At 39.2% G+C, this 60,948-nt stretch overlaps 1 protein-coding gene across 3 annotated transcripts; it reads right to left on the bottom strand.

The window, feature by feature from the left end:
* Positions 1 to 566: 566 nt before the first annotated feature.
* pbx4 (PBX homeobox 4) lies at positions 567 to 59,544 on the bottom strand. Of its 3 annotated transcripts, none has more exons than XM_062971040.1 (9): positions 59,526 to 59,544; positions 23,218 to 23,291; positions 10,571 to 10,812; positions 9,592 to 9,782; positions 8,193 to 8,328; positions 6,150 to 6,306; positions 3,351 to 3,457; positions 2,281 to 2,367; positions 567 to 1,378 (listed from the first exon to the last, which is right to left on the bottom strand). In XM_062971040.1, the coding sequence occupies exons 2-9, from the start codon at positions 23,264 to 23,266 to the stop codon at positions 1,286 to 1,288; spliced, it is 1,062 nt and encodes a 353-aa protein (XP_062827110.1). In that variant the 5' UTR covers positions 23,267 to 23,291; positions 59,526 to 59,544; the 3' UTR covers positions 567 to 1,285. The 3 variants fall into 3 exon arrangements, with proteins under 3 accessions (XP_062827110.1, XP_003223255.1, XP_062827109.1); XM_003223207.4 differs by lacking the exon at positions 59,526 to 59,544 and adding an exon at positions 38,780 to 39,228; XM_062971039.1 differs by lacking the exon at positions 59,526 to 59,544 and adding an exon at positions 24,724 to 24,871.
* Positions 59,545 to 60,948: the final 1,404 nt, after the last annotated feature.

The raw sequence follows: 60,948 nt of genomic DNA, 5'->3' as shown, positions 1-60,948 counted from the left end.
CTCACATTTGTAACCAGGAGCTGGACATAAGTTGAATGTTTGTAACCTGGGGCCTGCCTGCATTTATAAGTACTAACACTCTGACAGGGCATATCATTTGTTTATAACAGGATGAGTATAACTACCATTCCTACCATTCCTCACCATAAGCTATTATAGCTAAGGTTGACTCCAGAGTTGCAGTCCACAGTTGATCTCCTGGGTTTACAGAATTAGACAGCAAACCAATACACACTTACCTTGGAGTAAATCCCACTGAACTCAACTGGACTTACTTTTGAATTTGTGGCCAAGTATGATTGTCTTCCAAGGATTGAGTCTTAGTGATGGGTCCGTAAGTGACTGTGGAGACCTATTCTGGATCCACATGATCTTCCACATTGAGGACATAGATTTCCAGATGAAAGGTACGTTTCTCCCTTTTGCCCTCTATTTGTGCCTCCTCAATATTCACGCCTCCTCACTTCTGAATAGACATGCATACAAATTTCTTTCTTTACACATCTTGCTGTCAATAGACAGCACCTGACATACATGAAGGAAGGCTTGGAAAAAGGCAAAAAAGGGAAAAAAGACTTTGGAAGTTTATTCTTTGATAAAATTTAAACTGAAACTGATGGACTTTGCTATTAACGTTTCCTAAATGCACGAAAGTCTATTCACAGGGAAGTCTGTGTTTTCTCTAAGACATTAAATTAGAGCTACATGAGTGACACAGAAGATGAAGTTTCTATTCAAGAGCAAAGTCCAACAATCATTTTGGTAAAGCAATGGTGTTTTCTTGTTAATGAGTGTAAAGAAAAGGTCTTCCTATACAAAATTACAATACAGAGAACGCATACAATTACAATACAAGAGGGGCTATTTGTTAATAACTAGCATCTAGAACAGAATTTTTATAATAAAACACATAGAAATTAAAATTAGTTTCATTTTTTTAAAACTGGGAAAATTGAGTTCATTGGAGAAACACTTTCAGACTCTTACGCATAAAAGTGGCATTTCTTTTTTTTCTTTTTTGTAAAAAGGAATTTGGTTTGGTAAATGAAGCCAGTTCCTTTATAACCCAAAGGGCACAAGCCAGAAGAACTCAAGCACATCATGCCGAGAGGTAGAGAGGTGTCCATATATAATCACAATCTTCTATTGGTTTTCTTTTTTTATTTTTGTCTGAGGTAATTAGCTGTGTGTGTCAAGTTGTAGAATCAAAAGTATTGGCAAAAAAGAGCAACATTGACAAGTAACACTAACGACCTCTTTCCTCTCCTCAACAGGTCCTAAAAATTTAATTAGATGCATCTGAATTAATGCTTCCGGGATCTCCGGCAGGTGAAGTGATTGATGAAGGGGTTGTAGCGTCCTGCCAGCTGCCATTAGCCTGAAGAGGGAACAAATGCATTTTGTTGTTAAGTCCACAAGGTGTTACTTGCATCCTAAACCATTCTGAGTACGATTTCCCATATCACAACAGGAAGGCATTATGCCATAGGCAAGACACGTACTTTGTTCCAGAAGACTTAGCTTCAGAGCAAAAGTCTTGACACTGCAGTTCACTTTCTGGGACACTTGGAAGGCAAAGAATGGCGTGAATGCTGCTTCCGCTGCATTTATTTCACGGCTTCTCTTTTCCTAAATGGGACTCCTTTCCTCTTGTCCAAATTCTCCAGCTAATGTGTCTAAATGGATGCCTTATTGGCTATAACTGTCATTTATCAAACAGAATTCAGATCACAAGGAGGAATAATTTATGCAGTGAAGGCCATGCACACACACATTTCAGTTCCCAAATGCACATAAGGGATAGTCACCATCCATAGCCAGTTTGTGGATTTCAGTGCAGGCTAGTTGTGTGCATGCTTGCTCTCTCGCTTCCTCTCTTTCCTGTTGTCTCTTGCTCCAACAGGCAGTTCTCTCCTCCAATGGGAGGGGACTAGAAGATGCTCTCTGCTTCTAATTCACTTGCTCAATTTGGGCAGGTTGGTAAGAGTTTTACATTCTGACCATTCCAAAGTACTAATGATTCTGGTTTTCACAGTAATGTGAATGGTACAATGAAGGCATTTTCTTAGTCTAAAATAAAGAGGGGAAGGTGGTCCCCTAAATGACAAAGACTGGAAACAGACCACTTATTTCATACTCTTTGGAACAGCAACACCACAGTTAATGCCGCAGTAGAGCATTAAATTTAATTGCCTCTGCAGAGGTGTTTACATCAACCTCCACTGCCATTTCTGATTTCTGCAGCTCAAGACACCTCCTTTCAAATCAGAAGCTCCTTACATCAATGCGCTGTGTCGAATAGAGAGGATTTCCCACAATGCTGTCATATCTTCCTGCCTGGTGTATGACATGGTGTAAGGAATCCATCTGCAACAATACAACCAATGTCACAAAAGAGAAAGAGGGGGAAATTTCAGTTACACGGTTATGTCAGTCACTGACCAAAATCCACTACCCCTACTATCTTTATACAGCCTCCAATGAAACTATTGTACTGAGCTGGACTAACAGTTGCAAGCTAAAACAGCATTTGTAATCTCTCTTTACAGCCACATTCTGCAGCAGACTACATCTCTCCAGCACTGTGACATAATTGTGTGTTATGCACAAAGAGTAAAGACTGTCATCAGATTGGAAAGAGTTGCAAAAAAAGATGACGATGAATTGACCTCTTGGCCCAATTGTTTAGAGAAAAGGAACATAAATGGCCCCAACCCTCTGCTTCAGAACATGTGGTGCAGAACACTTGCATTGCATGAAGGCTCCTTCTCACCATGGAATCTGGGACACTTGGATCTGATTCAGGAATAGCAATAAACGATTGCTGTGTGACCCGTTTTAAGCACAGCAGTAAGACTTCAATTGTACTAGTAGTTAAACCTGATAGCATAGGTGTCTCTTTGCAGCTATATAGCCTCACTTCTGCTTCAGTACAATAATCCAAGACATATATCACACTTGACCATTAGTATCAAGTCCATCGAGGCTTAGTGTGGAAGTGCTCATGCACACAAATGTGTGTGGGACACAGCACTATCCTCTTGTGCATGACACCAGCAGCACATGGCATCACCACAGATTCTATGGGCCAGGTCAGCAGTCAAACTCCTTAAAACACTGCAGTAACAACACAGAAGTTCGAATGAGAAATGAGAAGTATTGTAAACTCCAACCTAAAACAGAATAAATAGTCCTCTCCTGGCTTGAACCAGCACCAGATATTACATTGGAAGCCAACCTTATGAATAAGAGTTCTGACCACTGTGTTGCAACATTACAGGAAGATTTTGAATTCTAATTGTTTGTAGGCCTCACGGGGATTTGTCACACAGTTTGCTCCGCACACCCACCTGTGACTGCACATTGGCTCCCACTGGCGAGTTCTGGTAGGAGGTGAGTGACTGCAGGTTTATAAAGGAATCTCCAGAATTTGTCATTTTAAATGACCCAGAGGAACCTGAAGAGGAAAAGAAGTTACCTAAGGGTATATCTGCACCCACTCATTTTTACGTCATCTGTCACAGACAATAGCACATGTTGTTCTTCACCTGAACTAACACTAATTGTCTTCATGGAGGACTCTGCTTCTGGAGATTATTTCTGGTCTCATACATTTCTGGATATTTCATGATTCCAGTTCAAGGTCTCCTCCCTAATTTCGCTTTTTTAGCAATAGTTTCAAACCATGCTCCTTCAGGCTTATTCAGTGGAAAGAAAATCTGTAAAATTACTAATCTCCTGCTATAATATGCATGGTAGGAATAGCATGAATTCTAGAACAGTGCTCCTCAGAGTGGCGGTTCATGGATCAGGGCTGGCCTAAAAGCCATTGGCTACTGGTTCCCAGAAAGTTTCCAGAAAAGAAACACACAACTGAAGCCATTAGGCACAAATACAATATACTATCAAGCCTGTTTTGATACGGCCAATGGGCTAATCAATAAAATGTGTTGTTGTTGAATATACTATCAAGCCTTGGTAGACTCGGAAAAAAGTCTGCTGATCTATCATATCAGATACCCTGAGTAACAGTGTTCTATGGTACTCTATAGATAAAAATGGTGGAGACCAACAGCCTGACGTAACTACTGTGTGCACCAGAATTCTCTGAGACATACAAGGATTATAGAAGAGACATGAAGAACATATTTGAAAGATAAGTCAATCTGAGAATGATTCCATTAAAGTGGAGTGAGCAAAGTAAATTGTCTCAGATGTTACTGGACTGCAATTTTGCATTCTGTACTGTTCGCTACTGCAGTTCCACAAAATCTGAAGGAGTATTTGCTCATCCCTACATAAAAATGTCTAAGTAATTTGTGTATGGAAATGTCCACATGCAAAATATGGAAGTATTACTACTACAGTAAGCCCACAGTTCTGAATGTACCGTGGAAGTAGCAGTGCCCCATGTAGGCTTTGTGGGAAGAATAGCATGTAATGTGTGGCAATCTCTATTTTTTAAAAAAAGAATCAGTTTCCCTTAAAAAATAAAAATAAAATTCCACCCTCAGCTGGTGGAAGCTGAGGGAGGCCTCCTAGCTCTTACGCCTTCACCTGCCCATGCACCTGCCCCTCGGAGCTATAGGAGCTGCTACAAGGTGCAGGTGAGCAGGCAAGGGTACAACCATTATACGAGGAATTCCTAAATCCCAAACCGGGGCCACAAAAGAGGGGTGCAAATATTATGCAATTAAATACGGTATATACAAATCCAAACCAGCTTGAATGGAGGGTTCTAACAGTCTTGTTCTCTCCTTTCTTTCTTTCTTTCTTTCTTTCTTTCTTTCTTTCTTTCTTTCTTTTTTGAAAGTCCATCCACACCCACCCCACTCCTAGTATCTCTATGGAAGAAGAATAAAATATATAAATAATAGAAGAGTCTGGCACTCCCAATCAGGATTCTTCCACTACTTTCTTCCACATAAGTACAGATACTATTTCTAAAAGAAAAACAACACTAGGATTGTGTAGTAAATTTATAATCTAGTTCTGGCTTAAAAAAGGAACTTCCAAGGAAAATGAAAAGCCATTCTACCACAATGCTTTTAGGCTTTAGCAAAGGATTCAAAATGCATTCCAGAGCAGCACACCACCTGCGCCATTCCTTCCAATTTCCCCCTGAATGTGTGCCCAACAGCATAAGGCATTTCCAGGCTGCTGGGGAGAAAAATCCACCTGACAATCAGTACCAAATGTTCCCCAGTTCCTGGCAAACATTTAAGGAGGTGTTTTCAGGAAGATAAAAAACAGCCTTCCAGGAGGAAAAAGAAAAAAAGAAAAAAACTGTTAGCAGCTGCAAACAATATACAGACAAGTCGGTCTTTCAGGTAAAATCGAGAACTGGGACAATGGCCAACATCAAAGCTGTGCTCCATAGATCACAGTAATTTATCATTTTCACCTAATAGTTCACAAGGAGTAAAACATGGATTTTGTAACATAAACAGTCCATAGTTATACAATGTGATGCTTTGGACTTAAAGAACTGGTGAAAAGTTATAAAAATTTAAGTGAGCAGTAAATAAATTATTTATTTCCCCCTTCATTTCTTAGAAACCTTTGCTTAAAAAGTGTCTGCCCCAACAAACAAAGAAGGCACACTACAACCTTGGTATATAAATGGGAATGCTGTGAAAATGAGGGGCAAATGAAGTCAAATGAAGCATGAAATGAAGTGATGTGCAGATAGTAGCAACTAACTCTACTAAAGTAATTCCAGTTTCCAAAATGTATCAAACAAGCTGCTGTTCTTCAGAAGAAACAGAAATCTCTAACAAAATAATTGAATACAGGTGTGTACATCTAGTGAAATTTGTCATAGAAGGAACAGGAACATCTAAAGATGTCTATTAATAATTTATCCTGAAAAATAGCAAATTAGTTTGAAAGATACTGGGAGCTGGAATTGTTTATTGGTACTCATAGCGCAATCAGCAGGACTCTCTAAACAGAGAAAATGGATAAATACTGGAGGTTAAATCCACAAGACACTGGTTCTGAGCCATTTCCCAATAGGGTCCATCACATCTATTCACACTGTTTTATCCTTTTGGATTTCAAAACAGTGTTGAAAAAGACCCTCACAAAGGTTTCCTCGGTTAATATCAAGGCATGCACTGTTTTAAACACAGCCTTTCAAAACTCACCAGAATTTGGGGTAGGCGGAGAGCTTGTTTGGTTGCCCTGGGCTACCACATTAGTAGCATCCACTGCCGTTTTGGCTGCATAAATATTAGCCTCCTCCTGGAATTTCCCCATATTTTTCTTATACCGGATTCTCTTGTTACCAAACCAGTTAGAGACCTGCAGAAATAATTTAGTGCACAGTTAACTGATCAATATCAACGGAGTATAAAGATATGAACTATAAACGATTCTCAATGTGGGCAAAATAAAACCAAACTTCTGGAAATCATCCAAAAGTGGAGTTTTGCCATTTAATTGTCTTAGTAACACTTAAACTTACAAAAAATCCTGGACCAGGAACCTAAGGGGTGGTACATTGAGATACATACTACATGCTCCTACCAACATTTACTAAATAACAAAGTTACAGGAGCACTAATCAGATCAGCTCCCTACATCCCATTTCCCCCAAAAAGCCCTGTTGTTAACTAGGTCCAAGCATGTCACATGGTAAGGACCAACCATTTTAAAAAGGTTCCAGTTCAGATTTACTCTCAGACTGAATTAGCATAATATAATAACAACAACATCAACAACAGTATAAAACAAAAACTCAACAAGAGTACAATTTCATGATATTTAAATAATATAATATCTAATCGCTGCAAGTGCATGAATCCGGCATTCTCTTGTTCATTCTTTTGTTTCAGGTAGAATGATTTTAAATCAACAATTCAATCATGAGACCAAGAGAAAAGACTGATTTAAAAATCCATCTTCTAATGTTTTGTTTGAAGATAATTCTTCAAACTTAAACAAATACCATACCCACAGTCTTTTAATACTTATATAATGCACTGATTTACTGATAACCTTTATACTACAATTTAACTACGTAATATTTTTAAGAATGCAATTCTATGGTCCTTGAGGGAATTGCTCCACTACCATTGCTCTGCTACCATTATAGTTCCAATGGCAGGAGGGACTGGAAGAAATTTACTGAATCCAAGGCTTACCCGATCCTTCAAAACAACTCCTACAAACAAGAACAAATGGACCAGCTTTGAAACCATGGAATTTTTTCACCTTAACACACTGAGCTAGGAGGAGATCTCTATGGGTGGAGGTAGGGGGTAATAAAATTAATTTGGCTGCAGTTGATAAAAGAGAAGAGGAAAGAGTAGTCCTGTACCCTGCTTAGCATGAGCTCAGCTTTGGATTTGGCTGTTCTTCTGCAATGACTTTGTCCTCTACATCTCTACGACAGTCCCCGGGTTGCAAACAAGATAGGTTTGTTCTTAAGTTGAATTTGTATGTAAGTTGGAATAGGTCCATTTTTGAAGTGTAACTCCAGCCAAAAACACATACGTTTTTTGGCTTTGAATGGCATAGGGAAAAGATAACACCTTGTAACGTTTATTTTACTCTCTGTGCCCATTCAGAAGATTTCACTTTACTTCCTGTCCCTGTAACACATGGATTTTTTAAATTGTGGGTTGTTGTGGATGCAAGGGTTGATGATAAAACTTCAATGGAGACACATTTTCCACATAACTCTTACAGTAGTAAATTTCCCTTCCTAGGAATAGATTTCCTCTCACCTCTTGTTATCTCACCCTGGTTTGTAATTAGGAGTCAAATGTAAGTGTGATATTTGTAACTAGAGGACTGTCTGTACTTTGTCAAATATTTAACAATATTTTTAGATTTTAGGAGTACAATAAAGAACTTTAAAAAAAAACCCCTAAAGATTACTTTTGCTGTTAGCAAAATGGTAATAACCGGCTTAAAAAACAAAAACAAAAACAGAATCAGCATTACTCATGCTACTTCTAACTTTTAAATTTGGTGCATATTTTCCCCAAAGCCTATAACAAGAGTTGAAATTATTCATCTTTCCGGACTAAAACTCCTAGCATTTATTACCACCAGCTATGCAGGTCGATGGAATCTGCAGTCCTATAATATCCGAAAGGCCATACAATTCCCAAACCTCTCCCATCAAAATTCTTGAAAATAATGAGTCTTGTTTGGTGTCTCTATCATAATATGCAACCTACCTGTGAGACTGTGATGCCTCCTTTCTTTGCTAATTCTTCTTTGGCTTCTTCACTGGGGTAAGGATTGCTCAGGTGTGAATAAAAATACTCATTCAGGACTTCCGTTGCCTGTTTGCTGAAGTTACGCCGTTTACGCCTGGAGATACATTGCAATTATTCAGACTGATGATACATAGCGATATTATGCACAGACCCAAAAGCTGGAAGCCAAACCAGCAAAAGTTCCACTGGAACTCTTACCAACTTCATGAAAAGCATGTAAATAAATCATTGCAGTAAAAACCATTTGGTTCAAACTATAGCTCTACCTTGCTTTCAAATTGGGAACTACTATACTGACATAAATACAATCCCTGCATCCACAGAGTATATGTTTCTGGACTTCTTATGGTTATGTAAAACTGAATAATAGCAAAGCCTATTTGAATTTAGAGCTTCCAGACCAATAATATCATAGAGTCATGCTGGAGGCCTAGAAATTAGTTAGAGAGGCCGTATTTTTCAGAAGTGGATAGATGAAGCCATAGTTACTGCTTTCCATAGACACAGAAGTTGTACTGTGCATTCTGTTTTCTAAGACATAAGCGATACTGACCTAAAATCAAATATTATAGAATTCACCGTATGGATACAATAATTAGAATTACCAGGACTTCTGCCAAATGAGAAAACAGAAGGTTAATGAGAAGGGGGGGAAACAGGGCTGAAAGTACAACTTGAATGAGGCCAATAATAATTCTAGGAGAACTGCCAAAGGCAAACCAGTTACCCAGATTTCAACTCAAAACATCTTGTTCCAGGTTGAAAATATTTTGATAAAATTATCTAGGCTGCAAGTAAACAGAGTCAGAATAATTTGGGAAAGGACACAAGCTTTATACACAAAATGTCCAAGGCCCAAGCCTCATCATCTGCAGTGTATCTGGGGCTTTTTTTTTTTTTTAGAATTTCTGTACTACATTTCAACAAACCTTTTAAGATAGTGGCAAAATGATCAGACAGAGGTGGGATATGCCACTCTAAAAACCTTGAAAAGTTAATGTCAGAATAGAACATGTGGTGGAAGACAGGTCAGTGTTCTTACTCAGTAAAACATAACTATCTATATTCCTACAAGAACATGGTCTCTCAAAATCACATGAAGCTTACTCTTGATAGGCTCCAGTTAAAAAGAACAAATAAGTTAAAATTAACATAAAAATCAAACTTGGCTGATTACATACATCTGACAGCAGAAAGGAATAATATTTACAGGGCTGTTCCCCAAAACATAGGATAATTCTATATTACGATGACTAAGGCATGTATTTATTTCATTTACTGCTTACAGAGGTTGACTGTGGTTTGCCAACATCCTGGAAGCAGACAGTATGTATGCTGAGTATTGCTTATGTATTACCTTGCATCAAGAAACCGTGAGCGCAAGATCATCACCGCCTCACATGTGCTTTGTTTCAGCTGCATCTGGATGGTGCTGAACTTCCCGTGAATTATATTCACCATACGCTCAATTTCTTTGGGAGAAATTGGTCTTGTTCTACTCTGTTCCCGGAGAAGGTTCATAACATGGGTAGTGAACTCACTGCAAGCCTAGAAGTGAGTATATAAATAAGCAATTTTTAACAGAAGGAAAAGCAAACGATTTCTCAAGGCATCATCCCATTTAATGCACAAGTGAAAAGTGGGAGTTATAATTACTACACATGGAGAAGAATTTGACATTTTCTGCAGTGCTAAGATTTATACAAATATATCCAAAAGATATACTTTTCTGGGCTTAATGTGATAAATGGTAACAACTGGATTATTCTTTGTAGTTTACAAGTCCAACTAGGATATCTCCATAGTGCCGTTATCTTTTATAATTAATAGGCAGATCCTAAAACAGTTATACATTGTTATACCTTTTTTTCTTTACATTTAAGCTTGTATCATTAAACTATAAGGCACACAAATTGCCCCAGTTGTACCAGTCCCTGGAAATCAGACTGTGTTCCACTAAAAGACACAGAAGTTGCATTAGAAACTGAAGAATTTTTTATAAGAGTTCCATAAGAAATTGCCCGATGAAACACAGAGACTGATTTTGTTTTCTGGAGAATTATAGATACGATCCATGCAAGCTATTTGTCTGGCAAAATGTGGTAGTTCCGAAGGGGAAAGTCATATAAAACCCTAAAGAAAGAAATCTCCCACCCCCAAATAACAGAAAAACTGCAGCCTAAATCACACACCTTGCCATTTTTACTTTTGTATGATAAATAGCTGGTTAGATTATTGTATTATATAAACAGTATACTCCCTGCTCTGTGACCACAAAGGAAAAACTATTAATTGTTAACTGAGATGATAAAAACTCTTCCATGCAGAAAGATCACCTGTTCATATTTCTCTAGCTCAGAGTGGTATATCTGTCGGATCTGTGACAGCTTGGCCCTGTAGTCAGAGTGTTCAATGCTATTGTCATTTGGACAGCCACCTGAAGTTGCTGCTATGGCCGCTGGTCCTCCTCTTCCCCTCTTCTCGGGCCCGGAGACACCCTCAGCCAGCAACATGTTATCTAGTCTCATTAGCTGAGCATCAGGGGGGTCTTCTTCCTGAATACCACGTATACTTAACACTGCATAAACATAAACAGGGAGCAGAAGTTTATTTCAAGGGCAAAAAATAGTAGTTAATTTTCCTCCACGTTGTCTTTGCAAAGATGGTAAGAACCATGGTCTTAGAGGCACAGATCCATTACAAATGCACAGTATGCAAATAAAAGGACAAGACAGACAGTTTTTTATTTTATTTTTACTACATACATAGTTCAACTGCAGATCTCAAGGACAAAGATATTAAAAGTAAAATGGGACAGGGCCATATTAAAGAGTTAAGAAATTTGCATTGTGTCGCAAATGGGGGAGAGAGGAACCTCTAGGGTGGTGGCACAGCAGCACCAAACTGTATTTGGAGCAGCTAGACAGTAGGCACCCCCTCCAGACTCCAAGGTGGATGAGGATATCCCAATGAAGAAACCAAGACACCAAATTGGGCCCTCATTAGTTGTCAATGTAGAAGGACCCCCAGTGAACTTCACTGCTGTGTAGATTTGAAAAGGGATGATTTCAGTCTACTTTTATCCACACTATATTGGTTGCTTTCCTTCCTAGGTATGCTGCTGAAGGACCTTGCTAGCATATTATTTACCTCCCCAATACACATCTCCCTCACTCACATTGTACTTTCAATGCCTACATAGCAATCTCAACTGGAGATACAATTGGGCAGGTGAACATGTCTCTCCTGGCCCAAGATAATTTCAGCACTGCTGTATGTAAAAATCCCAAATGCTTAGAAATATTGAAACTAACTTGGATGACTTGGAATTCAGCAATGGTTCAGAGAAGCATGCAATTGGTTATCCAATGACAGAGGTCAGGTCCAAAAGATACATAGAATTAGTAATAGAAAGTCGAAGGGTTAAGATCCTTTCCCTCAAAACCAGGTAATTGTACCCAGAGCAAGGGTATTTTGTATCTACCAGAGGTCACCTCCACCATAGGAAAAACCAAAGGCTGTGGTGGCAAATGGCTGCAGCCACCACTGCAATCCCAACAATTGTGGCATAGGACTGAAACTTCACATATCTGAATCTTGAATGCTGCTCTTTGCTGTTTATAACACCAGACTTCTCGATGACCCTTTTCTTAATACTCCAGAACCTCTCATTAGTCACAAATAAGTCTTATTAAGGCCAAAAGCATTAACTGATTAGCACTGAATAATTAGTTACAGTTTATGGTGTGGGTTTTTAATTGCACATTAACCAAAGTTCCCATGTAAAAGAGCAGTCCTTCATTAAGGCAACATATTTAAAATCATTTTCCAAACAAAGAGTGGATTTGTCTCTGCTAATTAGCTAAGAGAAACTGTTATCTTCATTAAATGGCCTCAAAATATCAATTGAACCAAATTACCTTAATATTTATACGAAACAGTTAATTAATCAATTAAATGAGTAATAGTACTACAATAAAGTGACTAAAAGAATCCTTTCAATTGGTTGGCAGCTCTAATTTTTATGGATGTTTTTAATGGAGAATTCTCAGCACCATAAACCCCTGAGAACCTGAGCAGTCACACAGACTCACATGCCATGGTTCGTTCTGATCCCTAATCATAACAGTCTCTACATATTCATCAAAATGGAAAATAATTAGACTGAGCCAAGTGAAATTCCCATCATTTCTAATTAGCCCTTAATTAAAACACATCACAACCAAGGTACTGAGGCCTCACTCAATATGCAAATGCAATCATTGCAATATATTTACATATCATTAATTAACACGCTGTGGTGCTGTAATGAACTGTACAAGAGCACCGGTGCCAAAACAAGAATGATATGCAATTTGTTTAAGCTTGTTTTTCAATCCAGATTTTTCTCTTCCATGTGGCAAAAGAGCAGTGGGGCTTATACTTCTATCTTATGACTAAACATTTCTGTTAACAGAGAAGAAAAACGCATCTATTGATTAACTGAAATACACAAGAGGCAGACAAACTGTACAGATTACAGCAAGAAACGTTAGGACCAAGTTAACACTTGGGCTTGAAATGTTCAGTTGTTTTTTAGCGAAAGAATTTGGGGCCAAGGAATTCCCCAAAGTAGTGAAGGACAGCAATAAAAATAGCACAAGTGAACAACTGTTTTTTTGAAAATATTTTAGAGGAAATATAAATAATTATTACAGCAAATAATGTGTCTGTTTTAGCCTGAGAGAGAGAGCTCAAGGTTATCTAAAACATGTAACTTGTTAATGCAGACCAGATTTAAGCAACTCGGAGAGCTGAGATCTCTATCCCACTCTCATGAATTTCCAAACTGTTCCCCCAAATATCATGTTTCCAAATAATATACCTTTATGAAGGTGAGAGACAATGAAGCATCTCTTTCCCCAATGCTACTAAGTAATAGTAGAGGCTATAATAGAATCTTTGCTTTATTATACATCTTGGCTGTTGTTATTCAATTTAGCTAGCCTAGGAGGGATTTTAGTGAGCAAATCTGTATGTCTCTCAAGAGATCATGTATTTCAGTTTTACTCACTGATTCGATGTTGTCCTTGTTCATGAAAACTAAGGTTGTAGTTTAAAAGGAGCTGACAACTGAGGAGGTAGAATATTGCAGTTTTTCCATCCACACTTGTGAAAACTACGGCTGTAATTTAAAAGGAGCTGACAACTGGCGAGGTAGAATATTGCAATTTTTCCATCCATACTTGTTTGGGAATAAGACCCACTGAATAAGTGAAACTAACTTTTGAGGAGAATCAGGCTGTACATATAACGATACTAGAAACCATCATTACAACTATTAAATATACAGCTATGCAAGAACGTAACCAAGAACAGTAGTTCCATCTTTAAAACTCACAGTATGGAAGGCATCCGACTGCAAATTACAGCACTGATGGAGAAGGGTTATTTTAACCTATGTTCACTTCACATGCAAAAAGCAATGCTTCCTGTGTTTCTAATACAAGTGATTTTAGAGGCAGAAGATCACTGTTCCTGTCAAGTCCATTCTCTACCTGCTAGACATTAGCAGGACAGGACAGACACATATCTTCTCATCCATCCATCCTGGTTACTTAAGAAGGCGAGGGGGGGGGGGGTCATCTCTTAAGAAGAAAATGGAGTTGAGAGAGTCACTGAACCATGCTCTTCTTATAAATTCTATTTTCACTTACTCTATTGCTCGAGCCACTTTTCTCTGTTCCCATTTAATTTTTGTTATCAGCAGACTGAGGGAAAGTAAAGCACAGACAAGAAGAAGTACAAGTACCCATCTCTCATTAATTCCTTTTTATGGTTAAGGAAACTCCAACCTCCTAATTCCAACCTCCAATCTCCCATCTGAAGAGCCAACAGACACATCAATAGCTGCTTCATGTCTGGACTGGCCCTCAGCTAGCAACCTTGATCTTCGTGACAACTGCAGCAAAGAAAAGACAGAAAAAGAGATGCATCTACAGGGCTAGCCTAATTTGAGCAGATGCCCTTTAAAAAACTCATTATTCTAATCATAGGATAAATTCAGCCACACCATTCTCCAGCAGCCTCAAGGAAAGTTCCATTGCTTTCCCCTGTTTGTGCAAGTGTACATTTTGGGCCAAGAAACATTATAGAATGAGTAATAAAGACCCTTAAACTTAAAATGCAATGACTAGGAAAAAGGAATAACTACTCCAAACCCCAGACCCAATTTGTCTCAAAACATTTGTTTTTAGTGAGATACTTAAATCATGGGTCACTTTATTTTAAAATAATGTATGTGTGAATATCTACTTACAGTGGTAAAAGCAATTCCAGAGTTAGTGTTTCAATACTCTTGCCTCTGATTATCTTTTGATCTTTTTCTCTAATACACGTTTGCTAACCTGGTCCATTTCAGATGTTTCACACTACTCTCATGAGCCCCAGTAGGCATGGGCATTTATTATGCACTATGCATATAGGTGCAAAGAATACACATATCATTTGATTTCATATCCTATTGTACCTGTTTTGCACACAATGTATATCAGGAATCATGAACATCTGTATTCCCAAAGCCACTGTGTTTTCAGGTAGTGTTTCTGAGTCTAGAAAGATATTCCAGTAAGGACCCTAATTTACTTTTAAGTGTCTCAGGACCATCTTCTGCAGTTGTTCCAATATGCCTTACAAAAGGTAGTACAGTAGAGTCTCACTTATCCAAGCTAAACGGGACCGGCAGAAGCTTGGATAAGCGAATATCTTGGATAATAAGGAGGGATTAAGGAAAAGCCTATTAAACATCAAATTAGGTTATGATTTTACAAATTAAGCACCAAAACTTCATGTTGTACAACAAATCTGAAAGAAAAAGTAGTTCAATACACAGTAATGTTATGTTGTAATTACTGTATTTACGAATTTAGCACCAAAATATTACAATATATTGAAAACATTGACTACAAAAATGGCTTGGATTATCCAGAGGCTTGGATAAGCGAGGCTTGGATAAGTGAGACTCTACTGTAATACTATCTGAACACATTCATAGAATCACAGAATAATAGAGTTAGAAGAGACCACATGGGCCATTAGTCCAACTCCCTGCCATGCAGGAAAAGCACAATGCAAGTATCCCTAACAGATAGCCATCCAGCCTATGTTTAAGTTTCCATTGAAAGAACTTCCACCACACTCCAAAGCAGAGAGTTCCACTGTTGAACAGCTTGTACAGTCAGGAAGTTGTTGTCAAAGGCTTTTATAGCCAGAATCACTGGGTTTCTGTGAGTTTCCGGGCTGTATGGTCATGTTCCAGAAGCATTCTCTCCTGACATTTTGCCCACATCTATAGCAGGTATTCTCAGAGGTTGTGAGGTATATTTATTTTTATTTATTTCGTGTCAAAAGCATTGCATAATAAATAAGTTTAAAAGCGATAAAATAAAGGAAATCACAAACAGCTAAATAGTTTTAGACCAAAAGTGGGCAAGCATACATATGAGGAGTTGTTTGTTCTGCTCCACAGTCACACAAGGTGGAGGATTCCTTCAGTGCCATCTTGCCAGGTTGTCTTTTGATCTGCCCACTCCGCTTCTCAGTCTATTCCAAGTTGCCCATTCTTGGTTTGCCCCTTGAGGCAGACCCTCATGGGGGGCCATCCAGTTGGGATTGCCTGGTTTAGCTGCCCAGAGGAACACCCTTGCTGTTGCTGGGGGAACATCAAGAGGAGTGGTGGTTCTCATGAAGCTCCTCCTTGACCTGAGTCTACTGGGAGGAGGCTGATAGTCATGCAGTGGGTGGCTTTCACAAAGTTCGACCTTATTTCTCTCACCATGAGCAGCAACGTCTCATCGCACATCGGGGGGGGGGGGGGGGGGGGGAATGCCAGCTAGCTTATAGAGTTTATCAACAGGTGTTGGTTTAAGGCATCCTGTGATTTATTCTACATGTTTCATGCAGTGCTCTGTCCACCTGCTTCGCATGGACAGACTTGTGCCAGACAGGACAGGCATATTCAGCAGATATGTGAGGTATATTGTAAACTAGACAACATATCTGTGGAAGGTCCAAGATGGGAGAAAGAATTCTGGTCTGTTGGAGGCAGGTGTGAATATTGCAATTAATCACCCTGAGTAGCACTGAAAAGCCTTACATCTTCAAGGCCTGGCTTATTCCTGCCTGGGGGAATCCTTTGTTGGGAGTTGTTAGCTGGCCCCGATTGTTTCATGTCTAGAATTCTCCTGTTTTCAGAAGAGCTGCAAGGCCAAGAACAAGCCATGAGAGTAAAAACAGAGAGTACAAAAAGATTCAGCCAGATGAAAAGTGTTCTTACCATACATCAAGGAAACCACTGACTGCATAGGGAAGCTGATGAAGAAACACAACCTACATACTATCTACAAATTCAATAAGAAAATTCAACAAATGCTATGTTCAGCGAAGGATAAGAGGTATTCTCTCACCTCTGCAGGAGTCTACCGTATACCATGCAGCTGTGGTCAAGTCTACATAGGGCCCACCAAACGCAGCACCATTGCCCAGACACAAATCAAGGAACATGAAAGGAACTGCAGACTAACTTAACCAGAGTAGTTAGCCATAGCAGAGCACCTGATAAACCAACCTGAACACAGAATATTATTTGAAAACAAAGAAATGCTGGACCACTCTGACAACTACCATGTCAGACAACGCAGAGAAGCCATTGAAATCCACAAGCATTTGGACAATTTCAACAGACAGGAGGAAAACATGAAAATGAACAAAATCTGGCTATCAGTATTAAAATCAGGACAATAAATAAAGAAAACACTCTGAAAATAGGGGAATTCCATAAATGAAACAATCAGGGCCAGCTAACACCTCCAAACAAAAGATTCCCCCAGGCGGGAATCAGCCAGGCCTTGAAAATGCAAGGCCTTTCGATGCTAATCAAGGTGATTAATTGCCTCAAGCAGACAAGAGTTCTTTCTCTCACCCTGGACCTTCCACAGATATATAAACCTCCCTTGTCTAGTTGCCACTCAACTTCTGAGGATACCTACCATAGATGTGGGCGAAACGTCAGGAGAGAATACTTCTAGAACATGGCCATAATGCCCAGAAAACTCACAGCAACCCAATTAGGAAGTTCTTCCTAATGTTCAAGTGGACTCTCCTTTTCTGTAATTTGAACCCACTGCTCCGAGTCCTAGTTTCCAGAGCAGCAGAAAACAAACCTGCTCTCTTTTCCTTATGACACCCTTTCATATATTTATACATAGCATTAGCTATCATGTCTCCACTCAACCTTCCCTTCTGCAGGCTAAACACACCCAGTTCTTTAAGACGCTTCTCAAAGGCCCGATCTCCAGACCTTTGATCATTTTAGTCGCCCTTCTCTAGGATAGAAAGCACAATTTCAATACCAGAATTTAAAACCAAGAAAGTAGCCAAATAGATACGTACATAAATTCAACCAAATGCATGAACGACAAGAGAATGCACACTCTACCTGTTTTTTCATTAAGGAAAATTGCCAGCACTCTGGTATACCTTAACAAAAGAATGGGGCAGGGTGGGGTACAGATAACCGTGTAAATAGAAGGCTAAATACTTTTAAAATATTCAGAGTTGAGACCATGTTTGTACCTTAAATTGTTAAAACTAAGCCTCCACCCTAGTATTACAGTATGACCAAGTCTTTGTTTGCTTGAAGCTGTAACATCTGCTCCCCATAATTTAAATAAGAAACAGACAGGCCATCAGACATTCAAAAACCTATGAGACCTAAACAAATCCTGCGTAACTATGGGGCTGCAATCCCTTGGTGCAAATATGTTCAAGTTAAAACGAATTCAACTTGCACATTTTTAAAAACGCAAACTATACACCCGGAGAGGCAAATCCTATCAAGAAACACATTTCATTAAGTAGGGCTTTTTGAAGCTAGGTGCTTTCAGCTACAAAAAAGAGAAGAACCCAATAAAAGATAAGCAGACAGCATTCTCGCAGTTCTGCATTAGTATTCTGCCATAAAGAGAAACTGCTGTCATATGAACATAGCCTATGCTGTCCATAAAGCTCTCATTAAATGAAAGAACACTCAGGTTGCTTGGGAAAGTTTAGGGAAATGAATGCATCTAGTGCTGGTTCTCTAACTCAGAAAGGTGTAAGATTTCATACACCTTCCCAGGGATTAGTAAAATGAAACCTGAGCACTGCACACAGCCCTTCCAAGTCCATTTTGCAGGTCACTGACACATCCATAAATCCCACATGTTCTCTTTACCTCGCACCTCCAAAAATCCTCCAAAGAAATTGACAGGAGACAGTTTTTATACTTCTCCCACCTCCCCTTGGGGAAAAAACCCAAAAGTTGCTGTGTCTTCTGAAGTTGCTTCTGAATAGAGAATGTTCCAAAAAGAAAAGCCACTGGGGGGAGGGGGAGAGAGAGATTTATTTATCTTATGGGTCCACTTCTTACTAGTCATTAAATAATGTAGGGCAGAGCACCAAAGATAGTAGGATCTACAAATTACTGAAGATTCAGACACTAAAATCTTATATGAACCACTGATTCCTAAGTATGAGTGATCTATATTTAATCTAAATAATATACTGAGTTAACATAGCATTGTGTGTAATGTTAGAGATTATCACAAGATTTTTAATGAGTAGAAAGACATATAGTAGAGAAATTTTTACAGACATGGACTATTTTGTTTCTTCTCCACTGATGACCAAACAAGTTTAAAACAAAACCGGCAAAACCTGTAAACTGAGACAATGAAAGACCTGAATGTGTAAGCCATTGGAACAATGCCACTGTTCTCAATTCTCTGAAAAAGACTTGCTCACTACCAGCTGAAGAAAATGAACTGTCAGCTGACAACTTGTTTGGTCAAATATCAACTCAGCTATGGGTTAACAGCCTCAGGCAAACTACTCTCCTAGTTTTTGTTACAGCAGGCTAATAATAACAACTAGATAACACTGTTGTTAGTAAATATTAATGAAATAATGTATATAATTCACTTTGAACTGCTAGTAATTATGTAGAACTGTCTCTCACTATTATTTATATTTTTCACTAATGGCATAACATAATTGGTTGCCATCTGATGTCACTATGCTAAATCTACCTGACAGGGAGCACTTCCACACAGCTATTAGAAAAATGTCTGTGGGAAAAAATAGTAAATTACTGGTTTCAACTATACTGGCCAGAGGTTGACTGTACCTGACAATTCGTATTAAATGTCCGGTGTAAGTTAATAATTTTTAACTGTTTTATAGTGCATTGTAAAAATTTTATATATGTGTTTTATTGTAAGCCGCCCTGAGTCCCCTGTTGGGTGAGAAGGGAGGGATATAAATATTGTAATAAATAAATAAATAAATTTCCCATGCAACATTCCTCTAAATTAAAAGCCAAAACACCAACATGTTCAGCAATATTTGTAATGCTCCTTAGGTATCTCCAAATTCACCTGAAAAAGGCTTGTGTGTTTTGGTAGCTCATATCCCAGAGGACAGGATCAGAATTCAAAACGACTTTAACAGATTGAAGAGATGGGCCAAAACTAACAAAATGGATTTCAGGAGGGAAAAATGTAAGGCACAAAAAATAAAGTGCACAGGCATAGGATGGGTAGCATTTGCTTAAAACCAGTACATGTGAACAAAATTTAGGAGTCTTAGTAGACCACAAGCCAAAAAAGAGTCAACAGTGTGAAGTGGCGGCTTAAAAAGCCAATGTGATCTAGGATGCGAGTGCAGTGTTTAGATCAGGAGTCCTCAAACTTTTTAAACAGAGGGACAGTTCACAGTGACCCAGACTGTTCTGGGAGGGAGGGGGCAGACTATAGATTGAAAAAAAAATGAACGAATTCCTATGCATACTGCATATTCCTTATTTATAGTGTGAAAAAAACCTGAAAAACAATACTGTACAATATTTTAAATAAAGAAGAAATTCAACCAACATAAACTTACCAGTATTTCAATGGGAAGTGTGGGCCTGCTTTTGGCTGATGATATAGTCAAGTTAATTAGGACTGTTGTGGGCCTTCAAGTCATTTTGGAAATAGCACAACTCTAAGTCTAAGGTTTAAGGTGGGAGTGGGTAAATAACCTTGGAGGGCCTTATCCGACTAGCGGGCCTTAATTTGGGGATCCCTTGTTTAGACTGAAGAAAGTAACAGGCAATTCTATTCTGCTTTGGTCAGACATCACCTAGAATACTGTGTCCAGTTCTAGGCACACTAATTCAAGAAGAATACTGACAAGCTGGAACATGTCTACAGGAGGGCTATCAAAATGGTAAAATGCCTGAAACCATGCCCTATGAGGAGTGGCTTACAGCAATGTTTCTCAAACTGCTTCTCCAGTTGTTTTGGACTTCAGCTCCCAGAAATCCCAGCTAGCTTACCAGCTGTTAGGAACTGTGGGAGCTGAAGTCTAAAACATCTGGAACAGTGGTTCTCAACCTGTGGGTCCCCAGGTGTTTTGGCCTACAACTCCCAGAAATCCCAGGCAGTTTACCAGCTGTTAGGATTTCTGGGAGTTAAGGCCAAAACATCCGGGGATCCACAGGTTGAGAACCACTGATCTGGAGGAATACAACTTAAGAACCACTGGCTCAGAGAATTGGGTATGTTTACTCTGAAGACGAGCAAGCTTATTATCTGCTGCTCCTAGGACTTGGGCACAGAGCAATAGATTCAAATTAAAGGAAAAGAGAGTCAACTTAAATCTTAGAACCTCCTGACACTAAGACAGGGGAATATAGTACTGGAATTCGCTGTTTTTGGGAGGTTTTTAAACAGAGGCTGTATGGCCATCTGATGGTGTATTCCTGCATAGCACAGGGTTGGATTGGATGGCCCTTTTGGTGTTTTCCAACTCTATGATTTTATGATGCTTATAGTTACAGCGAGAGAAATTATTCCACTGAAATAATAACTGTGCAAAAATGCTTGTTGGCAGCTCCTCTTCCCAGCAGTGAAACTTATGCAGAATGGTTTCCTATAGGAAAGGCAGCAGAACACCAGAAAGACATGGTAGATGTTCAAATGAGAGTATTATATCTTTTTTCTAAGCGAGTTTTCTGCAATGTAGTACCTTATAGTAACCTTATAGTCTTCTTGGGTATCTGATTTACGCCATTCAGATTATTTCCTATATGGCTGGAAGACAATGCAGTCATCTATCACAACCCTACACATAGCCACTTAGTTTGGACAAACTATAATTTCCTCCAGGTGAGTACCTGGCTAGGCCCACCATTGAAGCCATGCTTTAGCATATAAGGACAGATTTGAAAGCCTTTGTACCCATCTGCTAAGATGCATGAACTATTCACTGAAAAGGCAAAGAACAGCATGAGAGATGCACAGTTCACAGGAATTTCAGAATACTACCCTCCAGTCTAAAATGACTGTCAACATTTATCTACTGTTTGCAGATCTTTATGTCATGACACCTGAGATTGCTAAAGAATGGCATGCCAGACACAGCATTGAACGCAACACCTGTCATTATCATGTTGATTGTGTTAATATGAATACTATGCAAATTACATTTCATTATGCAGAAATTAAATCATACAAATTAGCCATGGTTCTCTAGAGCAAGGCATTTCCACTGTGGCCTTCAGTGTCAACAAGTTGCTTGTCCATTAAAAAAATGAGGTTTATGTACTATTAGATTAGTTGTACATATAACAACCTCCTCACATAGAATCCAAATTCAATCAGCTGAAAAGAACAAATACAAAGTGTTAACAAAGCAAGGAGAAAAAGCTTAAAAGTTGCTGATTGGTGTTTGCCACTAAAGCATAAAATGGATAATATCTTTTTGTGAGGTAAAAATGTAAGCAAGGTACGTAGAAAGTGTAAATCCAAATTCCTCTCAGTTTCTTGGTTTATCAGAAAAGCATTCAGTGCATAAGACGTTGTGGTAGATGTTTTCAAAGATCACGCATCCCAACAGGTATCTTTGCCCCCATCTACACTGACCATCTAATGCAGTCCAAAGCTAGTTTCAAACCTTGGCAGCTAAACAACAAATTACCACAAAAGCACACGAAAGAAAGCCCTTAATGCACATCAATGAGCTACAGTTTGTGTAATCACCATCCATGCTTCAAACTAGTTCCAGGATTTCTGATGTAATCATCTGCAGAGCAAAACCACTTCTTTCAATATCAGTTTGATACTGTATTAAAAGATCAGTGTAGATGGGGCCTGGATTTCTCATGTCAGTATTTATACCATTTGAAGAAAAATACAAAGAATATATACTGGAGAATGGAACTTATTCAATTTTCTAGCCTACTCAGGTGAGATCCTGCAATGAGCAGGGAGGTGGACTCAATAGCCCATGAAGCCTCTTCCAACTCCATGATTCTATGACAATCCAAGACCAGCATCATGACGGCACTTCACAACAAGCCATGGTGAACTGTTGAAACTGTTATGTTTGAACTCACCTCTGGCTACAAGGTATGGTGTGTTGACCAAGCACAAACTACAATCTGAAAATACAGTGTGCTGATTGGCTTACAAACTCTAGCTTGTTTAAAAATGGCTTGTTGTCATTTCTGAACCTGCAACTGTTTTTCCCTGGCTTGTTTCCTCCGCTGCTCATCCTGAAATAGGATCTAACAAAAGGAACAGAAGAAAAAGAAAGTAGAAATGGGGACACAGGTCACCATTTCTTTGCTTGTCTTTCATGCACATAATAGCTTAAGCAACAAACCATGTTTAACATAAACATAGCTTACCATGGCATGTGAACACATCCAATGCTTTATGCTGCTAACATTCTAATGAAGGCAAGGAGATTTCAGTAGTCATTATTTGCTGGACTGCAGGCCAGGTCTCATAGTGTCAGCTTAAGTTATTGGAGAACCGCAACTGTCTTTTAACTGTCAAGTAATTATTGCACCTAAATAGCAGCCTCAACTGCTCTAGAATTAATTTTCAGAAGCGATATTTGGATCAAAACACCAACATACCTGTTTTTTCTTTAATATCACATAGAACACTGAAGAGAGCAGGTTTCATTCGGTGGCAATTCAAGGCATGTTTCCTAAAAAGGAGGGGGAAAACAAGATGAATTGGAAAGGAAGAGAACAAAAAGATAATTGGGGGTGGAGGAACAGGGTGAAGTTGGCAATATATTCCATTCAAATGCGACAGTCCACATTGCACCTCAAAAATTGCTCTGCAAGTTTCATTTACAGCCTGAAATACACTATTGCCTATACTAGGCTAAGCACCAAGGAAGTTAAACTTGTATAATTATACAGATGCTTGTGTATTTTAAGAGCATATGGGAAGCCTCAAGGCTGCATTCTGCATTAGCATTCTCGCGCTTCCTTTAACAAGGCAGTCTGCTTCAACATGAGGGACACCATAAGAAACCACAAAAGGAATATTTAAGCACCCTGCTGCTTAACTCTACACCAGCAGCACCACAGAACTGTCAGAATTCCAATATATTATTCACTCTCGAAACTGAGTGCAAGATAGTTCCACCACTCTTAAAATCATACATTAACTACAACTGATATACAGCTGCCTAATATCTTCACCGTTTCAATTTAAAGATGGCAAATTCAATAGTTGGAGAGACAAATTTCTTATTCAAGGGATGCCCAGGTGTTTTGCCATTAGTTTTCCATTAATAAATGTCACTTCCAATTGAATTGAAAACCAACAAATCTACTTTACTTCAATTCCACAGTAAAACTGCTAAAATGAGAAGTTGTTTCTGCAGAAGCTCACCTCTTCTTAAACACTGATGGTGTATATCTTATAGCTTGAGTGAGTGAACAGAAAAGAGTATTAAGCATGCATATACTGTGTCTTAGGGATCCCAGGAGCATATGAACAAATGGATCTGCCTTATAAAAAGTCAGATCACTAGACCATCTGGTCCAGAATTGTCAACTCCAATAGCATTCCCACCTGAAAAAAGACATCTGGTAAAAAAAGATATAAGCAAATACCAGCACACCAAACAAGATGTCCCCAGGAAGAAAAAAATAGGGGCAGGGTAAACAAGCAATGACTGACAAATTCACTCATTCACATCAATAAGCAGTGCACCCTAGATTCCATGGAAAGCGGGAGGTAGATGAGCTACATACATAAAAGGACTGATATGGCCTCTAAGACGTGTACACTGTATCTAGCAGATAAATTAAAATGCCTCTATCAGTCTTAACGCTGCTCACAGAACAGTCAGCTACATTCATAAAACTGTAGTAAGATCTTACCTAGATTTTTTGTATTAATAATATATATACTGTTATGAAGATCTATAAAGCAGCTTACAGTATTCTAACATTTTAGACAGTAAAACAATAAAACCATAATCGTCAAACAATGAAAAAGCAGCAGACCAAACCAGTAAAATTGTAGTCATTAACACACATTAATACAATAAAAGGCACAAAGAGCAGTTAAATTGAAACTTTTTTCAAATAATAAAATAATGATATAGGAACCACTCAGACCTCTCTGGAAAGCCTCTTCTGAAGGTGAATGCTAACTGAAATGGTCCTCTAAGTTAATATTCCTTTGGTTGAGTTTCAGATCTTAGAAACAGTTCTCAAAGGTCAGGGACAATAAAACACAATCCTTTCCTTCCCTGGGCCCATGTCATTTTGAACTTGAAAAGGTCACTACTAGAATGTTGAATTGTGCCTGGAAAGATTCCAGAACAGCATAGAACTTTTAACAATAGTCAAACTATTCCATTCCAATCAATAACATAGTTGCAATATTCTGAACCACTTCAGGTTTCTGATCAGTCTTCTAATATAGCCCACAAACAATGTACTGCAATAATTTAACCTAGATGTATCTGGATGTATCTCTCTGTGTCTAGGGAGTGTCACTACCGGAATAATAGTCTAAGATGGTGAAAAGTACTACACCTTACAGATTGTTCTTAAAATATCCACATTAAAGAGTCAACTTAAATTAAAGGACACGGTCTAGTAGCAGCTGAAGCTACAAATCTGTTCGTCTAGAGAAGATATTCCACCTTTTCTTCCTCTCTATTAATGTCCCATGCTATAACCCATGTGAAGAATTTTCTGGGGTGAAAAAGCTTCCATTGCAACATGGACAGCAATCCAGATAAAGCAACACAGCTTGCCCTATGAACTATCTCCCATGAAATACTCCCCGTACACATTCACGAATATGTAATTTCTGTTATTTGTGGAAATAATTTTACTGTTATAGCTGCATTCATTGCTTCCAGGATTTGCAAGTGGGTACCATCCTCTTGGGACAATTTTTGAGCCAAGAAGAAAAACAGGTTTAAAGAGGTGGTCTGGAAGCTTGCAGACATGCCCCGGAGGCACCAAAGGCTGCAAAAGTAGTCTAATTGTTGTATGAAGCCCATAGACTGCATTTTCCCTACTCTGACCATTTAAATTCCGTGGGCATTCTTAGCATCACGTATGCATAAATCAATGGAGCTCTGAAGGGGAAAGAACATCTCTTTTGCAAACACACACACACAAACACACTTCTGGCTAAGCTTTACAATACAGAAAAGCACCCACACAAAGAGAAGGGAAAATTGCTTACCTATAAGAGTCATTCTTCTAGTGGTCATCTGTGAACAAATGTGCTTACCAACCGTACACAGTGCATCATTTGAAATTTTCTAAAGTTTTGAAATAAGGGTTTTGGTGGTTGCTCTTCTCCCCTGGTCCATAGGACCAGCCCAATTCCCATTAAATCCCTGGATGCTAGAGAGTACAAGGGTGGGGAGGAAGGGAGGGTGTTGAGTGAGTTCATAGATGACCACCCGAAGAAATATAGCAGCCTGTTCTCCTTTTTTGTGGTCCCTGTGCTTCACACAAATGGGAGACTAGCAAGCCACTCAAAACAGTGGGAGTATCACGTGAACCAAGAAAAAAGCAAGGCTCTCCCAAAGGTGGTATGTAGTGTATAATGATGATAATGGTAAAAAAAAACTGTGACCATGTCACTTCTCTCTAGTGACACACCTTTCAGAAAGGCAGATGACAATGTGACAGAGTTCTGGTGAAGATATTGCAGACACGTACAGAGGATCTTGTTTTGCAAGATTGTTGGCCAGATGAATGGTGGAAGTGATTCACTTTGAGAGATGCCAAGATGTAACTGGCAGACCCTTCTCCTAAGAATAGTGGAAGACAAAGAATATCTGAGACTTGTGAAGGATAGCAGTCATGTAAACATAGAGGAGAGAGAGACAGACCTCCATTGGACAATAAGAAGAGAGTCTCCAGCCTTTTGTGCATTGTCAAAAGGTCTGGATGAACGGGAAGATTGAGATGGATACCCTGAGAAAAGTGCAGGAGCAGAGGAAACCAAGGCTGCCTGAGGCATCAAGTGTACAAGACAGTGCCTCTGCAGAGACATAGGAAGCTACCACCGCAGGATCCCTTTCTTCGACAACCCCTGGTGTAGTAGATTTAACATTGCCAGTTCCATTTCCAAAATCTCCATCTCATGAAGACCTTTTGAAGGATGTTGGGATAGGACAGGGGTCCCCAAACTAAGGCCTGGGGGCTGGATGCGGCCCTCCAAGGTCATTTACCTGGCCTCCGCCCTCAGTTTTACACTTAGGCTCCCCCAAAGTCTGAAATGACTTCAAGGCACACAACAACAACAATCCTACTTAACTTGACTGTCTCATTGGCCAGAAGCAGGCCCACACTTCCCATTGAAATCCTGATATGTTTACAGTATGTTGGTTAAAATTGTTTTTATTTTTAAATATTGTATTGTTCTTTCATTTACTAATATTGTGCTATGGTAATAATAGAATCTATTGTGTATATATATATAATATTGATAATAATATTATAATGTAATACAATATAATATTTATTTATTTATTATAGTATTTCTAGCCCGCCCTTCTCACCCAATAGGGGACTCAGGGCAGCTAATAATAATAATACAATATAATAATATCGTATAATATAATAATATTAATTATATATTATATATTACATGTAATATTACTAATAATATCACGGTATGTGGTATAATACAATATAGTAATATATAATGCTAATATTGTGCTATGCTAATAATATAATATATTGTATGTACATACAACTTGTAAGCCGGGTAAGAGAGGGTGAGGTATAAATGCAGCAAATAAATAAATAAATAAATAATTGTTGTTGGGGGATTTTTCTGCACTACAAATAAGACATGTGCAGTGTGCATAGGAATTTGTTCATTTTTTAAAAAAAATGATAATTCGGTCCCTCAACAATCTTGAGGGACCATGAACCGGCCCTCCACTTAAAATGTTTGAGGACCACTGGGATAGGGCATCCATTCATGACAAAAGACAGGTGTCCTCCTGAGAGCATCCACTAATATAAATTATCTTCACTGCTGAAATTAGAGATGTCTGTGTGGATGCATCAATCGCACAGACTGGTTGTGAGGTGCTTGATTTTTGTTTCATTCATTCTGTTTTATTCTGGTAGCAGACCACCATGGTGCTGTTGGAAACTACAAGAACAACAATGCCTCACAAGAGAAGTTCAAATGCTTTCTCCATATCTGATATATTTAAAGTGTTGATGTAGAAAATGCTCTTGTCAAGTGCCTTGTCGCAGCCTCTCACAAAGAAGCCATCAAGTTCCCCATATTTCCATGAAGCACCCGTGACACCCATGGCAATCAACACTGTGGAATGAGAAAGAGTGATGCCATGCCTCCTTTCATGTTGCTTTTAATGATCTATTACTGCAGGGATCAATGAATACTCCTGAGTATGGTGAGATGAAGTTGAGGAAGGCTGAGAAGCGGATTGAAGCAGGTGATGAACCACAACTGCAGAGGGTACATTCCAAGTCTCATGTATAATTTCACTACAGTCATAGAACCAAGAAGCACTTGGATGTTTTTTGCATATATCATGCAATTCTGGCAGCACCATAAAATAGTGTGTGAAATCTCTTGTCCATAAGGAAAGTGGATAAAGGTCTCAAATGCGAACGGCGATGCTGACTGTTCATGATGAAGTGGTGGTGAAGTGGATCATGATGATGGCAATGTGAGTAACAATGGTGGTAAAGTGGATCCTTCCAATGATCAAGTTACCAATCTCACTCATACTCCTTATAGGTCAGCTTCAAAGATAGGGAATGATCATACCAAAAGTATGGTGATCTCTTCTGGTAAGACCTATAGCAATGATGTTCCCTATAACCATACCACCAAAAGTCAACTCTATCCTCATGGTAGTTGGATTCAAAATCTTATAACAACTTGGACGTGATCTTGATCAGGGAGTATAAAACTGTACAGAGCTGGCTTCACTAAGAAACTCAAGGTCAAAATACGAAGAGGACGAGCAGCACTGAACAGACTGATGCAAAGGATTTGAAGAGGAGACAACCCTGGAGACTGGGCCTCATGAATGGATACATTGGTTCAGGGAATCATTCAGATGCCACAGAAGGAAGTTCAATTAATACCTTTAGGCTGTAGCTGCCTGAACTTCTTGAAGCAATCTAACATGCAGTAAGAAAGCCAAAATGGGATCCAAAGAGAGTAAAAAATAGAAATGAAGTCAAAAAAGAAGTGAACAACCCACCAAAAATTCCTTCAATATAATGCTGCTGTGGCAGACAAAAGGGAACTACAGATTTTAGTGGGAATCAGGCTAGTAACATGGGCCGGGGAGGAGGGACTACTGCCAAAGAGTTTACATAACAACTCTAAAAAGTTCTGAATAATGTACTGCACGGGTTCAGTAAGTCCATTTGTTTAAGACACAGAGAAGAGCAGTCCTTTAAAAAGACAGTGATGTATAACTGTCAAATCAACTGATCAATAACCAAAACTAAAAACCAATCACAAGTTATGAAATATGCGATCTCCAGCAGCACCCTGAAATATGTTACTTTCCTGGAAGTCTACTCTAACAGGTAAATGCAAACAGTAAAAGAATACTCAAAACAAAGCCAAAACTATATCTTCACAATAGGTTACACAAAAAGTCATAGGTTGTGACCTTTGCAACAGATTCATCTCTACCCCTACAGCAAAAGCTCAAGGACCAATATCAACAAGGTAACTGATGAAGGGTACTGATGAGAAACAAGAGTCATGCTTCAATGTTAATGCTACAAATACCATTTCCCCCCTGAAAAATGCTTCACAAAGCACTTCAGTCCACTTCTGCATCAGCTTGAACCAGCATACTTTTCAGGTCTACTCTACATCCCTCTACAATAGTGTTTCCCAAACTTTGATCTTCCAGCTATTTTGGACTTCAACTCTCAGAATTCCTGATGTTCAAAATCCAAAATAACTGTAGGATCAAAATTTGAGAGCCACTGCTCCACACGTTTGTGTGGGCAACAATTACAAAACCCTCATCTCCATGGTATGTACCCAACCATCAAATTATTCTTGAAATATGTTGTGTCAACACGGCAGAATCAAGCAATGGTTTTACTGCAGTGTTGTTCAAACTTTCTAGCTTTAAAAAATTATTTCCATAGCAATTTGACCTTCTTGTATACACAATGTTCATGACAGCTACAAACCAGGACTGTCGAGCTTCACTTTTGCTTTGAGTGCACTGAGTGTGTCATTGAATATTTTTATTAATATCATCAGGTCCACCCAGTCTATTTTAAACAATAAAAATATCTGTCCCATGGATTTTTATATATATGCAAACATGCATGCACATACACACATATACTGTACATGTTTATGAATGCATCCTATAATTTTGCCCTTTTAGCAGGGTGATATATGTTCTAATCCTTATAGGTTAAAGAGAATTGGTCTTCTTATGAATTTAGACAGGGTGTCATACTTCTCATAATAAAGATGTGATCTGTTATCTGGCCCACAATGAGATTCACTTAGGACATACTATAGAAGAGATGAACAACTTCAGAAGATCTGGAGCAGGCCTGCACAACCTGTGGTCCTCCAGTTGTTTTGGCCTCCAACTCCCACATATCGTAGCCAGCTTGTCCAACAGCCAGGAATACTGAGAGTTGGAGGCCAAAACAGCTGGAGGACCGTAGGTTGTGCAGGCCTGATCTGGAGGCTGAGTCACCACTACCCTTCGAACTAAATGTAGTCAGATGCTTAAAGTTTGGGAGGCAAATCCCCTGATCTTGAAAAAGGCAAAATCATTGTATACTAATTTTACTAGGTGCAAGAAACTATTTTACATAGTTTATCATTTTTAAATTATTATACATTTATTAGTAGTGCAAGCCTTTGATCACATTAAATTGTATATGTGCTCCAAAGCCAATGCTACTGGTAAGTTTATAAATTTAGTAGAATCATGTGTTTTTCTAATCTGCATTGCTTCATGTGGCAGACTGGTGATCACTTTGTAATATTCCCCCCATTCTACAAATACAAAGATAGTGTGTAAGAAAGATGGATTCAGCCTAGCCTTAACCAGCATGACATATTTTAAGGGAGGGGCAGGGTTTGTGGTAGTCCAGCCATCTGAAAACTGGATGCTTTACACAAACACACACACACAGCAAATGAACTTTTTTCAAATGATGAGGATCAAATGGTTCATATGATGTTGTAAGACATCAATTCCCACTGTCCTTTTATCATTTTGACAGATAAAGCTGATGTGATTAAGAAAGGGGCTTTCTTGGTAGTAGCACCCTGTCTATAGAACAAGCTGCTATATGCAGAACAAGCTGAAGAAGGTGTGTCTGGCACCTGACAGGATACCATTTTGACACCAGAAAAAGACATTTTCAAACTTAGGTGCTTTTTGGAGGTGACATTTTATTCCCAATGGTCGGTTTTATGCTTCTCTTTTTATCTGCTGCTTTTAGCTTTTATTGCTCTGACTCAATTATTGTACATTTTTACTATTTTTTTCCTATAAGCCACCCTGGAAAAGATTTCTAGATGGATGAGATAAAGGCTGCTTGATCATGATATTCCAAACATCATAAAATGTTGTAGAACATTGTTAGGGCACATTATGACATAGCAAAGGAGGGGGTGGATAAGAAATAGTCACCTCAGCTTCAAATTTGCTCTCTGTGAGGGTTTCCCTGTTAAAGTTTTACACCTTATAATTGTGAATTGGACTATAAACAATCAGGTAACTTAGGTATCTTCTACTCTTAAAAATAGTCTCCTTTGTTCAAAAGAAATAACCCTACACTACGGTAAATTCATCGAACACATTCGACAGCTCAAAGCAGTCATGCAGCACAGTCCAGCATAACAAACTTAACAAAACATGGCATAAATTGCCTGCTTCCATGGACACTCCACTCCTTGAAAGTGGCACCCTGCTGAGCTTGAAATACAGTAGCTTTGGTTCACAAAAAGGCAAGAGCCAAGCTTTACCTATACCAAAACCTTATTTACTCTAGAACAATGTAAGTTTACAATAGTCTCATTTCCACAAGCAATATAATTTTGCATACATGTAAAGGAGTGGAGACCTCTGTTGAACAAGGCATTCACACTGACAGTACACAAGGACCATATGACTAGTACAAATGACCCACTCCAAGATAAGCACAGAAGTGTTTAGTAAGACTCAAAATTTACTGGAAAAACTATCATCTACATCAGTGGTTCTCAACCTGTGGGTGGAGCCCCGGTGGTGCAGTGGGTTAAAGCCTTGAGACTTGAAGATTGGGTTGCTGACCTGATAGTTGCTGGTTCGAATCCAACCCAGGGAGAGCGCGGATGAGCTCCCACTATCAGCTTCAGCTCCATGAGGTGACATGAGAGAAGCCTCCCACAAAGGATGGTAAAAACATCAGAACATCTAGGCGTCCCCTGGGCAACGTCCTTACAGACGGCCAATTGTCTTAACAGCACAAGCAAATTGCAGTTTCTCAAGTCGTTCCTGACACACACACACACACAAAACCTGTGGTCCCCAGGTGTTTTGGCCTACAACTTTCAGAAATGCCAGCCAGTTTACCAGTTGTTAGGATTTCTGGGAGTTGAAGGTCAAAACATCTGGGGACCCACAGGTAGAGAACCACTGATCTACATGGAGAAAAAACAGAAATGTATCATATTGAAATCAGATCACTATGATCATACTATTTGGATTGGATTCCACATATATTCACACGTAATCAAAGTTGAAGACTTCTGGTTTGAGCATGACTACATTCTGATAAGCCAACAGAATTTTTCCTTATAGAACTAAGAACTGATGTCTTGTCATTCTACTAATTCTTTGAAACTTGGTAACCCAATTGAACATGAGAGATTCTCCCAATTATAATTAGCACATGAAGTTATTGCATTGTTCAACATGCCAATGTTTAGCTGTCCAAGTACGTTATGACTTATCATGCTTCTCCTTGCAGGCAACCTTTTATGTATTTTAGTATAAATAGCAAATCACAGCGAGCCAATATATGAATGAACTGAAGAAAAAAAGGAAGGAAAGCAGCAAGGGAACAACTAGAAGAGGGATTCAAAAAAGTATACTAAATTATAATGCAGAATCCAAAACACATCCAGTGTTTCTTTGTTTTATTAAGACAATGTGAAATTGTGGTTTGAATACCAGGCTAAGACTTCAGGTGACTAGGGTTCAGATCCCTGCATAGCCATGAAAGTCCATTAGTGACCTTTGAGCAAATCACACTATCTCAGGCCAAGAGAAAGGCCACAGAAAACCCCTTCTAAATAAATCTTGAGGGGGGGGGGGACCCTATGATAGAGCTGCCATGTCAGGATTGATCTGAAGGAACATACTTTGCTTTGTTTTACAGTATCAGGGATGAAGTTTGTCATGTAAGTATGTTGTGCTTTAATCTTGCATGAATCAACTAAAGCATGCAAAACTTAAAATAGATCTTTACTGCAATGCTGTAGGTATGCTACTCTTATACCTGTGTATTAAAACAAATGCATGGCACTTGAAATGCCAACAACGCTTATTTAAAAAGCAAGTTCTATTCACCTTAGTAGAGCTTAGTCAACCTGACATAGGTCTATACTGAAATGATAACCTTTACTAATGTACATACAGTTACAGACACACATATTCACACAAAGAGAGGAACCCTAATTAGTTCTGTGGCCCGAATTAAATACCAGAACATTTGTATATTTATGTATATGATTTGCCCTCCAGATGTTGTTTGACTGCAATTTCCATCAATATTAGCCATCATATCCAATTGTGAGAATAGCTTACATCTGGAGAGTGATAGCTGTAGTACATGTTTTCCATTACTAATATCTGTTCTGTCATTCATACTTAATATTTTTGTTTATTCACGAGTTTCTCTGGCTGTGTGTGATTCAGTAAAAATTAATAAAATATAATTCTTTTTGAGGCTTTTATCAACTTTTAGCCATTACCAAATTCAATTCTAGACAAGGAAATTTTTGTAAAAAAGAAAAGTATTCTGCATGGTGTACAGTGTTGTTTCCTGTGACACATAGAAACTGGAATTAAGGTATTTGCATTTTATTAATCAAAACACGAAAATTCTACAACCAAACCACATATACCACCAGAGCAAAGACAGTAACTGGAACAATGCAAATTCATATTGCTATGCTGTCCCTATATCAGGCTAGTTACATCCCATAATTAATTTCAGTCCCATGAGAAACACAAGAGAGGTCGCTATGCTCCCAAAAGAGGATGCATTTCTCAATCCAGCATCTCATTAAACAGAACACCTTGGTCTCTCTCCACTTTCTAACAATGGCATGGGTTAATCAGGCAGACTCCAGAAGAGCTTTTCACACAGGCCTGTGTTCTTCTGCCAGACAGCCCTGAAATAAAATGCACTAGTATTCTGGTCATGCTTTTTCCTTTCTTTTCTCTGTGCAGCTATCTAAATTATGCAAGCACAGAATACTGTTTCTGGGGAGGAAACCAGTATTATGATTTAAATACTTGAGATTTCTATTGTTAGAGCAAAACATTGCTTTACAGACTATTGATAAAAGGATGTTCATAAAAGTCAACCATGTTAGCATCATTTTGCTCCTTCTAACATTTTCAATCTCCAGACAAAGATGTATTTATAATAAAGTATACTCTGAAGGGGATTTAATGATCCCAAGCAGACTCTGCAACAGCAAACATGCCACTTTCTTGGGGTGCCTAATGATAAATTAATGTGAGAGCCAGTATGTAAAAAAAGGTAGAGTGTTACAATACAATTCCAGGAGACAAAATTTCTGCACAAAGGGCCCTACTTGGCTATGGAAGCCCACCTGAAACCTTGGGCAAGTCACCCCTTCTCAGCCTCAGCAAAAGACAAGGGCACACACATCTTCTGAATAAATTTTAACCAAGGGGGAAAAAACAAATGACAAGGGTTATCATAAGTCAGAGTCAATCAGATGGTATAGAACTAACTGCTTTGTTTTACAGTACCACAAACTTTGTAATGTAACTGTCTTAGGCTGATTATATTGAAACGTCATGTATCTCTTAGGATCTCTTTTCCTATTATTACATGAATCAACTAAAGCATGAAGAAATTCACTGATCTCAACAGACCTAAGTGTATATAGTTTTGTATTAGACTATAGTTAGTGACTATAGTCCCATTATTACAACCACACAAATTTAGAAATTGTATAGGAATTATTAAATAGTGAGTGCTTTACTTCTATCCTTTTTCTTGTTTATATTATGGACATTCCATTGTGTATGTCCCATTTAACCCATAAATAAAAGCAAGCTCAATATTATCATATTAGAATATTTTAAAGTTTTATTATCTAGGTAAGAATAACTAACTCACTCTGTGGTAAGATAATAAATAATCTTACCAAAAAGATTAGCTCGGAATATTATTTTCTTAGTTTGTCCACAGATGCCTTTTGTGCCTTAATCATCAGGAGCACAAAAACACTTTACAAGAAAAAAAATGTCTTATAACTTACAAATATTTCTTCCTCAGTTGTCCAGAGGATGAATCTAAATCCTTACAGACCACCAGGCAAGTAACTACCGTGTTTCCCCGAAAATAAGACAGTGTCTTAGATTAATTTTTGCTCCCAAAGATGTGCTAGGTCTTATTTTCAGGATGTCTTATTTTTTTTTCATGAAGAAGAATTCACATTTATTGTCGAACAAAAAAAAAAAAACGAAACGTTTATTATATACTGTACAGTAGTTCACAAACCAGCATAACCAGACAAACTGTGAATCCTATCAAGAATTTCTTGTTACTACCATTATTTCCATGTATATCACTCTATGGTACGTACATTTACCAATCCTGCATGCTCTGGTGTTCAGTTAGGCGGGCATGCTTCCAAACACAAACTTTGCTAGGTCTTACTTTTGGGGGAGGCCTTATATTTAGCAATTCAGCAAAACCTCTACTAGGTCTTATTTTTTTGGGGATGTCTTATTTTAGGGGAAACAGGGTATTTACAAGCCAATTCTATGGTAAATGGCTTTGCCTTAAACAGTGGGGAGGGGGAGGGATTGGACACTCTGTAATTATGAAATCATAGTAACCCTTTATTTTAACCAGACTATCAGCAAAAACATCAGAAGACAAATTATTAATGTGTTTATTCACATTACCATATAAAGATATCTAAGAGATATCTGGCACATGAAGGAATTCAGAATTACCATTTCAAAAGAAAAAAATAGATGTAGGTTGGAAATGTGTTTACTTTAGCCTACAATGTAAAGGACCAAAGCTGAATTAGCATTTTGCATTTCTTTCAAACTACAGAACAGAAGATGGGCAAGAGGAATTACCTGACCTTTTATGCATTCATACCACTGGAAAGAGGACCAATTAGAGCAGATTACCAAAGTCTATGCATACTGAATGAAGTTAAGTCATTGATTTTACACATTACCAGACCATCATTCAATCCACTTTAGGTTAACACCATATCCATGTTTCCAGCTAGAAAAGAGCTACAGAAACATGACTGGGATCTCCTTCCCATTAACAATTATGGCACTTTGGTAGTATTTTGTCCAGACCCCATCCTGCAGAATCCAGGTTTTGCAATTTCATAAAGCATTTAGAATTCTGAACTAAAAGAATTCTACTGCCTCACTAAACTCAAACCCCAAAATTACACAGCATGTTGCCATGGCAGTTAAAGTAGTATGAAAAGGTGTTCTGTGTAATTGTGCACTGTGTCAAAGCGACCCTAGTCAGCCTTTGCCATTTTACAGCATTTCAAAGTAGTTACTTGCCTAGTTACTTAAAAGTCAACAGAGAGGCAAATTCTTCTTCCTCCTCCTCCTCCATCACAAATGATTTACATAAGAAATAGTGTTTGTAAAAATATTTGAGGGTTCCAACATTTATGGACGTATTTGCAAAGCCAGTCTGTGCATAAACTCAGTTATGTGGAATGGCCTTTACGGGAAGAGGAATAGTTTTATGGGCAACAGCAAATCTTCTTTCCTTCTATGTACACTGCTGCACTACAGCAGTAACCAGGCAGAACATTATATATAGGAGTTAATCAGAAATCCAAGAAGATACAAATGCTCCTCCTTTTCCTCTTCTACTCAATCTTTAAAGAGCCTTGAGGTATGAAAGAGAACTCTAAATTATGCTCTGATGCAGCTCTTAATAGAAGACATAGGCTAAATAGTGTTAAAATAAATATATGTTAAGTCAAATTGAACACATTTAAATTAGGCCAAGAAAGGAGGAGACCGCTCTCTTAATTTTTAAGGACGGTATTCTCACTGCCAGACAGAAATAACTAGTAACCTTTGAGATCTTCTCAACATCACAGCAAGACAGACCTCTACTACCTTAATTTTCTTGGTATGACTGCTGAGTGCTAATCTCTCTCTGTTATTTCTGACCATGAATTCTACACCATTGTGTAGCCACCAATAATCCACCATTTTATTCCCAAAGATTAGCTAATGGACGAGAGGCAACAAACTGAATACTACAAACTGTTTACTGTATCAAATCCAAAACCAGAAATGTAATTAGCAGATAAAACCAGAGACACAAGTGGACTACCTGAATATGAAGTTATTCCATTTAACTGTTTTAATCCTCAATCTAGAGTCCATCTCTCAGGTATGCTTGCATTTACACTGCATTCAGGATTCCTACCGAACCTATCCAGGCTCACTTACATTAGCCCTGTGTCAATACTCAGTGAGAATGCTTCAGTTCAACTCTGCCATCAAAGGTACTGACCATGGTACTATTCAAACAAGAGAAGCATCTTCATTGGCCTTTGCCCCTTTGGAACATGTTATGCCAGCTCTGGTCTGTACACATGAACAAACAGAACCAATATAACGGGATGGCTTTTGACTTGTCTCTAGAACAGCCAGCACCTGAATAATGCTCTTCCTTTTCTTTCTTTTAACACAATCCTGATTATCTTACGTATCCCTCCAAAGAAACTAACAAGTGCACTTGGACAATGACCAATCAATTGTTGAAGGCTTTCATGGCCAGAATGACTGAGTTCCTGTGAGTTTTCCAGGCTGTATGACTATGTTCCAGAAGCATTATCTTCTGGTGTTTCACCCACATCTATGGCAGGCATCCTCAGAGGTTGTGAGGTATATTGGAAACTAGGCAAGGGAGGTTTATATATGTGTGGAAGGTCCAGGGTGGGAGAAAGGCATGAAACAATCTGGGTCAGCTAACTCTTCCCAACAATGGATTTCCCCAGGCAGGAATCAGCCAGGCTTTGAAGCTGCAAGGCTTTTCAATGCTAATCAAGCTGGCCAACTGCAACACTCACACTTGCCTCCATCAGGCAAGAGTTCTTTCTCCCATCCTGGACATTCCACAGATATATAAACAACAGACCTCACAACCTCTGAGGATGCCTGCTATAGATGTGGGTGAAACGTCAGGAGAGAATGCTTCTGGAACATGGCCATACAGCACGGAAAACTCACTGCAACCCAATGACCAATCCCTCAACAACCCAGTGCCCCTCAAGTCATCTGGTGACCGCCATATCATAGAAGGGCATTACAGATGGCAGGATCTTTCATGAAACCCGAGGGCCAATGCCAACGGAGGGTCCTCTGAGCAGAAAAGCCTGCACTCGTTCCTGGAACAGATTTCAGCGGCAAAAACCCAACTCTGAGGGCCACTTACTCGTCTAGTGTTTTGTCTAGGCATGGACGTGTAAGGTACAGATACAACTGCCAAGAGGTCCGATCTGGGGACAGAGCCAAGCCATGTACAAAAGGGCTCCGAAGACATCCCAGCTCCCAAAACCTTTTGTCTGCGAACCAACCAAAGACCCGACTCTCAACGGGAAGACCACACTCACGCGGATCTAAAGTTTCCACTGTGTACACTGTGTTCCTGCACAGCCGGGCCTACTACTCCCCAAAACCTCGACCTCCTAAACACCAAAGCCGGGTCTTGGAGACTTCAGTTGAAAGCGGACGCTTTGAGGGGTCCACACAGGCGTCGCAGGCCAAAGTCGGCTTGCCTCAGGAAGTGGGAGGCACAGAGGCCCTCACAAAGATATGTCTCTCCTCCCCCTCCTCCCCAAATAATAATAACGATAATATGTCCCCGGAGGCCTCCCCCTCACCTGGCCTGCGCTTCGTCCAGGCTCTGGTCGGTGATGGCCATAATCTGCTGCAAGATGTCCCCCGTGTCTTGGAGCCCGGGGCCCGGCGGCGGCTGGAGCCGGTGAGGCGAGGGGTCCCCGGCGGCCCCAGGAGGAGCCTGGAGCCCTGCGAGGAGCCGGGATGCCTCCTCCATGGCGGAAGGAGGGAGAGAGCGAGAGAGGTAGGCTGAGGGAGGAATGGAGGAGGGGAAGAGGAGGGGGAAGGGAGAGGAGAGGGAGAGGAAAGGAAGGGGGAAGGGAGGCGCCTCACGCGGTGCGCGAGGGGGAGGAGGGCGATGAGGAGGAGCGGCTCGCGCCCCGCTCCCTCTCCCTCCGCGCGCACGGAGACAGACAGACGCACGCACGCAACGGCACCAAGAAGGGCCCCGCGCGCCGCCTCCTTCCTTCCTTCACTCTCTCTCGCGCGCGCCGGCCCCGCCCCTTGCCCCCGTCGCGCGACGCGGCTCCTCCCCCTTCAAGCCGTCGCCTGGCGCTGCGGAAAGTTGCCCGCCCCCTTCTGGGACAAAGCCAGTCTCACGGCGGGCTCCTTCCTCAGGGGCAGAGAGAGCAGAAGGGGGCGGGGCTTAGCGCCCCTCCACCCGCCGCCTGGCTCCGCCCATCCTGGCTTTCTCTCTCAGCTCCTTCTTCGAGTTGAAAGATAACACACACAGAGCAAACAGTCCCATCAGCTCGGATAATGGCTCTGGGGCATTCACCATCTCGGAAGCCGAGGAGAGGGCTTTCTTTCCTCGCGCCCCAAAGTTAGACTGACCGTTCCCTCAACTCCGTCACCAACGTTCGGTTCCAGCGCGTGGCTGCCACCTCAGCCATTCAAACTTCAACGGAACTTAACGGTTTCTCTTTCTCGCAGAGCTTCGGGTCCCGCCTGACGTTTCATCCTTTTTTAAGTTCGTTTTTTAAAAAATGTTTTTATTCAGAAAAACGCATATACAGTATGTGTACATATATGTACATATATACACACACACATATGTACACACACATACATATATACAGTAGAGTCTCACTTATCCAAGCTAAACGGGCCGGCAGAAGTTTGGATAAGCGAATATCTTGGATAATAAGGAGGGATTAAGGAAAAGCCTATTAAACATCAAATTAGGTTATGATTTTACAAATTAAGCATCAAAACATGTTTTACAACAAATTTGACAGAAAAAGTAGTTCAATACGCAGTAATGTTATGTTGTAATTACAGTAGAGTCTCTTATCCAAGCCTCGCTTATCCAAGCTTCTGGATTATCCAAGCCATTTTTGTAGTCAATGTTTTCAATATATCGTGATATTTTGGTGCTAAATTCGTAAATACAGTAATTACAACATAACATTACTGCGCATTGAGCTACTTTTTCTGTCAAATTTGTTGTAAAACATGATGTTTTGATGCTTAATTTGTAAAATCATAACCTAATTTGATGTTTAATAGGCTTTTCCTTAATCCTTCCTTATTATCCAAGATATTAGCTTATCCAAGCTTCTGCTGGCCCGTTTAGCTTGGATAAGTGAGACTCTACTGTATTTACGAATTTAGCACCAAAATATCACGATATATTGAAAACATTGACTACAAAAATGGCTTGGATAATCCAGAAGCTTGGATAAGCGAGGCTTGGATAAGTGAGACTCTACTGTGTGTGTGTATATATATATATATATATATATATATATATATATATTATTTACTATATTTATATCCAGCTCTTCTCACCCTGAAGGGGATTTGGAGCGGCTTACAAATTATATGTACATACAATATATTATATTATTAGCATAGCATGATATTAGCATTATATAACTATATTAAACTATATTATTTATTTAGTTAGTTAGTTTATTTATATCCCGCCTCCATCTCCCCCGAAGGGGATTCGGGGTAGCGCACAGAAATATCAAATAAAAGCAATAACGGTATACAATACATCAATAAACAAAAACATACACCAATTATAAAATCTGAACATTAACATATGATATAAAAACACGCTTAATAAAACATAGAATTAAAACCAGCGAGGTTGCAGTCATAGATAAGCTAAAGTGCACATTTTAAGTTGTACATTCAAGATGACAAAGTGCAGTAAATTCGTTTGGAGTCAGCTTGGGATGGGAGAAACCCTGAGCTAGTGTCAAGTTGACACTATACTGTATACTACTATTCTGTAATATTATTAATATTATATGTAATACATATATAATTAATATTATTATATTGGATTATTAGTATTAGATTGTATTATATTATAATATCAATATTATATGTATATACAATATATTATATTATTACATATTATTGTATATTATATTGTATATTGGCCCCAGAGCATCAGTTGGTAATGGGGGGAGGGACCTCCAACTGATGGCATAGGAGACAAGATGGAACTGTCTTCCTGGCTCCCCCTCTTCGCTCGTACATATATATATATATATATATATATATATATATATATATATATATACACACATACACACACACACACACACACACACAAACATATATATGTATACATATCCACACACATATATAGAAAAGGTAGAGACCAAATTGCCAATATCCGCTGGATAATGGAGGAAGGTAAGGAGTTTCAAAAAAACATCTATTTCTGTTTTATTGACTATTCTAAAGCCTTTGACTGTGTGGATCATAATAAATGGTGGCAAGTTCTTGATGGTATGGGGATACCAAGTCACCTTGTCTGTCTCCTGAGGAACCTGTATAACGAGCAAGTGGCATTAATAAGAACAGACCACGGAACAACAGGTTGGTTCAAGATTGGGAAAGGAGTACGGCAGGGCTATATACTGTCTCCCTACCTATTCAAAGTGTACGCAGAACACATCATGCGATGTGTGGGGCTTGAGGAATCCAAGGCTGCAGTTAAAATTGCTGAAAAAAACATTAACAACCTTAGATATGCAAATGATACCACTCTGATGGCTGAAAGCGAGGAGGAGCCGAGGAGCCTTATAAACAAAGTGAAAGAAGAAAATGCAAAAACTGGGTTGCAGTTAAACATAAAAAAACAAGATTATGGAAACCAGACTGATTGACAAGTGGCAAATAGAGGGAGCATGTGGAAGCTGTGACAGACTTATAATTTCTAGGCGCAAATATTACTGCAGACGCAGGCTGCAGCCAGGACATCAGAAGACGTTTACTTCTTGGGAGGAGAGCAATGACCAACCTCGATAAAATAGTGAAGAGCAGAGACATCACACTGGCAATGAAGGTCTGCATAGTTAAAGCAATGATATTCCCCTTAGTAACCTATGGATGCGAGAGCTGGACCATAAGGAAGGCTGAGCAAAGGAATATAAGATGCTTTTGAAAATGCTGGAGGAATATTCTAAGAGTGCCTTGGACCGCAAGAAGATCCAACCAGTCCATACTCCAGGAAATAATGCCCGGCTCCTCATTGGAGGGAAGGATATTAGAGGCAAAGATGAAGTATTTTGGCCACATAATGAGAAGACAGGAAAGCTTGGAGAAGATAATGATGCTTGGAAAAATGGAGGGAAAAAGGAAGAGGGGCCAGCCAAGGGCATAATGGATGGATGTCATCCTTGAAGTGACTGGCTTGACCTTGAGGGAGCTGGGAGTGATGACAACTGACAGGGAGCTCTGCCGTTAGCTGGTCCAGAAGGCCACAAAGAGTCGGAAGCAACTGAACGAATAAACAATATACACACAGAAATAATAGTACAGTGGAGTCTCACTTATCCAACATAAATGAGCCGGCAGAACGTTGGATAAGCAAAAATGTTGGATAATAAGGAGGGATTAAGAAAAAGTTTGTTAAACATCAAATTACATTATGATTTTACAAATTAAGCACCTAAACATCATGTTTTACAACAAATCGACAGAAAAAGCAGTTCAATACATGGTTACGTTATGTAGTAGTTACTGTATTTACAAATTTAGCACCAAAACATCACCATGTATTGAAAACATTGACTACTAAAAAAATTGACTACAGATAAAGATAGAATTGCATAAAATGAACTTACAGTAACAACATTGTCAGAAGTTATAACCGTAAAAAGTTCAGTCCTGTGAAGATTTTTTAAAATCTGTGATCCTTGCCTGCTTAGAAAACAGCTGTGTATCCGGGCAAGAGGCAAACTGTGCTGGATAATACAGAACGTTGGATGAGCGAAGGTTGGATAAGCAAGACTCTGCAAGTTTTTTTAAGTTATACAATTTTTAAATTTTATTTATCGTGTTAGAAGGGTACAAGTTGCAATGTATTTGAAAACACAAACGTTAAAAACTTGGCATTATATGCGTACTAAATGTCCTTTGATCAGTAGCTGGCCACTTGGAGTGCCTCTGGTGTTGCTATAAGAAGGTGCACGTGGCAGGGCTCAGACTGCATTGTAGTAGGTGGTCTGTGGTTTGCTCTTCTACACACTTGCATGTCATGGACTCCACTTTGTGGCTCCATTTCTTAAGGTTAGCTCTGCATCTTGTGATGCCAGAGCACAATCTATTCAGCGTCTTCTAAGTTGCCCAGTCTTCTGTGTGCCCAGGAGGGAGTCTCTTATTCAGTATCAGCCATGGCTTGAGGTTCTGGTTTTAGCCTGCCACCTTTGGACTCACGCTTGCAGGGGTGTTCCTGTGAGTGTAGATCTTAGAAAACTATATCTTGATTTAAGGCGTTGGCATGCTGGCTGATATCCAAACAGGGAATGGGTTGGAGATGTGAATGCCTTGGTCCTTTCATTACTAGCTGCTACTTCCCGGCAGATGTCAGATGGTGCAATACCGTCTAAACAGTATAATTTCTCTAGTGGTGTGGAACATAGGCATCCTGTGATAATGCGGCATGTCTTATTAAGAGCCACATCCACTGTTTTAACGTGGTGAGATGTGTTCCACACTGGACATGTGTATTCAGCAGCAGAGTAGCAAAGCGAAAGGGCAGATGTCTTCACTGTGTCTGATTGTGATCCCCAGGTTGTGCCAGTCAGCTTTCATATTATATTGTTTCTAGCATTCATTTTTTGCTTGATATTCAAGCAGTGTTTCTTGTAGGTCAGAACACGATCCAGGATAACTCCCAAGTATTTTGGTATGCTGCAATGTTCCAGTGGGATTCCTTCCCAGGTAATCCTCAGAACTCGAGATGCTTGTCTGTTCTTAAGGTGAAAAGCATACATCGCCATTTTAGATGGATTAGGAATCAGCTGTTTTCCCCTGTAATAGGCAGTAAGAGCACCTAAAGCTTCGGAGAGCTTCTGTTCAGCCACGATCATCAGCATAGATGAAACTGTTTGTCCCTTCTGGCAATGGATGATCATTTGTGTAAATGTTAAACATAGATGGAGCAAGCACACTCCCCTGAAGCAGGCCATTCTTTTGTTTTCACCATCTGCTTCTCTGACCCTGGACTCTGGCCTCCTCCCTATGACTACCCCTCACATATTTATACATGGCCCCCATCATGTCTCTTCTCAGCCTTCTCTTCTGCAGACTAAACATGCCCATTGCCCAGTTATTTAAGCCCCTCCTCATAGGGCTTGTTCTACAGACTATTGATCATTTTAGTTGCCCTCCTCTGAACACATTCCAGTTTGTTAACATCTCCCTTCAACTGCAGTGCTCAGAATTGGACACAGTATTCTAGGTGTGGTCTGACCAAGACAGAATAGAGGGGTAGCGTGACTTCCCTGGATCTAGCTAGACACTATACCCCTATTAATGCAGGCTTAAATAGTTGTACTTAGTTGTAGCAAACATTACAACTAATTACCTATTGAAAATAAAATGCTTGAATAAAGACACTTGCACGGAACACACACAAAACCCCCCACTAATCTATGACATTTTTAGCCTTTCGTGCCTGATAGTTCTTTTTTCTCTATTTTCCACGCTCATTAAAAGAAGGAGCACCATCAATAAATCCTTTCCCCATAACATACCACTCTTCTAATTCAAAAAAACCAATAATGTTGGTTTGGCCCCATCTTTGCTGAAGAAATGTAATAAGTATTGAATCCTTATTGAAACTGGTTGGAGATTTCGCCCTAATTGACATTGTGAGTTTGTTCATTTCTGCTAGTTCACACATCTTTATAAGCCAGTCTTCTTTATTCGGGGTAGATGTTTTTCCATCTTTTAACACTTTATTCTTGCTGCCATAGACATATATAAAACACTGGTCTTTCACATTTTCTGTTGAGTTGATCATCTAACATCCCTGGCAAATAGGGTTCAGGTTTCATCTCAAATTTAACAATTTCTTCTAGAACCAGATGTTCCTTCCAATGGTTTCTTGGTCAAGCTGACAAAGAACAGCCCTTCTCCCACCTTGAGGGCTGCCTTCCCAGGGCACTTGAGCCTCTCATTAAAATACTCAAGAAGCTTAACCTAGGGTTAAAATAATAAACGATTTTGCACACAACTTAGTGTTGTTGTTTTTACAGGAACAGTGGGCAGGGGGAAAGGAGTGAGGTGTAGCTACACTTCAAATATTGAAAAGAAGCTTTGAACTAAGGAAAATAATAATGGCTTTTGCCACAAATCTGGAAGTTGAGCTTGTGTAACAAAAAACCAATTAAAATTTTTCTGCATACAATAATTTTTTGGTATATTTTGACTGCCATGAAGACACAAAACAAGCATAAAGCAAACATGAGACTTTAAAGGAAACGTCGACTGAGATCCGCAAAAGAAAGCACTTAGAAAGAAATGCCATGCTCACAAAAACTCAACATGGGTTTCTCAAAAACAAGTCATGCCAAACTAATCTTATATCTTTTTCTTTTCTTTCCTTTTTGATAAAGTTACAAGCTTTGTAGATGAAAGGAAAGCTGTGGCTGTAGCATACTTTGATTTCAGTAAGGTCTTTGACAAGGTCCTCCATTATATTCTCACAGAGAAGCTAATAAAATGTGGGCTGGACAATGCTGCTGTTAGGTGCATTGGGAATTGGTTGATAGGCAACCTCAAAGGGTGCTGGCCAATGGCTCCATTTTCTTCATCCTGGAGTGGAGTGACCAGTGGAGTGCCACAGGAGCCTGTCCTGGGCCCAGTGCTATTCAACATCTTTATCAATGACTTGGATGATGGCACAGAGGGAATGTTAAGTGAAATTTGCAGAAGACGTCAAATTGGGAGGGATAGCTAACATTCCAGGGGATAAGATCAGAATCCAAAATGATTAGAGGTCCGGGCCAACACTAACAACAAGAATATCAACTGGGAGAAATGTAAAATATTACTTTGGCAATAAAAATAAAATGCACAGATATAGGATAGGTGACACCTGGCTTGAAAACAGCCAATTTGAAAGGGATTCAGAAGGCTTAGTAGACCACAAGCTGAACATGAGTCAACTGTGTGATGCAGCAGCATAAAAAAGCAATGCAATTTGTATTGCAATTAAGGGAAGTAATAGTCCCACTATTTTGCTTTAGTCAGATCTTGCCTGTGTCCACAATTCAAGAAGGATATTGACAAGCTGAAGTGTATCCAAAGAAGCACGACCAAAATGATCAAAGGTTTGGATACCAAGCCCTATGAGGAATGGTTGAGGGAGCTGTGTATATTTACCTTGGAGAAAAGAAGACCGAAAGGGGACATGGTAGCCATGTTGAAATATATGAAAGGATGTGACATTGAGGAGAGAGCAATCCTGTTTTCTGCTGCCCCAGAGACTAGGACACAATGGGATCATGAGTTAAAATTGCAGGAAAAAAGATCCCCTTTAAACGTTAGGAAAAACTTCCCGATTATAACAGCTATTTGACAATGGAATATGTTTCCTTGGAGAGAGAGGGGAGGGGGGCTCCTTTTCTGGAGATTTTTAAACAGAGGCTGGATGGTCATCTATCAGTAGTGATTTGATTGTGTATTCCTGCATGGCAGAAGGGGTTTGGACTGGATTGCACTTGAGGTCTCTCCTAACTGTTATAATTTCATAATTCTTCCCAAAAGGAAAGAAGGCAAAAGCAAATAATAGATGTGACATATAGAAGGGAAAAGATAGATAGAGAGATAGAAAATATAAATCATTTTTCCTTCTCTCTGGCTGTATACATAACATAACCATTGATGACTTATTGGGTTGGGAGTAACACAAATTTTAAACCATAACCACAAGCTATTTCTTCCTGGAAAGGAACATATCCAGTATTACATAACCCCCCATGACAATTGAGAGGAAAATAAACCATACTGCATTCTTGTAAAATCTCATGTTGAAATGCTTATGCTCCTTGCTAACCTGAATTCTACACTGAAATATTCTTTGAAAAAAAACTAGCTGTTGGCAATTGAACAGATCACTTAGCCTTCACCTCAACTGAATTCTCTTACTGATACTTAATGTAGTCCCTCTGTCTTGAATGAAGCCAGTGAACCCAAACAAAATACTGATAATTAGTTGAAGTAAAAACCCATATCTACAATTTGAGACCCTCTTTCGTGACCATCACTATCCATGTGTGTGGCAGAGTTGTTCAGAATTTTTGCTTGACTTCTTTAAGTTTGGAACTCAGTTTTCATGCTTCTGTTGATTTCTCTCTTTACCTCAAATTTCAAATGATTTTGCTCAAGTTAAAACCTGCTGCTTCATCATAAATCACCCATTTATTTTTCGGTTGTTTCATTATTTTCTAGTGCTCAGCCCTCCCTTTCTCGCTGCCACCTTTTAGGATGTACAGTTCACTGTGTTCTGTCTCAGTCTCTCTGGCCCTGTCAGTTTGAAAGAGAAAGGGCAAAGTCCTTGTCCCTAGAGAAGGGAAGAACTAAAGATGTCCCTTTTGCAAACCTTATTTTTAAAAAAGAAAAGGGGAAAAGGAGCCAAATCCTGGAAATAAGTCAATTCTACATTTGAAGCAGAGTCAGCTTAAACCATTATGCTGCCTGAGATAAAGATCAGCGTGATGATATTTCTCCCACTCAATTTTCAGAAGCTGATGATGAAATAGCATCCTCCACAACAACCAGTGTGGCTCAAGATAAAAGATGCATTTAGAATGAATATAGTGAACATACCTGCTTAAAAACATAATTGTCCAGGTGTCACAACTACAGAAACAAAACAATGAAATAAAACTATCCTCTAAGCCATCAGCAGGAGTAATTGTAGTTAAATTATGATACTCATTATGCCACTATTCATTAGATATTCTGATGAATGTTTTTTGATCCAGTGTACCTAGAAGACCTATCCTTAAACTACTGGCTATCACTGACTTGTTGGTAAATCATAAAACTTACCTATGAACAACTGGATCATAAAAACACAAATGTGTCCTCCAACATATGCAGAATGGTTCTGGAAATTTTTCCTGCAGGCTGCTATTGCAGGTAGGAGCCCCCAGTGGTGCAGTGGTGAAACCCTTATGCCGACAGGACTGATGACTTGAAGGTTGGATTGTTAACCTGAAGGTTGCCGGTTCGAATCCAACTCGGGGAAAGTGCAGATGTGCTCCCTCTATCAGCTACAGCTCCATGTGGGGACATGAGACAAACCTCCCACAAGAATGGTAAAAACATCAAAAAAAAACATCCGGGCATCCCCTGAGCAACATCCTTGCAAATGGCCAATTGTCTCACACCAGAAGCGACTTGCAGTTTCTCAAGTCACTCTTGATACGGAAAAAAAAATATTACAGGTACCATCAGTGGCATCTAAACATGAGCATGTGCATGAGTCAGGATGTCTAGAGAGCTGTCAACTCATAAATTTGGCTAGCTCAGTTGCACTATTCTTAGTCTGTCTCTGGTTTTACCAAATCGTACTATCTTCACATGCTGTTCAACTCCATTATGAAAAGCAGCTAGCTAGATTCCCTAAACAGTAAATTCTGAGCTTTAGTGTTTCTATTGAAAATCTTTGATCGTATATCATCAACCTCTGCATCATACTTGATGGGGAAACTTGCGATAAAGTCTTTCTGAACCACAGTTTTAATATTTGTAATATACGAAATGTATTATCTTGACTAATTTAAACCTCAGCCACTACAATGACTCATTCAATCAGTAGACTAAGTAAAATACTACAGAACACAATTGCAAGCTGACCCCAACTGGGACTTCTATTGTGGCATGGTTAGCTGGGAAATAGACTACACAAAAAGAAATCCGTCTTGATAATTCCACTAAGCTACCCTACATTTCTCTGCCATTCTGAATGTACTTGTTGTTTCCCGTTCATGGCAGTGGATTACTGATCATGTCCCCAGCTGCAGAAAGGTTTAGGATTTTAACAGTGTGACTAGCAAGGGAATAACAACATGGTGTGTGGCACAGTAAAACTCAACTGTATGAAAATGATGGAAATAGTCTATGTATCTTATGCATAGTGGCAGAGGATGAAAGTGTGAGGGGAGTGAATCAAAGTGTGGGATCCCAGAATATAGTCTGACATAAAACTTATAATATATATATATATATATATATATATATATATATATATATGCTTGTTTGTTTATTCGTTTAATTTATAGGACACTTCTGTTAATCTCATCATGACTATTGCCACCTGACAGGAGCAGCAGTAGTTGAGGAAAGCTATGTATGTAATTTCGTACAAAATGTGAGACTATAGCGACGGCATTATACTGCAGAGCAATTTGTCATTGGCTGAGGATAGGAGAGTAATAACAAATAGACAAGGGGCATCAAATCATCCAGAATGTGACACATACCTATCAAGCATCTTACATTATGAGGCGCATTTCGCATTTCTTTTCATTTTTTAAAATATATCCTGTCTTTCCTCATGTTTGTACAAAGTCCTGTCATTTAATTTTTGCTTCGACTGACTCAGCCTATGCATATGTGTAAGACAGAGATAACTTTGCAAAATCCAGGTTCCCATGACTGATGGCCATGGTGCATAATCCTGCAGCCCATGAATTGCATTGCCTCATTGAAATATCTTGCCTTTTTTAGGGCTTAGTCTTTGGATATATGGATTTAATCACCCACAGTCCAATATTAATATATTAGTGGCTTTAAAGTACCACAACAGAAGGCAGTATATTGTATGTTCTAAGATTTGACATCGATTTAATAAAAAGATTGCTCATCTCTATCAGTTTCATCAAACTTTGCTCAAAATCTGAGGACCTCAAAACTTCAATATATACTGCATTATAAAAAAGATTTTGCCTCTCTACTAGTAGGTTGTGCACCTCTATGAGAAGAGGTTTGCTGCCTGTGGCAATATATCATATCAAACAACATAAACTGAAGCAGAGATATCCAAATCTGAAAAACATTTCTGTTATGCTCAGTAACCTATATATAAAATATCTATTTAATTCCCCCAAAATGTGTTGTCTTATTAAAATGTTTGTAACAGTTTATATTTTCTGTTTCAAGGCATATTTATTTATTCATTTGCAGTATTTATACCCCGCCCTTCTCACCCTGAAGGGGACTCAGAGTGGCTTTACAGAACACACATATGGCAAACATTCAATGCTGACTATACAGTTCACAAGGTCAGACTACACAGAAGAGGTAAAGGCAGTTTTCCCATCTTATTTTCGGCATTTTGGAGGTTGTGCTCGACTCCAGACATTGGGGGGGGGGGGTTGCTGTCACTCCATCTTCCATGCCAAGGAGCTTCTTCCCTGATGGATATCCTTAAGGGAGGCCTTTTTAACCTCCCCCCTAAAAGCGGTACCTATTTATCTACTCGTATTTCTGCTTTCAACCTGCTAGGTGAGCTGCGGCTAACGGTGGGTGCTCATCCCCAACCTGGGCTCGAACTGCTGACCTTTTGATCAACAGGATCTTTCTGCAGCACAGCCTAAATGGCTGTGCTAAAGCCCAGCTCCAAGCCTGGCATATGTATTTGGAGCACCAAGATGATTTATTGGATTAAGTTAGAGGGTTGTACATACTGGGATTTTCAATAGACATCTATCATTTGAAACATGCAATGTTAACATTGCATTTATATTTCCATTCATTGTGTCTTTCCTAAATTTGGATTAATTGCATGAGGCATGCCCTCCACTACCTAGCTGTTTTGTTATTTTCCTTCATTATATTTTAAGTGATTGATACACAAGGTATATTATTGGGTAAAACATCAGCTAGTCTTATACCCCCGCTGATTATGCTGGACTACAATTACCATCAGTACTTACCATCTCAGATTTTATTTAGTACTGGTTGAATATTCCTTATCCGATATCCTTGAGACCAAAAATGTTTTGTGTTTTAGATTTTTTTTATAAATATAATGGCATCTCTTGAAAGGGGAACCCAGGAACAAACACGAAATCCATTTATGTCTTACCTATATCTTATACACATGGCTTGAAGGTTATTTTGAGCTTGAAACAAAATTTGTATACATTTAAGCTATGGACAATCTAGGATTTTGGAGTATTTTTTATTTTGGAATTCTGAATGAAGGTGGTTAAACTATCTGTTCATAATCTGATTTAGCAAGAATTTAGACACTGTGAAACATGTCGGAAATACACGACCTTCCATACTAGCAAGTTAATACTTGTATCTGAGCAGCTTCCTACATGCTGCACTAGAGAACCCTTTTGAAATAAAAGATTGAGAGAAGGTAAATTCCAACTCATATGTCAGAAGGTTCATTGTCTGTAATTGCTTGCATGCATAACAATTGTCAAAAAATAAATTGGGTAATGTATTTATTAAATTCAGAATTTAGAATTGCAGATTTGGCTGACATGGTATCTGATCTACAGGAGGGCAAGAAAAGTGGTTGTTTGGTTGGTGTATTTATGCATATATGTATATGTGTGAGTGTATATATTAAGGCTCTGTTTCCTGGAAATGAGCCCTACTCGACTCTGGAGGACTAACATTTTTGAGTTCTCAGGACTGTGGTGTTTTTAAAAAAGCATTCTGCTGTATACTTTTTTTTTGTTTTCAGTTTTAGCATTTAGCCCTGCCATTTGAAAATAAGGTGCCAGCACTGCAAGCCTATACTGATTTACATAGAAGCAAGTTCTGTTACATTCAATAATATTAACTTCAAGTAAGCATGTGCATGATTGCATCCTAATTCGGACACAGTGAAAAAAACATTCCGAAAATAGATCACAAAGTGCTTCCTACACATACAGACATTTTACATATCCTACCATTGTGAACAGCTGAATGACAGTATGATTTTATTTTCCTCCTAATTTATAAATATACAGAAAAGGATCACATTTGTTTTCTATCCCTTCATATTAATTCTGGTCCCAGTTATAATACTGAACACAGAAAACCTAACTACTACATACATGAAGGGTTGATTGATTGAGAACATTACTTGTGGTTATTGTTTTCCCTGTAGATTTGAAGCTTGAGTCAGTTCAATCAATAAATGCACCAATATTAATAGGGAGGCAAAGCACTCTGCCTGGAAACCCAACGTTATCCTCTGCAAGGAAGCCTGGGGAGTGCTGGGAACTCGCTCAGCAACTGCATCTGCTGATTCCTTGAAATTTTCAACAGATGAATATTCACAGACCTTTAGCTCAAGATGATAAAGGCCACAGTTGCAGTCCTGCACTCAGCTAGGCTACTCACATCTCCCTGAAGTCAATGGAAATTAAACACATACTGCTGCAGGGTCACAGCCCATATATTCTTCATATGAGACCAAGAACACTACAGCCATTCAGCAATGTTTATACAAAATTGTAGGCATATTCCACCAAAATAATACATTTTAAATGTCTTTATTTTAAACATTGTTCCTTTATGTGTGCCATCAGATAGTTTTCAAGTTCTAACAATCTTAAGTGACCTTGTCATAGGTTTTCTTGGAAAGATTTGTTGCATTGCCTTCCTTCGAGACTGAGCTGCATCTACACTATAATACAATTTGACACCACTTTAACTGCCTCGGCTCAAAGCTATGAAATCCTGGGAGTTGTAGTTTTACAGGGTTATTATCCACCTCTACTCAAGAGTGAAAAAGCTTCATCAAACTACAACTCCCAGGTGTCATACTGCATTAATGCTACAGTGTAGGTGCATCCTGAGAGAGAGAGGGACTTGCCCAAAGTCACCCAGTGGGTTTCCATGACCAAGCTAGGATTCGAACACTGGTTTCTAGAGTCATAATCCAACACTCAAAACGTTATACCACACTGGTTCACTAATCATGTTCAAATCGCTAAATGTACTGTGTTTAAAACCCTTTATTTTAAAGGGGTTGTCCTTGTATAAGACATTCACTGCAGCCTCATGCGGAAAAATTCACATCCCTTCTATGTTTTATCTACAGCTCCAAAGGACTCAGTATCAAAAAAAACCCTAAGATCCATACATCGAAACATTATTTTGCCCTCTCTCTCAACCATATTTTGTTCTATTTGATGTAGTTTCTGTAGAAACATTAATTGTCGTTCTTTGTTATGTCTAGCTAGGGTTTTTTTAAAAAAAATAATATTCGTACAGATATGTTGTAATTTTGTTAGTGTTCCCAGAGAAGGCAGAGCAGGTTTGATGTAAATCAAAGTGAAAGGTAAGTCCAAGCATATAATTCTAGCCAAGCCTGAAAATGAAGGCTGGCTCTACACTTGTTCTACTGAACTGTTTCCACTTCAGACTGAACAATGGAAGAAATCCAAGATTTTGAATGATGACTTAATGACTCTATCTACTATCAATCTATTATCAGCAGTCAAAATTTATCTCCCTCCTAGCAGTCAGACGATTAGCACATTATCTGGTTTTCCTCATTTTGTGAATATGTAGAAGAAATGTGTTATGTCTCTGTGGGAGTGACTGTGGAAATAGAATCAAACACGTGGCACACAAAGGAGAAAACATATTTCCAAATTGGCTTAGGCTTGTTACAGACCATTCTACCATTTCAGGGGAGTGGCGGCATATAAGTTTGATAAATAAATAAATAAATATGTTCATCAAGTGGTAGTCATGTTATAGTTAAATCAACACAATCTTGTTGCATCATGAAGATTTTAGTTTTTCTTTGTATCTATATATATAAAAGAGTGATGGAATCAGGGCACTGGACAAAACAACAAAACTACAGGCCCCCCAACCTCGAAATTTGACAACACAACCCATCATCCACGGCTCTAGGTTGATACAACAAAAAGAAAAGAAAAATAAAGTCCTAATTAGAGGGAGAGCAATAATTGTTTTTATCCAATTGCTGCCAGTTAGAGGGCTAAGCTCCGCACATAGACCCCCTTTATCGTCACCACTTTCATAGTACTCAAACAACCAAATGCATACTAAACATAAAGACAACCATAAAACACACATTCAATACCACCACTACCTCAACAATTTCTCACCAACACCACCAGACAATACCACAGCAACGCGTGGCCGGGCACAGCTAGTTACTCTATAGACGCATGTATACATCCAGAAATGCAGGAACATGAGAGAAGCATCAAAACATCCAAGTGTCCCCTGGGCAATGTCCTTGCAGACGGCCAATTCTCTCACACCAGAAGTGATTTTCAGTTTCTCAAGTCACTCCTGATACGAAAAAAGTGGAAAGATGAAATCTTAGTTCATCCTGTGAAAATCAAAAAGATGCATCAATTCCTCTATACACTCCACCGCAGTACTGCTTCTGGCTTTTTAAAATACCTGGGTTGGAAAATAGCAATGGCAGCCAGGGAGGCTCACACTTCCCCCCCTGTCCAGAATAACCCTCGATATATCCATGGGTCATATAATAATTCATAATTTTGGCCCCAAAACCTGCCCTCGACTTATACATGAAGTTGACTTATACATGAGTCTTTTTGAATAGAGACATGGATTTTGTTAAGTACTGTTCAGCATGTGTACATACAGTGATACTTTGAGTTAAGAGTTTAATGCAGTCCATGTCTGAGCTCTAACTCAAATTGCTCTTATCTCAAAGCAAATTTCCCATTGAAGTGCTATTAATCTGTTTCCCCCCCTATTTTTGTTACATGTTTTAAAATATGAAAATGTACTTTATAAATAACAAACTATGTTATTTAAAAGGTATATTCTCATGGAACAATAACATATACACATGGAACAATAACAAAAGAAAGATCCAACTTTAAAATGGTAAAAACACAAGAGTCGTGGCAGGGAAGCACATTTGATGCAACAAAATGTGTGTTGGCCAGTGTAACAGAAAGGTAAAACCTGCCACATTCACATGGAAGAATAACAAAAGAAAGATCAACTTTAAAATGGTAGAAGCATGAAGTTGTAGCAAGGAAGCACAAAGTGAAGAGGTAGAAGCATCATTTTCTTCATACTGTACTCATACCAGCCTCCCTCCCTCTCTCTCTTCATGAAGCCATACATACCAGGAATAAAAACCACAAAAAAACACCTTACTTAATGTTTCTCAAAGCGGACAAGAGCAAACAGCAATCTCTCAAAGCAGACAAGAGCATGAGGCACGAGGCACGGAGGCTGCTCCCCTAGACCTGCTCTTAGCACTAGCACTCCCTGGAGCTCAGTGAGGGGAAGGAAGAAAGCGATCCCCCTCTCTGAGTCTCATGGGTGCCTTTGTTTACATCAGCAAAGGCATCCAGGAATAACCAGGAGCTTTTTGGAACTCTATGGCTGTCTCTACTGCAACAGCAAAACAACCAGGTAATCACTACTCCATTTTCCCTGCGCCACATATCACAGGGAAAGTGGGATGGCAGCACTAGCCCATGTAAACAGCAGTGCTGATTCTGAATCGGAACCAGCCCTGCTGTTCACCTACCTATGTAAGGAGCATTCCCTATCTTTCCTTAATGACTGACACAACTACATTAAGCTGCTATATTCCCCACATTAGGATCGAGTTTCCTCTGTATGTCATGTAAAACCACTGAGCCAATTCTCGACTGCTTCAGCATGTAGTGCTCTGAGATCAAGTGATGTCTAGGCTGAAACATTTTAGTAGATTATACTGGACCATTGTGTCAGTTGCATTGTTGTTTTCCTCACCCCAACAGTTAAAGATGAAAACAAGCAAAGGTTATCTTATTGAATCTCATCCTGCTTTGTTGTTTACACAATCTCCATCTGTTTCTGCAGTTTTGAAGGAGGTCATAGGTTCAGAGGTCGATGGCATAGTAAGGAATGCTCCCACAGTACGCAATCCTCCACCCGGATAAATCCAGGGCTCTTTTTGATGGCTGAGTCCTAAACTATCCTATTTCAAACTCCTCACTTGCCACTCCCCATAGCATTAATTGGTTTCAGGGCAGGACAAGTTTCTTTACTGGATTAGTTTTCTTGTCAGGACTATGGAATATCTATTTGTTACAGACAGACAAATTAAACGAGGCAAGAGACAAGCAATGCTAGACAAAATGTATCAACCTGTTTCTTACCAAAGCCTCCAACAATGCAAGTCCACTTTCATTTTCTTCTTCTCAGAATAAGTTACCGGTAAAAATAGTGGGTTACTGTCAGTTTTCCAGGCTGTATGGCAATGTTCCAGAAGCATTCTCTCCTGATGTTTTGCCCACATTTATGGCAGGCATGCTCAGAGGTTGTGAGGTCTGTTGGAAACTAGGCAAGTGGGGTTTACATATCTGTGGAAGGTCCAGGGTGGGAGAAAGAACTCTTTTCTGCATGAGACAAGTGTGAATGGTGCAATTGGCCACCTTGATTGGCATTTAATGGCCTTGCAGCTTCAAAGTCTGGCTGCTTCTGTCCTAGGTGAGAAGTCTGCCTAGGGACCGCCAAACACAGCATTGCCCAAATACGAGTCAAGGAATGTGAAAGGCACTGCAGACTAATTAAACCAGAGAAGTCAGCCATAGCACAGCACTTGATGAAGCAACCTGGACACAGCATATTATTTGAGAACACAGAAATGCCAGACCACCATGTCAGACTACACAGAGAAGCCATTGAAATCCACAAGCCTATGGACAATTTCAGCAAAAAGGAGGAAACCATGAAAATGAACAAAATCTGGCTACCAGTATTTTAAAAAACAGTAAATAAAGAGCAACACTCAGAAAACAGGGGAATTCCAGACAAGAAACTATCAGGGCCAAACAAAGGATTCCCTCAGTCAGGAAGCAGCCAGGCTTTGAAGCTACAAGGCCATTAAATGCTAATCAAGCTGGCCAATTGCAACATTCACACTTGCTTCAAACAGAGAAGAGTTCTTTCTCCCACCCTGAACTTTCCACAGATATCCAAACCCAATTTGCCTGGTCTCCAGCAGACCTCACAACCTCTGAGGATGACTGCCATCGATGCAGGCGAAAAGTCAGGAGAGAATGCTTCTGGAACATGGCCATTTTGCTTGGAAAACTCACAGCAACCCAGTCATTCTGGCCATTAAAGCCTTTGACAACACAAGTTAAATATACTTTCTTTTTCTTCTTCTGCCATAAACACATTCAAAAAGAGCAAAGATCACAGCTTAATTATAATGTCTCTTCTTGGCTTTAAAGCTCGTCATCAGCAGACATTAAAGGATGGAACAAACTTACATTTTAATGTATACACAGATGATACTCTCTGGTCCCTGTAACCCACAAATAGTGCCAGCAGAGCATTAGAAAAAGATGCTTTTTGATAGTTTCTAATTTCTAGCATGTTGTCAAGTATACGTTACTATATCACTGAAACGTGCGCTTTAAATTTTTCCTAATCTTTGCTGGTGTCAGAAAAACGAATCCCCGATTAACCTAAACAAGTAATGGCAAAACTTTTAGAGATGGAGTGCCCAAACCGGTGTGTGTGTTGGGATGGTGAGTGGGGGGTGAACGACGGCGCACGTGCCAAGGGAGAGAGTGCTGCTTGCCATAGGTTCGCCACCACTGCCCTAAATTTACAGTGAAACCCTCTTGCTAGTAACAGTGTGCTAGTTCTTCTTTAGTCTCTATCCCTTGCTTTCTGTAGAAGTAACAGGTATCAGCTTAAAATTAAACAAGTTCAACAATTAATTCTATGCTCCAATTTGCCCTATATACTCATGTATAAGTCAAGAATTTTCAGTCAAAAATCAGCCCCCCAAAACTGGGTCAACTTATCCATAGGTCAGTATGGCTATTGTACTCTAACTCTTATCCAAAAAGGAACCAGAATGGTGAAAGGCAAGAGCTTAGTCCAGGGGTCCTTAAACTTTTTAAATGGAGGGCCGATTCACAGTCCCGAAGACTGTTAGGGGGCCGGACTATGATGAACTAGTCCAAAATTAAGATGGTTGTAGTTGTGTGCCTTCAAGTTATTTCAGACTTAGGTCAACCCTAAGTCTAAAGTTTAGGACAGAGGCCAGGTCAATGACCTTGGAGGGCCGCATCCGACCCATGGTCCTTAGTTTAGGGACCCCGGATCTAGACGATCTCAAAGACCATAGGTAAACAAAGAGACCTCCAAAGACCATCTAGATCAGGGGTCCTCAAACTTTTAAAGCCGAGGGCCAGTTCACAATCCTTCAGACTGTGGAGGGGCCGAATTATCATTTGAAAAAAAAACCCGTTGCAAAACAACAACGATGAAAGAACAATACAATATTTAAAAATGAAAACAATTGTAACCAACATAAAGCTATCAGGATTTCAATGGGAAGTGTGGACCTGCTTCTGGCCAATGAGATAGTCAAGTTAAATAGGATTGTTGTTGTTGTGTGCCTTCAAGTCATTTCAGACTTTGGGCAAGCCTAAGTCTAAAATTATTTATTTATTCATTTACTACAATTATTTATTACATTTATATCCCGCCCTTCTCACCCCGAAGGGGACTTAGAGCAGTGTATGTATATCTATATATATAAAAGAGTGATGGCATCACGGCGACCCACAAAACAACAAAACTACAGGCCCTCCAACCTCGAAATTTGACAACACAACCCATCATCCATGCCTCTAGGTTGATACAACAAAAAGAAAAGAAAAATAAAGTCCTAATTAGAGAGAGAGGAATAATTGCTTTTATCCAATTGCTGCCAGTTAGAAGGCTAAGTTCCTCCAACTTGGTCTCCTAGCAACCCAATAAAAAATAATAAAAACACTAAAAAATTAATACAATAAAATACTAAAATAACAGAAAATAACTAAAAATAATACAAGAAAATAATAAAATATAATAAATAAAAATATAACTTACAATAAAATTAATTAAAAATGCCAATAAAGTCAAATAAAAATTACACAACAATTTTTAACCAATACCACCACCACTTTGCCACAGCAACGCGTGGCCGGGCACAGCTAGTACAATATATTATATTATTAGCATAGCACAATATTAGCATTATATATTACTATATTGAACTATACCACTATACTGTAATATTATATGTAATATATAACATATAATTAATATTATTATATGGTATTATTGTTAGTATTATTATATTGTATAACATTATAATATTATTATCAATATTATACAATATGTATATACAATATATTATATTATTAAAATTATATAAAATATTATATTATAAAACTGAGGGCGGGGGCCAGGTAAATGACCTTGGAGGGCTGCATCCGGTCCCCGGGCCTTAGTTTGGGGACCCCTGGCTTAGTCCATCACAGTAGAACCAAAACGAAGCACCTACTCCCTCTACTTTCTCCTCTGTGACACCACCTTTGGCTGTTTTGAATGCTGTTTTTATCTGTTTTACTCTGTTTTATTGTTTTTGAGCTTCGCCCTATGTTAGCCACCCCAAGTCCCTATGGGGAGATGGAGGCGGGGTAGAAAATAAGTTGTTATTATTATTATTAATGTCTGAATGAGGAAATGGCCAGGGGTGGCTGGTACCTTTAGGTGGCATTAGTGCTTTTCTTGCTCCATAGAGGGATAGCTTGAGGGTTAGACTAAAATTCTGTAAGTCAAAAATACCCATTCAGCCATGGAAATCCACTGGTGATCTTTGGCAAGTCACACTCTCCCAGGGATCACAAAATTCAAGGTCAGTCCAAAGTGGCAGTGCTCTCCTTTCCTTTCCCTAGCTCATGTGAACATGTTTGTTGATGTCACAAAGGCACCCAGCAGTAGCCATGAGCTCTCCAAAGTTCTGTGGGCAACAAAGTTCTGCCAGAGCAACAAATGCCAGCAAAGGTAAGTTCAATCTTCTATTCCCTGTGCTAGATATTGTAGGGGAAAGGGGATGGCACTGGCCCATGTGGAGGGTAAATCGGTTCAAATTAGAACCAGTTCAGCTGTCCATACTGACCATGTAGTGTGGGGCTACTCTGGACTTTCAGTGAATTTCTGGAGCACTCCCTAACCTGCTAAAACAAAGTTAAGTAGTCTTAACCTGGAAATCCCCGGATGCCATATGGATGTCCAGGAGCAACTTCTGGCCCAATTTGGGGTTTCCAGCCAATGTAAACAAGCTCCTAACTTTAGAAAAAGAAAGGGTAATCCCCTCAGAATAAATCTTGCTGTCATGAGAGGTATGTCTTAGGGTTATCATGAGTTAGAAACTTCTATAAGGCCATTTTTCCTTCTGCCATCTCAATGTGGAAAAAAATTAAATTATGAAAAAAAACTTGTCTAAAAACACTGCCACATGTTGGAATGTTGTTGCCATAACAACAGCAACAACAACATAATTATCAATAAATTTGCGGCATATCAATGTTATATTTCATAGCATTCTCACTTCTGGATTTAGTAGTAAGGAATTCCCACACAACTAATGGCCATCATTGGCTTTAATAGATTGCACTATAAATCTATATATATAAAAGGGTAATGAAATTTCGGCCTAGGACAAAACAACAAAACTACACATCCCAGAAACACTAAACTTGGCAGCACAACCCCTCATCCATGCCTCTACGTTCATACAACAAAAAGAAAAGAAAAATAAAGTCCTAATTAGAGGGAGAGGAATAATTGTTTTTATCCAATTGCTGCCAGTTAGAAGGCTAAGCTCTGTCTACTTGGTCTCCTAGCAACCCACTCAGCCCAGGGGACAGGCAGAGTTAGGCCTCACTTAGGCCTCTTCCACACTGCCTATAAAATACAGATTATCTGATTTTAACTGGATTATATGGCAGTGTAGACTCAAGGCCCTTCCACACAGCTATATAACCCATTTATAATGGACTTAATGTCAGGGGAAAACCTTTACCCTTTACCTTAACTACCACCAATTCCTCAATACTTTATTTCCCATGCCACCATACTTCGCCACAGCAACGCGTGGCCGGGCACAGCTAGTACTTACATATAT

Source organism: Anolis carolinensis, chromosome 2, assembly GCF_035594765.1.
Source record: "Anolis carolinensis isolate JA03-04 chromosome 2, rAnoCar3.1.pri, whole genome shotgun sequence".
Classification (NCBI taxonomy): domain Eukaryota; kingdom Metazoa; phylum Chordata; class Lepidosauria; order Squamata; family Dactyloidae; genus Anolis; species Anolis carolinensis.
Note: the sequence above shows the minus strand (reverse complement) of the source record. Positions and strands in the feature narration are given on the sequence as shown.

Coding starts and splice junctions, on each gene's coding strand:
- pbx4 (XM_003223207.4), bottom strand. CDS start 38,952: ATGGAGGAGGCATCCCGGCTCCTCGCAGGGCTCCAGGCTCCTCCTGGG. Junction 6,307..8,192: donor GAGGCATCACAGTCTCACAG/GTAGGTTGCATA, acceptor TTATTTCTGCAG/GTCTCTAACTGGTTTGGTAA. Junction 2,368..3,350: donor GAGCCAATGTGCAGTCACAG/GTGGGTGTGCGG, acceptor GTATTGTTGCAG/ATGGATTCCTTACACCATGT.